Raw genomic sequence first — 72,089 nt, forward strand, 5'->3', positions numbered from 1 at the left:
TTTCCCAGCTCAAATCGTTGACGCACCAGGGTAATTACTTGTCTGGTACAGTGCCTCCGTTTTCCGTTGTCTTCTGACTTGACTCACGCATACATTCTTTAATGTGTTGGTTAGCCAGAAGGGCAGAAGGCGATGGGAAACATCGGGTTGTGATGAATTGTTCTCGAAATTCTAGTGAAGTGATTGCTCTCCTACTGTGTCTCATATTCATAACATATCTACGTTGCCATTAGGGTTTCTCAGCAGTTTCATATGTCGGTGAATTCTACATACATATTATGAGTTCTTTTGTCTACTCGCATCGTATTTACTTCTGATGTTATCTGAGGAAGAGTGATTTACGTGATGCAGTACCTAAAGTGAGTTTCACATTTTGAAGACAGATGGCAGCGTTTTTCGATTCCAGGATATAACGGAGTGACTGCTGGAAATGTTTAGTGACAATGTACGTCACATAGGAGGTGTATTGTTGCTTTAATGGAACAGACAAGAATTGTACAATATTCAATCCCTAATAAGGATCAAAATTGCGTCTGACCGTTAATACACTCCTGGAAATGGAAAAAAGAACACATTGACACCGGTGTGTCAGACCCACCATACTTGCTCCGGACACTGCGAGAGGGCTGTACAAGCAATGATCACACGCACGGCACAGCGGACACACCAGGAACCGCGGTGTTGGCCGTCGAATGGCGCTAGCTGCGCAGCATTTGTGCACCGCCGCCGTCAGTGTCAGCCAGTTTGCCGTGGCATACGGAGCTCCATCGCAGTCTTTAACACTGGTAGCATGCCGCGACAGCGTGGACGTGAACCGTATGTGCAGTTGACGGACTTTGAGCGAGGGCGTATAGTGGACATGCGGGAGGCCGGGTGGACGTACCGCCGAATTGCTCAACACGTGGGGCGTGAGGTCTCCACAGTACATCGATGTTGTCGCCAGTGGTAGGCGGAAGGTGCACGTGCCCGTCGACCTGGGACCGGACCGCAGCGACGCACGGATGCACGCCAAGACCGTAGGATCCTACGCAGTGCCGTAGGGGACCGCACCGCCACTTCCCAGCAAATTAGGGACACTGTTGCTCCTGGGGTATCGGCGAGGACCGTTTGCAACCGTCTCCATGAAGCTGGGCTACGGTCCCGCACACCGTTAGGCCGTCTTCCGCTCACGCCCCAACATCGTGCAGCCCGCCTCCAGTGGTGTCGCGACAGGCGTGAATGGAGGGACGAATGGAGACGTGTCGTCTTCAGCGAAGAGAGTCGCTTCTGCCTTGGTGCCAATGATGGTCGTATGCGTGTTTGGCGCCGTGCAGGTGAGCGCCACAATCAGGACTGCATACGACCGAGGCACACAGGGCCAACACCCGGCATCATGGTGTGGGGAGCGATCTCCTACACTGGCCGTACACCACTGGTGATCGTCGAGGGGACACTGAATAGTGCACGGTACATCCAAACCGTCATCGAACCCATCGTTCTACCATTCCTAGACCGACAAGGGAACTTGCTGTTCCAACAGGACAATGCACGTCCGCATGTATCCCGTGCCACCCAACGTGCTCTAGAAGGTGTAAGTCAACTACCCTGGCCAGCAAGTTCTCCGGATCTGTCCCCCATTGAGCATTTTTGGGACTGGATGAAGCGTCGTCTCACGCGGTCTGCACGTCCAGCACGAACGCTGGTCCAACTGAGGCGCCAGGTGGAAATGGCATGGCAAGCCGTTCCACAGGACTACATCCAGCATCTCTACGATCGTCTCCATGGGAGAATAGCAGCCTGCATTGCTGCGAAAGGTGGATATACACTGTACTAGTGCCGACATTGTGCATGCTCTGTTGCCTGTGTCTATGTGCCTGTGGTTCTGTCAGTGTGATCATGTGATGGATCTGACCCCAGGAATGTGTCAATAAAGTTTCCCCTTCCTGGGACAATGAATTCACGGTGTTCTTATTTCAATTTCCAGGAGTGTATTAATACAGTGATCAAACACGGTAATTAATTAAATTGCTCTGTGTAATTTTGTTCAGATGTATTTGGAAAAAAGGAAGACATTATCCTGGTTTAACGGGAATCTTGTGTGGAGTGGGATAAGTGTATGAAATGTCGCTCTCTCTCTCTCTCTCTCTCTCTGTCATATAGTTTAGCACTGCTAGCGACTATGGCTGTGCAACGTCTTTGACTAAATGGAAGAAGCTGGAAGAAGCTTTGTTTAACGTTCACTTTTGGCTTCTCACCAGGGCAGACTGATACATTCGCATACATCTCATTCGATCTTCCGGAGGCGGTTGACGAGTGTAGTGGCATGTTTTGGCGGTGTTCAGGCTTGGCAGGTACCTAGCTAAATACTCATGTTGTCTGGTCAGTTGCTTATTTCTGATGAACCTTGTTTTTTGCAAAGTTATTCAGATTTTTGCTGCTTAGTTACGTGGGCTAATTGTTTGCAGTTTCTTCATGTTTGAAAATGTGTTTTTTGCGTAGGTCACGGAGCTACATTTGGTATACTTGAGGCGTAAATTCTTGATAAATATGTGTGTTGTTCTTTGATTACGCTTCTCTCGCACTTGTCGACTGATGTATCTATTTTAGTAGTGCAATTTTCTTTTTTAAAGCCGACTGCGAATACATGTGGTTCACTAAGAGAGAATTTGCTTTCTATCCATTTTCTCACATCGTTTGTAATCTTGCCGATAGTGAAACAATCCGCATACACTTTAATAATTACCTCTTGTTGAAAAATCGTTTTGAGTGTTTCCTTTTTATACTGTGAAACAAACATACAATAACGAGCTGCTCTGCAAAACGCTACAGAAAATCTTTGCATATTTTATAACACATGGCATAATTTAATGATAGGCTTCGTGGTGATCTATAGTAAAGGGGTTGCTACTATTGTTTTGTGTTTTTCAGAAAGTAAAGATTAAATAAAGTAGAAACCGCGAAAATTCCATGCATGCATGCTCGAGTTGCAGAAAATATAGGAAACTATTAAAAAGGAAACAAAGTTAATGACGGCTGGCGCAGATAAAAGTAGCTCGTGCACAAATAAAGGAAATGCAGTGAAAGTACAGAAACAAAGAGCTGAAATGAACTTATTTGTTTACAGTGAAAATTACATTTAGAGAAGATGTGGCCCACTGTAACGCCAATACGCAGCTGCGCACGTCTAAACATATTCAGATGCACCCGGCTTGATGTTCGGATACCGATGGCGGCAACTTCACGGCTGATGTTGTCTTCAGTTCCTGTTTTGTGTGTGCGTTTGTTTCATAGACCTTGCTCTCCCTGGACTCGCATTCGGGAGGACGACGGTTCAATCCCGTCTCCGGCCATCCTGATTTAGGTTTTCCGTGATTTCCCTAAATCGCTTCAGGCAAATGTCGGGATGGTTCCTTTGAAAGGGCACGGCCGATTTCCTTCCCCATCCTTCCCTCACCCGAGCTTGCGCTCCGTCTCTAATGACCTCGTTGTCGACGGGACGTTAAACACTAATCTCCTCCTCCTCCTCCTCCTTGCTCTCCAAGTGTCCCCACAGGAAAGAATCACATGTTGTTAGATTCGACGAACATGGTGCTCATAAATGTTTGCTGATAGTTCGTTCTTCAGTGAAGACATCATGGATTCGTTCCAGTCGCACCTTAGACGGGTGTCATGTTGCCCAATCTAGCTGGAAGAATCAGTTTGTCTTTCATATTCAGAGAGCTGAGCACAAAATGAAACAAAAATATCCATATATGCAACCGTGTTGAGGATAGTATCAAAAAATATCGGTCCAATTATGCGCGTTTCTATTATACCGCACCAAACGGCGAATTTTTCATCATGGACTGATTGCTGACACATAATGTTACAGTTCTCCGTAGCCCAGTAACTCTATTCCGTGAATTTACATGACTGGAAAGACGAAACCATGATTCATCACTCATAATGTTGTGGAAAGGGTCTAACAAACCTTTATTGACGTTATTCAAAGCCCACGTACAGTAATCTATACGTTTCTGTCGTCCTCCCGTAATTGCTGCACAATCGCCACACGACATGGCTTCCAATTAAGAATTCCAATATCCGCTGGCAACTTCGCCTACTTACATCCGCCTGTTGTGCCATTGTACATGTAAACTTTTTAGGGCTCTGAGTAATTCTTCTGCGAATCTCTTCAATAGCTTCTGATATGCGAACTGAAGGAATTCTTTGTCGTTCTACATTTTCCACAGATGAGCAAGTGCGCCAGTTTTTATACAGACCATTGCTCTCTTTGCTGGTAGTCCTCTATCCGGATACTTAACCCCGAAAATTATGCATGTTTCCTTAATCGAACCTGTTTTCACATATGCTTCCAAAATGTAATTTTTTTCGTCTGTCTAGAAAGTCTTTTTGCAGACCGCAAAGAGAAACGTCCAACTTCAGTGATGAAAAAAACTGAAGCGCTGTCAGAAGAATGCTATCAATCTATTATTGCCTAAAGCTGTTATATATTGTAGTTCTTTACTCTATTCAGAAGTCGAAATATTGGATTCGCATTCAAAAGGGAGGCGGGATACATTTAACTGCGGCACCCTGTATTAGTGTGCATCTGCCAAACTGTGATTTAAACACTATTACTTACCAACGCTCCACAGACTCGACGGTGAAAGTTGGCAGCTATCGTGTGCATACACTGAAAGAAAAAGTATCGCCGAATCTCATGTCCATTTATTGTTTTAATCTTCATTAATTAATGTAACCACTCTTGCAGATCCCACTGGTAAATCCAAATGTCACATTTCTTAGCGAAAACAATGCTGCTTCTTACGAGGTATCATAAAACTGTGCTAATAGCTTGCTCTGCCTGAAGAAACTGTATTTCCTTACTGATCTACCATACTTCTAAAAACCAAATTTGTCAATACCAGGCATTGGCTTTTTCACTTTAATAGTATTTATTTTGGCAGGACATGTGATTTGAGATTAGTAAGATGTTTCAATCAAATAAATTAATAACAGTGTCTTCCATTGTTAACATAAACTAGCACAAGATAAACTTTTGATATGAAACGAAATTGTGTATGGTACTGATGGCCGGGAGTTCCCGCCTGGAAAAGTTCTTCCGCCGAGTTGCAACTTTTTTCAGCTGTTGCTATATTTAGCAACTGTCCCAGAGCGGAGAAAGTCTCCAACCTGGCCGGGATTCGAACGCGGGCCCGTTGCATGGCAGTCAGATGCGCTGACCACTTAGCTCAAGGGGCGGAGAGAAGTAGTATTAATTAAGGCATATAGAAAGGAAGCCTTAACCTAATATTAATAGTAGCTATATCAATAGTTGATATACTGCTACTCGTGATAATTTTAGCCTAAGGTTTGTAGTTTTTGTTGTTGTTGTTGTTGTCTTCAGTCCTGAGACTCGTTTGATGCAGCTCTCCATGCTACTCTATCCTGTGCAAGCTTCTTCATCTCCCAGTACTTACTGCAACCTACATCCTTCTGAATCTGCTTAGTGTATTCGTCTCTTGGTCTCCCTCTACGATTTTTACCCTCCATGCTGCCTTCCAATGCTAAATTTGTGATCCGTTGATGCCTCAGAACATGTCCTACCAACCGGTCCCTTCTTCTTGTCAAGTTGTGCCACAAACTCCTCTTTTCCCCAATCCTATTCAATTCCTCCTCATTAGTTAAGTGATCTACCCATCTAATTTTCAGCATTCTTCTGTAGCACCACATTTCGAAAGCTTCTATTCTCTTCTTGACCAAACTATTTATCGTCCATGTTTCACTTCCATACATGGCTACACTCCATACAAATACTTTCAGAAGTTTACCATTCATAAAAGTTAAATCAAAATTTTTATCTGTTATTCCTTGCAATAACAATTGAGAGATTTAAAGTTAGAAGTCTGTACGTCTTTCCGCTAAGGCTATGATATCCAAATCAACTAGTATGTAGGAGAAAGATGTATCATTTCTGACGCTGTATGAATCGGTCCTGGCAGTTTTGTAACGGACATTTAACAGGGTTCTTTATTGCCGACGAGTCGAAGGTTGCAAGTAAACATAAAAGTCAAGGTTCCCATCCCTCATAGACACATGATTGGCTTTCCCATTACACTTAACTACTGCAGTTCAAGAACAGTACTGTCGTTTCCAATAATGGCAAAAGGAAAAAAAATGAAGGGTTACGGACATTGTGAAGAAAAGCTAAATGTCATTACTGCCAGTGTCTGTAGCGCGCTGTCCCTTTTCTAACGGTTCCCGAAAATCAACCAAATGAGGTCCCTTCCACAAAAGTTTATACAGGTAGGTAACACTGTGGACAGCTTTGACGCTTGACCTAAACTTTTATCTCACATACCTGGTTTACAGAGGAAACCATCGTGCCATTATAAGATTGTAAAATGCCAATACCTACGAATAAGAAATTAATTAGATTCGGTTAGGATGTAATGATTAAAGGAAAATATTCTCTTTGCAAAGAAATAAAACATCTCGAAAACATTTTTTTGCTTCATCCGCCACACGTTGCATGTAATACAGCTTGGGCGACTGGATTCACTTGCTGTCATCGTCGGCCATTTGACATCCGTTTCTGGACAACGACCTCTTGCACAACTCCTCCATGTTTTCTCACCTATCCGACTTCCATTATGTCGGCGCCTTCGTTTTCTCTTGTAGCTTGGAATCCAACAAACAGCTTCCTTCATTACCTGTCATCCATTCGCCTGACAAAATGAATATATTCCTGGCCTTGTTTCATCTTCATTACGGTCATCATTAGGTTTCCCATTCCATTCCGTTCCCGCAACCACGTTTTTTTCCCTTTTTTTTCCTCTCGCCCAGTGATTATGAGTATCTCAGATGTTCACTGAAGAACCCAATGGTTTTCTCAGGTCGCTGTGCTGTAAGTCAAAATCACTAATACAGAAGTTTTACAATTTCCTTTTTAGACCCTTTAGAATAATTACTATAAATGTTCTGTTTAGTTCATCAAATTAACTTCAGTTCACTGCTTCTTTCTTTTACGGACCATTTAGTCGTTGTGTTCAGGTGCACTAAATACATAAAATTAAGTCATTTGTACTTCTTCATTTTGGCAACTTTGATCACCTTAGCTCTACTGAGAATTTCATTCAACCCTATTATGAACCCTTTTCTACTACAATCCTCCTCTTCTTGTTAAAGTTTATCTGCACCAGAGGCAAGCAGATGATGATGATGACGAAGTTTGGTTTGTGGGGCGCTCAACTGCGCTGTCTTCAGCACCCGTACAAATACCCAATCTGTACACAGTCCAATCAAGCCACTTTTACGAATGATGATGGAATGATGAGGACAATACAAACACCCAGTCTGCGGGAAGAGAAAAATGCCAAACTCGGGCGGGAATCGAACCCGGGACCCCGTGATCCAGAGGTAGCAAAGCTACCCACTAGACCACGAGCTGTGGACAGAGGCAAGAATATACCGTCATAAGCAAAGCGTCCAGATATTTTCATGAACAGATATTCCTTCTTCATTTCCCCGAGTCTAAAACTTTCTCAAACTGCTATGAATAGTTTAATAAAATGGAAACTCCTTGCTTGACTCCTCTTTCAGTTTGTAGTTTATCAAAATTCTGTTGATATTTAATGAAAGCTGTAGCACTGACGTGTATGCTATTCAGTACACTGTTGCGGCAAAGCACGACCTCTCGTAGTAGGAAAAATCAGTGACCGACTTAACAGGAGACATCATAGAAGGTTTACGCTAAGCACTACAGTACAGGGGCCGATTAGGTGTTTTAGCATAAGATGCATTAAGTGGATTATGCTGACAACTCAGAAAACCGCCCCTGAAAGGGGATATGGCTATAAAGACACAGCACAGCCGGGGCTGTGAAACTGCTGACGCAACAGAAAGATACTCTACATGATCAAAAGTATCCGAACACCTGGCTGAAAATAACGTACAAGTTCGTGGCACCCTCCCTCGGTAATGCCGGAATTCAATATGCTGTTGGCCCACCCTTAATCTTGATGACAGCTTTCACTCTCGCAAGCATACGTTCAATCAAGCGCTGGAAGGTTCCTTGGGGAATGGCAGCCCATTCTTCACGGAGTGCTGAACTGAGTAGAGGTATCGATGTCGATCGGTGAGGTATGGCACGAAGTCGGCGTTCCAAAACATCCCAAAGGTGTTCTATAGGATTCAGTTCAGCAATCTGTGCAGGCCAGATCATTACAACAATGTTATTGTCGTGTCATCACTCCGCCACAGGCCGTGCATTATGAGCAGGTGCTCGAGCGTGTTGAAAGATGCAATCGCCATCGCCGGCCGCGGTGGTCTTGTGGTTCTAGGCGCTGCAGTCCGGAACCGCGGGACTGCTACGGTCGCAGGTTCGAATCTTGCCTCGGGCATGGATGTTTGTGATGTCCTTAGGTTAGTTAGGTTTAAGTAGTTCTAAGTTCTAGGTGACTGATGACCTAAGATGTTAAGTCCCATAGTGGTCAGAGCCATTTGAACCATTTGCAATCGCCATCAGCGAATTGCTCTACAGCAGTGAGAAGCAAGAAGGTGCTTGAAACATCAATGTAGGCCTGTGCTGCGATAGTGCAAGCCCCATCCATGAAAAAGACCACACCATAACACCACCGCCTCCGAATTTTACTGTTGGCACTGCACTCGCTGTCAGATGACGTTCACCGGGCATTCGCCATAACCTCACCCTGCCATCGGATCGCCACATTGTGTACCGTCATTCGTCTCTCCACACAACGCTTTTCCACTGTTGAATCGTCCAATGTTTACACTCCTTACACAAAGCGAGGCGTCGTTTGGCGTCATGTGTGGATTACGAGCAGTCGCTCGACCATGAAATCCAACTTTTCTAACCTCCCGCCTAACTGTCATAGTACTTGCAGTGGATCCTGATGCAGTTTGGAATTCCTGTGTGATGGTCTGGATAGATGTATGCCTAATACACATTACGACCCTCTTCAACTGTCGGCGGTCTCTGACAGTCAACAGACGAGATCAGCCTGTACGCTTTTGTGCTGTACGTGTTCCATTACGTTTCCACCTCACTATCGCATCGGTAGCAGTGGACCTAGAGATAATAGGAGTTTGGAAAGCTCGGTTATAGACGTATAACATAAGTGACACCCAATCACCTGCCTACGTTCGCAGTGCGCAATTGGCATCACGAGGGTGAGTGCACCTCGAAAAATGGCAACACCGCATGGCGGCTGGATGGTCACCCATCCAAGCGCCGGCCACGCCCAACAGTGCTCAACTTCGGTGATCTCACGGGAACCGGTGTATCTACTGCTGCAAGGCCGCAGTTGCAATTAATAGTCCGAAATATTGTAAATTACTCCTATGTTAAATGGCATTATACTTGATACAAGGACAGGACTGAACATTCCTTCTCTGTAACTAATTAACAAAGTTAGCGATCCGTTAGGTAAGCAGAAAGCATGGGTCCACGACTCGTGAAGTGTGCCTAAGTGAAAAAAGATCGTCAAGATATATCCGCCCGATCTAAAGTGATATAAAAGCAATAATGGTCTGGAAAACCTAGTCAAAAATTAAAAACACCTAGCAGTAGGCCAAACGTATTCAGTTAACCATTAGATCGAGATTCACATCCCACCAAAAACACAGAGAAGTTAATAAAAGTGTAGGAAGTCCCGACAAGAACCGGCTTAGTAATAAAAACAGTATAAAAACGATAACTGATTTCGTACCATACATTCAGCAGACCACGATACATAGTGATGCATGCAAGGGACTGCCCAGCTAAGGACTGAACGAGAAGTGTGTCATTAGCGGAGACTGGAGCCCCATATGTGCAGTGGGGCAATATGATCTATAGAAATACTCACGTGGTGCGATGATACTCATAGACAAAGAGTGTTAGGATCCTATCCTGAATTACATAAAGTAAAAGTAATAGAACAATTATATGCAAGATAATGTGTAACAACAGAGAGGCTAAGGTAGTTGTGTCCCGATTGTCCAATGCCCTAGCCTGGCACCCCGGTTCAACAGAGAGGCTAAGGTAGTTGTTTCCCGATTGTCCAATGCCCTAGCCTGGCACCTCGGTTCTGTAATGACTTCAAGGGAGAGAAGTACGGCTCTTTCAGAAACAATAGTGGATCGAGTTCACACCATTATAGACGGGGAGCATCAGCTGCACCAGCAGTCAGTTCTGATGGGAGGTTTACGCCAGTTTTCTGCTCTCGCCCGGTGTGAGTGAAGTGTTTCTTGTTGTCCACCATCACCTATGTGGACATAAGCAATCGCTGAGAGTCGCCGCCATCTTTGTCGGTGTCCACATATTGATTCTGCACATTCCCGTGCCCCTCGCACTGAATTACAAGTTCGTACCAGACGACGCGGCTGTACAATCCACCTGCCACACACAACAGTTCGTCGGCGTTTGGGCTAGTATCACTCCCCTGGAATAATACCAAATCGCCTCGCTCGGTTGCCATGTGCTGGTCGTGATGAGAAGGCACTTGCTGATTTCGGCACGTTTCACCGATCGTGTGCAGTCAATGCCTGACGTTATGATTCTTTCCAAAAGCAATGTACTTTTGCAAGGAATAAAAGACTATACATACGTAAATGCTGTTTTCATGATAGGACGTCGTGCATCTATCTGCTAGCTACTACCCGCCACACCGCTGCAGCCACTCCTGCCGGCCAGTGTGGCCGAGCGGTTCTTGGCGCTTCAGTCTGGAACCGCGTGACCGCTACGGTCGCAGGTTTGAATCCTGCCTCAGGCAAGGATGTGTGTGATGTCCTTAGGTTAGTTAGGTTTAAGTAGTTCTACGTTCTAGGGGATTGATGACCTCAGATGTTAAGTACCATAGTGCTCAAAGCCATTTGAACTATTTCAGTCACGCCTACTGTTGTAAATTTTGGGGCTTCCTGATCGCCGGCCACGGTGGCCGAGCGGTTCTAGGCGCTTCAGTCCGGAACTGCGCGACCGCTACGGTTGCAGGTTCGAATGCTGCCTCGGGCATGGCTGTGTGTGACGTCCTTAGGTTAGTTAGGTTTAAGTAGTTTTAAGTTCTAGGGGACTGATGACCTCAGATGTTAAGTCCAATAGTGCTCAGAGCCATTTGAACCATGTGAGCCTTCCTGATCACTCGCTGCCCAGATCCACGACCCACCATTCACCACCGACTTCTACAGTACTAACATAGGTTAAATCAATGCCTATCTTGTGACGTCTGAGTTGCACTCAGTGCACCGAATTTTCAAACATGTTCTGGAAATGCAGCTGCGGAACGTGCTAGACACCTGCCCATATTTCGGCAGATGAACAATTCGCTATTTTCGCAGCATAAATGACAAGAGAGATCAGTGTGCATCCTAACTTAAACTATTTTTCGGCAGGGCTACATCAACTTGAAAACAAAAGACAGTGTTTGGAAGACAGCACATACTATAAAAAAACTACTACTACCAAACAGCCAAAGATAAACAACGCCACACATTGCTCACTCATTGTTAATTAATATTTAACTGTCGATAATGCCGAGAGTTGGCTGGCTTTGGTAGTGTGGTTATCTTTGGTTGTGTGGTGACGCTACTTGTTGAAGTTCCGTGTTGTCTTTCTTCATACGCCTTCTTTTCTTTCATGGTTGATGATGTCCCACCGAGTGAGGGCTTAAATTGGGTTGCACAAAGATCGGTCTTTTCTTTTCTCCTTGTAAAAGATGGGGCTTACCTATAGAGATATGGAAGTTGTCGAGAACGTTACTCAATTGCGCTGTCATAAGCTATTGGTAAGCTATTTGAACAGACCATGGTTCCTTTATTGCTATAAGTGCAAATATTATTGTAACTGAGATGAAAGCTTGCACACTTGTTCGAATTTCATCTGAGTGACTAGGACCACAAGTGAGTCGACCATACGGCGATCCCAGACAATTTCACGGTATGTGGATGGACTGGCCAACGACGAAATACTGATCAATTCATACTATATGTAGAAGACTATCATTTGGTTTGCAATGTAGTTCTAATAGTGACTTGGACACTGTGACATTCCATCCTATACCTGATGTAGTGGATCCTATTGAGGACACCTGAGGGACTTGCTTCACACCCAGTAACATCCCATAGTAACGACTCTGAAAAACGCAATTTCAGTAGTTTTACTGGAGTTCGAAGATAATATTGTAGCTTTAAATGAAACAAGTGTCATCAAAAGGGAGATTGGTTTCCAGTCGGAATTCCGAAATCCTCATTTAGGAGTGAGATATATTACCAAGGAGTTTATGGTCTGGCTTTCGTGACAGTCTAAGCAGAGAAGAACATGTACGCAATCATAGGACAAGCTGATTCCTCCGAAGCACTAGTAGTCATGTAAACCATTGCATTACATTGTTTAACGAACATTCAGTTTGAGTAGCTTCGACCGACCTTGCCACGCAGATGTTGTGTCACAACCGATCACATTCCTCAGAAAGTAAACATGTGGTATTATATCCTGTATAGATAACATTCACGAAGGCCGACTAGTAGTATTCAACAACATCGTCAGCTGGTTACAACGCGACAGTTGATGTCAAAGAACTATAATGATCACTAATTAACTCTGCCGCAGCAGCAGATCAGCAGTCCAGCGGAAAATTGAGCGATGCCTTCGGAAAGTGCAGGGCACAGCTGGCCGTTAAAATTGAAAAACCAGGAAGGATGGAAAATAAAGCAAGTTTATTTATTTTGCACGCAGAACATAGTAGGAAGAATAAGTTACTACATTCATAGAAAATATGAGTGTACTTAGTGTCAGAAATTTAATACACGGTTCTGCCACTTGAGGCTCCAAGAATGAGCATTCCGGCTCAAATTAGATGACAGATGCAAGTACGTCATTCTGTGCTGCTTCTGCTGTATGTCGGAGTTCATTCGTAGTGGTTGGTGAGTGGTCTCTCTGCAACCCGTGACCTGATTATTTGAACAGGTAAGAGATCTGGAGAACATGTAGAACGTGCTACATGCTGAACTGTTGAACGATAACGTCACGGAGCCTGGAACATAGGGCCGCCGGCCTTGATACGTGACCCCTCATGAGACTGAAGTTTGGAATCTGGCAACGTTATTGCTGCTAGGAGCGTCCTTATACGCATGCATCCATCGTGATGCTCTACACAGAACCAGACTCGTCTAAAAGTACGACGTGATGCTATTCCTGTGTCCGGTGTCACCGTTGGGCGCGATACTGTAGCCTTTCATTGTTATGTCGTCAAGGGAAGCCGCTATAATAATCGCCGTGCTGACAGTACGTCCTTCTCCAGAGGCCGTTGCACTATCCGTGCGGACACTGGTGTAGGTGCAAACAAGCCCAATCCCAGACTGAGGATACGTGACGTGTCTAAACAATCCTGCACGTCGAGAGAATAATACTGTCTGTTTTTCTTGACTCTTGCGTGGCGCCGCTGAATCTCTGCATGGTGCTGATTATGGCTTTCCTGAACCTAACGATTACATCTTCGCATTACAGCTGTGGGATCCCGACCAACGAGAGCAGCAAAATTACGGAACCGTAAACTCGGTAGGCCACGATCCTGCCACTGTTGAATTCCGACAAGTGGTAGACGTTTCTCATCCTTACACCAAGCCTAACACGATATCCTCAGAAACAATTGACATTCAGATGTGACTTCTGAATGTGAAACCTCCACATGGTCTCTCATTATATACAGAATGCAGATGGCGCTTCACCTACCCACTTAGTGTGGTTGCACCGAAATGCTAGTATTATTTGCATGCCCAAACACATAATACATTTCTACATCCACATCTACATCTATACTCTGCAAACCATTGTGAAGTGCATGACTGAGGGGATGTCCCTCTGTACCATTTAGTAAGGCTTTTCCCCATTCCATACACGTATGGAAAGTGGGAAGAATGATTTTTTAAATGCCACCGTACTTGCTGTAATTAATCCAATCCTGTCCTCACAATCCCTTTGGGAACAATATATATGGGGTCCGAATCTGCCAGTTCAGTTTCTTCAGCATCTCCGTGTCACGCTCCCTTCTCGAACGTACCTGTGACCATTTGTGTAGCCTGCTCTCTATCCATTCAATATCCCCCGTTGGTACAATGCATTTGAGCAATACGCTAGGATGTGTCGAAGAGTGATTAGTAAGCAATCTAATTTGTAGGCTTATTAAATTTCTCCAGTATTCTACGAGTAAAGAGAAGTGTATCACCTGCTTTACCCACGTCACTACGTAGGATTTTACGTTTTTTCGTTTTGTAAAGCGCACACCTTCACATTTTATGAACATTTAAAGCGAGTTGCCAATCTTTGCAGCACTCTGAAATCTTATCAAGATCAGACTGAACATCTATGCAGCTTCTTTCAGAGGGTACTTCGTTATAGATAAATCCAAGATCTGCAAAAAAAGTCTGAGGTTATACTGCTCTTACTATCCTCAGGGTCATTAATATGCGACATGAACACCAAGGGTCTCATCACACTACCCTGGGGCACACCCGAATTTACTCCTACATTTGTCGGTCAGTCTCTGTCTAAGTTGCTGCATTTTTCCTATCAAGAAATCTCTGTCCAGTCACAAATTTCGCCTGGTAACTCACACGACCGTACTTTTGATAACAAGCGAAGATGTGGTATTGAGTAAAATATTTTTTGGAAGTCGACAAACACTGTATCTTATCTGGCTACCTTGATCCAAACCTACAGTATGTCATGTGAGAAAAGCGCGAGTTGGGTTTTACATGATTGGTTTAGTCGGATCCCATGCAAGATGTAACTGACGTATTCGTGCTGTTCGAGATATCTCATTATGTTTGTGTGGTGTGCGTACTGTAAGACCTTCGGTACACACACCATCAGATTATTTGACTTGTCGCCCTAGCGAAGTAGGCGAGTGTCAGCAGAAGTCTCGTGGTCTTATCGTGGCGTGTTTATCTTCTACCGTTAGGTCAGATGATAGAAATGCCACTTGCGCGCTTAGAGTAGCAGATTGACGGTGATCAACTTTAAACAGAACTTAATTTTCACACACATTTATTAAAATAATAAAGAACATAGATATTACGTAACCTGATTCTGGATGCTGTTTACAATTGAGAATCTGAAGTTCCTTTGGTCTTGGTACGTTAATCTTATTCTCACATATCTCTGATACTTGACAAAGTGTCTATACATTCAACTTCATGGCTATGTACGGGAATATGATAATCTTATTAGGCACAGACTGAAACTTGACTATAGGCTGGTACAGACTAATGCAGACAAATGCAGACTGACTAATCGGAGGTCTGTACACTCGTTATAATACCTCGCGCGTTCAGGTATCACTGCGCGAGTGTGATTCGCGAGGAGAAAAAGTTCTACGTTAGCAGCGGTCTCATTGCCTGCGTTACATACTAATACGCGGATCGGCGGAAGCAGAATTGGTCCGTTTCTATGACAGCGCCATCTCGTAGTGCGGAGACGGACGAGCGCTGCGCCTGTGCTGTTGTGCTGAGCGAGGCGCGCTCTAGTGGGAAAGTTGTGTACGCGATGACTACGAGGAACTACGTACACAACAGTTTGAACCTAGAAAATGCACTAAAATTCTAAATCAGATCGATGTCAAGGATACTGAACAGTAATTTTGTAGATAACATCTACCACGCTTCTCGTAAAAGGGTATGACCTGTGATTTCTTTCAACTGATGCGCGGAGTTTTCCCTTGTATGGATCTAGGACAGATTTTAGTTATAAAATGGGATAAGTTATCTGCAAATTCGCACTCCGCCTCGCCTTCCGCATCCGCCTTCCGTCCCCCACGCGCATCCTCTATGACCTCATCCCCTTCCCCCACCTTCTCCTTTTCCTTGAACACATCTGCACACTATATATTGTCCGCCGCCTTGATCCCCCTCACCCCCTGGTGTCTCCCTTCCTCTCCACTCCCAACCAGTTGACGCGCCTTTACCCTTGTGTCCCTCCCTCTCTCCATCTCCACACCCTCCAATCTCCTTTCCCAACACAACTTCCACCGTCTAACACTCCCGGATGATGAGCTTCGCCCTGACATCTACCCTTCCTACCAACTCTAACCCCCTCTTCCTGCCTCCTCCTCAGGACTCCCTCTCCTCCCCCTCCCTCCTTCTGAGCGGATTTCCCCTCCTACTCCCCGTCCATCTCTTGTGCCTTCTTTCAGTGTCTCTGCGCTCCCTCCTGCCCTGTCTTCCCTTTTCCTCTCCCGCCCCATGTGTCTCCTGCCTCTTCGTGAACCCACAGTTGCCCCTCCTCTCTTCATCCCGCCGCTTCCCCAGCTGCCCCGTGCTCTCCCCTCCTTTTCCATCCTCTCTGACCTTTCCCTCGGCAGGTCCCGCCTGGTAGTTTTATTCCTCGTCGTGTGTGCTCCAAGTGGGTTTTAAGTGTGTTGTTTCGGAGTGTTTTTAATACTGTGGCCAACTTCTAACCTGTGCATGTGCATCCAGTGTCTTCTCTGTGTTTTAAGAATCGCCAACTGTGTTTTTTAACTTTCTGGTGACTTTTTTAACGGTTTCCAATGAACTTCTACATGACAGTGTATTTTTACCTCCATTTTCTCCCCTTACTCTGTTTTATGTTCCCCTTTTTTATCTCCTTATGTATGTATTAATTTATTCTTGTTTTAGTTACCATGTCACTCGGCTGAAGAGCGGCGGATTGTGCTGCTGACAGCCCTCCCCTGCCCATATGGGGCAGGGGCATGAAATCACAATAAAGAAAAAGAAACAAAAAAAACTGCAAATTCGGTATAGAATATGATGGGAATCGAATCGGACCCCAGAACTTGGTTCAAATTTAACTATTTCAGCTTATTCTCAACACCACTGACACTAATATATATGTCACTCACCTTTTCAGAGCACGACAGTGAAATTGCCAGAGCCCTCGTGGGTTTTCCTTCGTAAAGCAGCGTTGAAAAAGTGAGTTAAGAATTTCTGCTTTTGGTTTGCTACCCTCAATTTCTGTTCCTGTCTCGTTCATGATTGTATGGACAGTAACTTTCGTGCCACTAGCAGCCTTTACATTCGACCAGAATTGTTTTGGGTTTTGTGGAGACGATTTGACAAAAGTCTGTTAAGGTAGTCACTGAAGGCTTCACGGCCAAACGCGTTTCATTCAGCATATCTCTATGTGTATGTATATGCTTTGTTTCGTACCTGTGCAATAGTCTCTCTTTTTCTAGAAGTTTATTTACAGTGATAATATACCATGGAGGAGCTTTCCATTATGAACTGCTCTACTGCATACATATCTATCCAGTGCACGGTCAACTGTTCTTTTAAATTTGAGCCACAGCTCCTCTACATGCCAATATGCGAATGTCCCGGGAAATAGGTTTCAGCTTCCCCATCGAGTCAGCTTCCCCATCGAGAAATGATATTACTGTTTTTCTATCTAGTTAATGTTATACATATATATATATATATATACACAGGGTGAGTCACCTAACGTTACCGCTGGATATACTTCGTAAACCACATCGAGTACTGACGAACCGATTCCACAGACCGAACGTGAGGAGAGGGGCTAGTGTAATTGTTTAATACAAACCATACAAAAATGCACGGAAGTATGTTTCTTAACACAAACCTACGTTTTTTTAAATGGAACCCCGTTTGTTTTGTTAGCACATCTGAACATGTAAACAAATGCGTAATCAGTGCCGTTTGTTGCATTGTAAAACGTTAATTACATCCGGAGATATTGTAACCTAAAGTTGACGCTTGAAACCTCCGACAGCTGCAACATACATCGCGTTTCTACAGAATGATCTGCCAACGTTGCTCGAAAATGTCCCACTGAAAACGCGTCGACGTATATGGTATCAGCATGATGGTGCACCTGCACATTCCGCAATTAACACTAGGCTGACCCTTGACAGGATGTTCGACGGGCGTTCCATAGGACGTGGAGGACGCATAAATTCGCCAGCCCGTTCTCCTGATCTTACACCTCTGGACTTCTTTCTGTGGGTTACGTTAAAGGAGAATGTGTAACGTGATGTGCCTACAACCCCAGAGGATATGAAACAACGTATTGTGGCAGCCTGCGGCGACATTACACCAGACGTACTGCGGCGTGTATGACATTCATTACGCCAGAGATTGCAATTGTGTGGAGCAAATGATGGCCACCACATTGAACATCTATTGGCCTGACATGTCGGGACACACTCTCTTCCACTCCGTAATTGAAAACGGGAACCACGTGTGTACGTGTACCTCATCCCTCATGGTAATGTACATATGCGTCAGTGAAAAAGACCAATAAAAAGGTGTTAGCGTGTGGACGTAATGTGCTGTTCCAGTCTCTTCTGTACCTAAGGTCCATCACCGTTCTCTTTGGATCCCTACGTAATTCGGTGCTCTCCGATACACACGATCGAACAGCGGAGGAGTGATACTCAAGCGTCAACTATAAGTTACAATGTCTCCGGATGTAATTAACATTTTACAATGCAACAAACGGCACTGATTACGTATTTGTTTACATGTTCAGATGTGCTAACAAAACTAACGGGGTTCCATTCTAAAAAACGTAGGTTTGTGTTAAAAAACGTACTTCCGTGCATTTTTGTATGGTTTGTATTAACCAATTACACTAGCCCCTCTCCTCACGTTCGATCTGTGGAATCGATTCGTCAGTATTTTATGTGGTTTACGAAATATATCCAACGGTAATGTTAGGTGACTCACCCTATATATATATATATATATATATATATATATATATATATATATATATATTAGTTGCTCTTTGTGTTTTGGTAATCACTGCGGCCACATCTGCATCATGGTCCCTGACAGTAGTTTCGATGTGGGCATCCTCAAAGAGGTCAGCACTGTTTGCTGCCATCAGATCTAAAATATTCCCAAAATGAGCAGGGTTCTTAACCATCTGCTCCAGATGGTTTTCAGAGAAGACACTCAGTTATGTTCCACAGGATGTCTTATCACGTCGCCAGTAACAGAACTAGAACTCACCTAATTGATTGCTGGGTATCTGAAGTCTATACTGATGACTACAGTATGATTAGGGAACTTACATACAAGGGAACAGATGTTTTCTCTAAAGTCTTCGGTTACATTAGGAGACGAGTCCAGTGGTAGACGGAAGGATCCAATCACAATTTTATGCCCCCACCCCCTGTAATTGAGTCTTGCCCAATCTCGCTTACAGTTTCAATTTTTATCTCGGATGACATGAGTATTTTGTCTACTACTCTGAAAATACACCATCTGCATTTCCCGTTAGCCTCCATTTTAAAAAAAAAGTGGATAACAAACAAAAATTTTGATCTCACCATCAGCAGAAGGAGTAAATTTAATACTAGGTGAACAGATGTATGTCTCTCTCTCTCTCTCTCTCTCTCTCTCTCTCTCTCTCTCTCTCTCTCTGTGTGTGTGTGTGTGTGTGTGTGTGTGTGTTGTCTACGTTCCCTCATAGCACTAACATGCTGGAGCAACTGATTACCCCTCATATATACGGTGTGATTCAGATAAACTGTTCATATCAAATATTTACGGAACTACCTAAGACATCGTACACTCTGCATAAAGACCACGAAGGAGTTAACCGAATGGGAGGGAAATAAGCAGATTTGATGTACATGTACAGTCAAAAAAATGATTACAATTTCAGAAGAAGTGGCTTATTGATACAACAGAAAGAGTTTCACAAAACGAGCAAGTCAATAAAGTGCTGGTCCACCTCTGGCTCTTAAGCAAAGAATTATACCGTTATACGTTCATTGATAATGTTGTTGGATGCTCTCCTGAAGACTATCGTGCCCAATCCTATCCAATTAGAGCACCAGATCTTCAAAATCCCCAGCTTGAAACATGCTCAATTGGTGACAAATGGCTTGCCATGAAGGGCAACCAAACTGGTCATGGAATATTGTCGAGGTACTGCTGTGGTCTAAGGATGCAGCGGATGACAACCGATGTAGTCCTGCTATGAAACAGAAGGACACCCCAGACCATCACTCCTGGCTATCGTTCCGTAAGGCGGTCGACACTCAGGTTGGTGTCCCGCAGCTTTCCGGGGCGTCGCCAGACACGACTCATTGGCTACAGTAAACTTGCCTTCCGTGATGAGTCTAGTTTCTAAATGAGCAATTACCAGTGAAGACTTGTCTGAAGACGCCCTGGACTGTACTGGGACACCAAACTGATTGTCGCTTGCCATGTAGCCTGACAAATATGTGCCATTTCTGTTCATAGCAGGACGCATTTGGTTGTAAACCGCAGCACCGTTGCAGCACAGCTGTACATCAACGACATTGTACATCCCGTTATGTTGGTTAGCATCTAGGGCTTACATTTCAACAAGATAATGCCCGCCTTCATACGGCGAGAGTTTCTACTGCTAGTCTTCCTGGTTGCCAAACCTTACGTTGGCCAGAACGGTCGCCGGATCCCTCCCAGTTGAGAATGTTTGGAGCATTATAGACAGAACATTCCAACAATTTCGGGATTTTGACAATCTAACGCGCCGACTGGACAGAATTTGGAGCGATATCCCACAGGAGGGCATCCAACAAATCCATCAGTCAAAACCAAGCCGAATAACTGTTTGCATAAGGCCCAGAGATGGACCAATGCGTTATTGACATGCTCAGTTTGTGAAGCTCTTCCTCTTGAATAAATTAACGAGTTTTTCTGAAATTGTATTCATTTGTATGTTTATGCATGTACATCTCATCCATCGATTTCCCTCCGATGTGGATAATTCCTTTGTGTTGTGCACTTTTTTCTGAGAGTGTAATTCTATTTTGACTCAGAGAATTTCTTAGGAAGTCCTCACTAATTGAAGTGTAGGTTCTTTCCGTAACTATGAAACGTCCCCTTTGAAAAATTTATAGAAGACTGTGCTTAAACTGACACACAATATTTTTTTAGCGCAACGCAATCTGACTTCCAATAACCCTACAAAAGAATGGCCCTGACTAACATTAACCTATGCATCTCACAAATCGCTTACCTCACAAAAATCTTGGTTACTCGAACTACTGCAATACAGCGAGCGCCACTACCGCCAGCTAAACAAAAGATTCAAACTACGGAAGGCACTAACTACTGATAGGCATAGTTAGGAAATGAAAGATTTTAGTAGAGAACAAACAATGTATTTACCTTAATATTGTTGAAAAATCATAATATACATAACAGGTCATGACATCCAGTCTTACAAATTTCCAAACTCCGCCATCTCTCTCCCCACATCTACCACTGCTGGCGGCTCACCTCCAACTGCCCAACGCTACGCGCCGTTCACATCCAGCTGCCGCTGCCCAACACTACAATGGCAGACAACAATGCAAACTAGCCACAGACTGCACACAGCACAGCCAGTGATTTTTATACGGAGGTGGCGTTACCAATAAAAAAACCTAAACAGCCTACGTACAACTACATTACTTACAAAAATATCGTTATCAACTTCGTTGTTTCAAACGAACAGCTGTAAATTCTGCTGCTGGTAGTGTAGTTCTGAAGGAGACGATTTCACTCTTTTCACTCTTCAAGACCCGAGTGCTAGTTTCGAAGTAATTATGATATATGTAACTTAGGATTTATCAGTTTTCAACATGAAACCAGTTGCTGTCGTAGCGAAGGTTTGTGATTGTACACTGAACTAAGGAAATACGTCACGTCGGATAAGGAGGATATAGAGTGCCGTACCACCGTGGTATGGAAAGGGCAATCTAGCTTTAATTCCATCTTTGTATTTCATGTGTGTCGAGTGCTGGTTGTTTTGTAAAAATAAGTGGTTCAAATGGCTCTGAGCACTATGGGACTTGACTTTTACATCTGCATCTACATCTACACTTATACTCCGCAAACCACCCAACGGTGTGTGGCGGAGGGCATTTTACGTGCCACTGTCATTACCTCCCTTTCCTGTTCCAGTCGCGTTTGGTTCGCGGGAAGAACGACTGTCTGAAAGCCTCCGTGCGTGCTCTAATCTCTCTAATTCTACATTCGTGATCTCCTCGGGAGGTATAAGTAGGGGGAAGCAATATATTCGATACCTCATACAGAAACGCACCCTCTCGAAACCTGGACAGCAAGCTACACCGCGTTGCAGAGCGCCTCTCTTGCAGAGTCTGCCACTTGAGTTTGTTAAACATCTCTGTAACGCTATCACGATTACCAAATAACCCTGTGACGAAATCGCTTCTCGGCCTTTTGGCTAAGAAGCACCCCGCGGTCGGAGCGGTCCGTTGTGCTCTGTAGCGGGTCGCGAGTCGCGTTTCGTGGTCGTGGTCGTTTTCGTTTGTTCTTGGTTTTTCCAGCGTTGATATTTTTTCGGTGAATATGTCGAACCGGTCGAACAGTATTCAATGCGTATTCGACAGAGCAGCGAGACGGCCACCGGCCTTTGAAATACAGGAATGGATATTTGGTGATCTGAAAGTACCGGAAAATGACGTCGACACCTTTCAACTGGATTTTGTCTTATTCTCGTTATTCGTGAAATTTCTTGACAAAGAGAAATACGAAAAGTATGGCATGGCACTCGCGGGCGAACATCCGTTCCGCTACTTCGATGGAAAGTCGGAACAGTGCATATAGTGCCATCTGGCTTTGGGATACGGACTGTGCGGGTATTTAACGTACCCCCTGAGTGTCCCAATGAAGTAATCGGCCGTGTCCTGTCGCGGTATAGCAAGGTGCTTAGCATCACGAATGAAAAATGGGGCAGTGCCTACCGTTTCCAGGGCAACAGCGGAGTCCGTAGTGTTCGTATGGACCTCCGCCAGCACATACCGTCATATTTAAATATTACGAGTACAAGAGCACAGGTTACCTATATAGGGCAACCACAGACATGCTCCCTCTGTCAATCTACGGAGCATCTACGCGTGGAATGCCCGCGCAGGCGCCCTGTGCAACTGCCGCGGGAACGCACGGAAGGTGACAACCTTGTGCCTCTTCTCAGCGAAATAGTGGCGGGTGCTGCCCACCGAACCGCTGAGAGAACTGATGAATCGACCCCGGGTCTGTCAGGAGAGGTGAAATCGGTACCTAGTGCAACTATTGACAGCCCTATTGAGATTGTCCCGGACCAGACGCCCGTAGTGGCAGTACCGCCGGCGGCGACTAGTGCGCCTGCTGTGGCCAGTGATGTTGTCACTGTAGAACAGATGGAGGTAGTTCTTCCTACCCCACCCCCACCGGCAGATGACGCTAAGTCCCCCCGGCGTCGTCATAGGCGCAAGAAGGCGAGCCAAGAACAGCAGGCGGAGGAGGAGGGCGTCGTACGTCCCCCTCCTGAGAGCAGCAGTGAGGCTGAATCTCAGGCCTCATCAGTTACACGCTCTGTTTCCGCTGACCGCTCGGACGGTATGCGGAAAACTGCTCGCCAATTAGAAGCACTCATTAGTTCATCACGAGATCGGGGAGCAGTCCCCGCAAAACGTAAAAATGAACAGGGTAGCGAACAGCCGCTGCAGCGCACTCGCACCCTCTCACATACAGCTGCGACTGAGCCGTCTGCGCCGCCTGGTTCGGACTATCCCGCCGATGGGGGAAGACTGAATTGGGCTGACGACGAAGACGACGAAATGCGTGATTGAGTAAGCTCGTTCCCACATGAGCTGTCTGGTTTTTGTGTTTAACTTTCGGGATGAAGTGGCAGGGTTACAGTTTCGATATTTACGCACCTGCTTACATACGACCATGACCTCATCTGACGTTACTTTCTCTGTGTTGTTTTTTTCATGCCTGCAATTGACCGTCAGCCGGGAGCCCTCTCCCTTTTAACAGTAAATATCAACTCCATCTCCAACCCAGTCAAACTACGTTCTCTGAAGGACTTTCTGCGCCTTGGTGCATTTGATGTGGTTTTTCTCCAGGAGGTTTGTGCCCCCTTTCTCTCTGACCTGATTGGTTATGAGCCACTATATAACATCGACCCTGACGCCAGGCGGGGCACTGATTTGCTATACAGATCAGAGTTAACTCCATCCAATGTTACAAAACTACCCAATGGTCGCGTTCTTGCGTGTATCATTCGGGATGTACTTTTTATTAACGTCTATGCTCCTTCAGGAGCTAATCACAGGCATGACAGAAGGACACGTTTTACGTCAGATATCACCGCTTTCTTGACAGCTCGTCGTCTTATCGTGTTTGGCGCAGATTTTAACTGTGTGGTAGCCGATGCTGATCAGGTCCCAACGCCAATGAGGTGTGAAGCACTCGCTTCACTCCTCCAGGCGGCTGACCTTAATGATACGTGGCGCCACTTTCATCCCGCCTACACACAATTTACTCACATCTACCCCACTGGAGCAAGCCGTAGTGACCGTGTTTATGTGTCTGCTGATTTGCTTCCTGCCCTTTGTGCCGTCCACGTCATTCCTGTGGCCTTTAGTGACCACTGTGCGTACTCTTGCTCCTTGCATATCACGGGCCCAACCCCGGTTCCTCGGGGCACCTATTGGAAGATAAATACACTTCATCTCCCAACGCCCGAACTACGCACTCTTGTCACGAAAACATGGCGGGATTGCATCGCTACTGCATCGAAGTACCCTACCACTGTAGTTTGGTGGCTCCGCTGTGCGAAGCCGCGGCTGCGACGTGTTATCCAGCAACGTAGTCGCGAAGTGGCACACTGGAAGCGTAGCACCTTAGACTTCTATCAACAATGTCTAAACGATGCACTAACCCTTCCTGCTGACAGGTATGACCAGCTACGCATGCGCCTCAACAAAATTAAAGCGACAATCCTTCGCTTCTCTCGGGAGAAGGCTGAGGGGATGGTGGTGAGGTGCCGCTCCACATCCCTGATTGAGGGCGAGAGGCCATCCAGCTATCACCTTGCCTCTGAACGGAATCACGCAAAGAAGAACACCATTCTACGCCTTAAAACAGACGATGGAACGCGCCTCACAGACCATCGTGAAGTTCTCAAACACCTAACAGACCATTATATGCACCTCTTCCAGGATGTTGCGGTAGACGTCGCCGCCCAACGAGCACTTATCGGAGGGGTCCCAACTCCATTGGATCATCGAGACCGTGACTGTTTAACCGAGCCACACACACTCGCTGACCTCACATCTGTCCTCCGTGCCTGTCCGGGACAAAAATCACCTGGCTCCGACGGTCTCCCTTATGAATTCTACCAACAATTCTGGGACCTTTTAGGAGACCGCTTCTGCAAAATGTGCGAGGAGATTTTTGATCGTTGCGAACTACCTGCCGAATTTCTAGCTGGACGTATTGCCTTTATTCCAAAGGTCACAGGTCACTGCCGAGCTAAAGACCTCCGTCCTATCACCGTTCTTAACACTGATTATAAGTTGGTGGCACATAGCGTGGCCTATCGTCTTAAACAGGTAATGAATAAGGTACTTTGCCACACTCAATCACGTGGCGTTTCGAATCGAACCATCTTCACCGCCGCTTCTATATACCGTGATGCTGTCTTACTCACCGCCGACACTCGAACCCCGGCTGCAATTCTCTCCCTAGATTTCGCCGGTGCCTTTGACAGGGTCTCCCACCCTTACCTGCTGCCCGTTATGTCGCGGATGGGTTTTGGGGAGCGCTTCATAAGAATCATCCGGCACTTCTTGGATGGAGCAAATTCCACAATCGTTGTGAACGGCTGCAGATCACGACCAATTCCCATCAGACGATCAGTTCGACAAGGGTGTCCCTTGTCAATGTATTTGTTCGCTTTAGCGCTGGACCCCATGCTGCGTGACATCGGACGGATGGTCGATGGTGTCGCTCTCCCAGGCGTCACCTTCCGCAGTGCGGCATACGCGGATGATGTCGGTGTGTTCGTCGCAAACGCTAGGGACATCGATTCAGTTCGCCGAGTTAACGTTTATGAACGAGCATCCGGTGCCATGTTAAATTCCAACAAAACGGTGCTGATCCCGCTAGGACCACGATCATTGACCATCGAACTCCCATGGTACCGAGTTGTGGGGGAACAACGTATCTTGGGCCTTGAGGTGACTGCCTGTCCGCAGCGCATGTTAACACTCACGTGGAGGCGGCTTCTCACGCGCATCAGAGGACTTTGCGTGAGCCACGCTGATCGACGACTAGACCTCCATCAACGAATCCAACTGATTAATACTTACATCCTATCACGGGTATGGTATGTAGCACAACTCCTTACGCTACCGAAACAAACTGGCAGAGCCATCTCACAAACAGTATATTGGCTTTTGTGGCGGCACGCACTGTTCATTGTTGATGCACAGACTCGTACACTGCCAAAGGTCGATGGTGGCCTTGGACTCATTGACTTTCCCCACAAATGTGCGGCCCTCCTGATTCATCGTATCGCCACTTTGCGTGAAACTGACCCAGGTGGGACAACAGCGGTTCTTTTCGACCGTTATCGCCCACAATCGGCGCGTGCACCAGTATGTTTGACACATATTCCGTTCCGGATGACGACAGTCAAGGACTATTATCTCAATCAAAGTTACGTCCTAACAGTGGCCACTGACAAGGCACGCACGTCGAAGCGCCTTTACCAGGCACTTCGAGGCCAGCCCACACCACATAAATTAGAGGACAGACGACCGTCGGTCATCTGGCACCAAGCTTGGGCTAATATCAACAACCCAGCCCTTCCCACGGAAGTTTCAGCGCTATGGTATCGTGTCGTAAACAATTTAATATCCACTAATCATCGCCTGGCGGCCATCCGCCTACGGCCCTCGGCTGCTTGCGGCCGATGTGGTGACGTCGACACCAGAGAGCACCGTCTCTTATGCCCTCACGTCACAGAAGTGTGGGACCTTGCACGTGTGCTATTAGCGCTGATCGGTGGGTCGACACCAGACAATGTGTCAATCGACTGGTTCTTTACCCCTGATATTCAGACCAACCCCCGAACGCGACGTAACGCAATGGTGTGGCTCTTGGGCCACACCATTTTCACGATCTATGACCTTTCCCTCACCGATGCTGTCTCTTTCATGGACTACCTGTGGAGCCAGCATCGCCTGGCGGAATCTGACCAGAAATATGCCACTACCTTTGCAAGATTTCTGAAAGTTGCAGTGGTTCATGGTTATCAAAAGGTGTTCCGGGTTGACTAAGGCACCTCGTCCAGGAATTGCCTGAGTTTACCCCAGGAGCTATGTCACTCGGGCTTTCAAACTACCCTTGACTGGCCTATACCCAAGATTTGACACTGGCCTTCTGGGCATCACTAGAGTAGACTGTTCTATGATACTAATGATATGACAATTGGTAACATGGGAATTGTGTGAACCTTGTATGGGAAATTATTGGGAAATTAGAAAATACGTAATCTATCTTAGAGGATTATTACTTCGTTAATTCTGTGGGCGATGGGATTATCTCGCCAGTTTCGTTTTCATTTGTGTGTGCTGCCGTCCCTGTTTTTATTTTGCCTTCATTTCCGTCTTTATTTCTTTCTTCCTTTTTAGTTTCTAAACTCATCACTTGCTTCACACCTGCAGAGAGAGGTGTATTTCTGAGTAGTGTGTCGTCGCTCCCTGAGGCATAGCAGAGTATGCCTCCGCTTTTATTTTCGGTTTATGGCAATAAGTCTTGCTATTAACAGCACCCTGCTTCGTGTGCTGCGTCGACACTAGAGGATGGCGACATTTTTGGAGAGGAAAAGGTAGGGCTATAGGGGAGGACGGAGGCCCAAAAAAAAAGAAAAAAAGTGTAGTATCTGTTCTTATCAGCTTAATATCTGATACGTCTTGCAACGCAGGACCAGAATATTAAACTCATTTTTGGCTCATAACGGAGTGCTAGGGGCTTGCTCCACCTCTCTCGCGGGTTGGCCCGGCATTGCAGTACCGCCGGGATCGGCCCACCTAAAATTAATTAAAACACAGCCTGAAATGGGTTGATATTCTGCAGTGATCAGATATTCCGCTGGTAGCAAAACTTGTCGTAGTTGTCGATGTGCCCAGTAGTTAGCTGCTTACACACCACGATTTCTTTTAATTAATTTAAGATTATCTTAAGAATATATATATATATATATATTTGCATCTAGACTGACCGCTCTTGCAGCCGTATTAAACTAGGCTGGTAATTTATGGGGGCACAGAAGACTACCTTGTTGGCGTCTCCTATTGTCCGGCCACAGATAATTTTGATTAAATTTTTTGGATTTATATCCTTAGCTCCTCGCGAACGTCGTCGTCGGGGGCACGTGTGTACACACGTATGCAGTAGGCGGTAGACGATGCAAGCACTCGACTAGGTGTAGCACGCGCCGGCCTGGCGCTGCTGTGGGGCTGCCTCACGACTCCTCCACTGCCCAGGCAGCTAGCGGCGTTCAAATGGGAAAAAAAAGAAAGAAAATAAAACGCGCCGCTCTTCTTTGGATTTTCTCTATCTCCTCCGTCAACCCGATCTGGTACGGATCCCACACTGATGAGCAATACTCAAGTATAGGTCGAACAAGTGTTTTGTAAGCCACCTCCTTTGTTGATGGACTACATTTTCTAAGGACTCTCCCAATGAATCTCAACCTGGTACCCGCCCTACCGCCAGCCGCGGTGGTCTTGCGGTTGCAGGCGCTGCAGTCCGGAACCGCGGGACTGCTACGGTCGCAGGTTCGAATCCCGCCACGGGCATGAATGTGTGTGATGTCCTTAGGTTAGTTAGGTTTAAGTAGTTCTAGGGGACACATGACCTAAGATGTTAAGTCCCATAGTGCTCAAAGCCATTTGAACCATTTGAACCCGCCTTACCAATAATTAATTTTATATGATCATTCCACTTCGAATCGTTCCGCACGCATACTCCCAGATATTTTACAGAAGTAACTGCTACCAGCGTTTGTTCCGCTATCATATAATCATACAATAAAGAATCCTTCTTTCTATGTATTCGTAATACATTACATTTGTCTATGTTAAGGGTCAGTTGCCACTCCCTGCACCAAGTGCCTATCCGCTGCAGATCTTCCTGCATTTCGCTACAATTTTCTAATGCTGCAACTTCTCTGTATACTACAGCATCATCCGCGAAAAGCCGCATGGAAATCCGACACTATCTACTAGGTCATTTATATATATTGTGAAAAGCAATGGTCCCATAACACTCCCCTGTGGCACGCCAGCGGTTACTTTAACGTCTGTAGAAGTCTCTCCGTTGATAACAACATGCTGTGTTCTGTTTGCTAAAAACTCTTCAATCCATCCACACAGCTGGTCTGATATTCCGTAGGCTCTTACTTTGTTTATCAGGCGACAGTGCGGAACTGTATCGAACGCCTTCCGGAAGTCAAGAAAAATAGCATCTACCTGGGAGCCTGTATCTAATATTTTCTGGGTCTCATGAACAAATAAAGCGAGTTGGGTCTCACACGATCACTGTTTCTGGAATCCATGTTGATTCCTACATAGTAGATTCTGGGTTTCCAGAAACGACATGATACTCGAGCAAAAAACATGTTCTAAAATTCTACAACAGATCGACGTCAGAGGTCTATAGTTTTGCTCATCTGCTCGACGACCCTTCTTGAAGACTGGGACTACCTGTGCTCTTTTCTAATCATTTGGAACCTTCCGTTCATCTAGAGACTTGCGGTACACGGCTGTTAGAAGGGGGGCAAGCTCTTTCGCGTACTCTGTGTAGAATCGAATTGGTATCCCGTCAGGTCCAGTGGACTTTCCTCTGTTGAGTGATTCCAGTTGCTTTTCTCTTCCTTGGACACTTATTTCGATGTCAGCCATTTTTTCGTTTGTGCGAGGATTTAGAGAAGGAACTGCAGTGCGGTCTTCCTCTGTGAAACAGCTTTGGAAAAAGATGTTTAGTATTTCAGCTTTACGCGTGTCATCCTCTGTTTCAATGCCATCATCATCCCGGAGTGTCTGGATATGCTGTTTCGAGCCACTTACTGATTTAACGTAAGACCAGAACTTCCTAGGATTTTCTGTCAAGTCGGTACATAGAATTTTACTTTCGAATTCACTGAACGCTTCACGCATAGCCCTCCTTACGCTAACTTTGACATCGTTTAGTTTCTGTTTGTCTGAGAGATTTTGGCTGCGTTTAAACTTGGAATGAACCTCTCTTTCCTTCGCAGTAGTTTCCTAACTTTGTTGTTGTACCACGTTGGGTTTTTCCCGTCCCTCACAGTTTTACTCGGCACGTACCTGTCTAAAACGCATTTTACGATTGCCTTGAACTTTTTCCATAAACACTCAACATTGTCAGTGTCGGAACAGAAATTTTCGTTTTGATCTGTTAGGTAGTCTGAAATCTGCCTTCTATTACTCTTGCTAAACAGATAAACCTTCCTCCCTTTTTTTATATTCCTATTTACTTCCATATTCAGGGATGCTGCAACGGCCTTATGATCACTGATTCCCTGTTCTGCACTTACAGAGTCGAAAAGTTCGGGTCTGTTTGTTATCAGTAGGTCCAAGATGTTATCTCCACGAGTCGGTTCTCTGTTTAATTGCTCGAGGTAATTTTCAGATAGTGCACTCAGTATAATGTCACTCGATGCTCTGTCCCTACCATCCGTCCTAAATATCTGAGTGTCCCAGTCTATATCTGGTAAATAGAAATCTCCACCTAAGATTATAACATGCTGAGAAAATTTATGTGAAATGTATTCCAAATTTTCTCTCAGGTGTTCTGCAACTAGTGCTGCTGAGTCGGGAGGTCGGTAAAAGGATCCAATTATTAACCTAGATCAGTTGTTGAGTGTAACCTCCACCCATAATAATTCACAGGACTTTTGAGGTCATCAGTCCCCTAGAACTTAGAACTACTTAAACCTAACTGACCTAAGGACATCACGCACATCCATGCCCGAGGCAGGATTCGAACCTACGACCGTAGCGGTAGCGCGGTTCCAGACTGTGGGGCCTAGAACCGCTCGGTCATCCTGGCTGGCTAAAAATAAATGTCTCTCATAAACCACCAGAAAGTACATACGCTACTTCGTTACGGAATTTCCAAGAGAATGCAAAGAGGACTGCATATTACCGATTGTACAAAACTTATAGCTGCAAGGGCACTGGAGTAGTACGGGAGAGTGTAAGGAGCAAGCCTGCAACGAGCGGAGCGACCGAAATAGATGTTCTAGTTGCTGTTGCTCATAATCCACATGTTGCCTCCAGACAAATTGCGTCTCCGTAATAAGTCATCCCAGCGCATCTCGCGCGGATACAGCTTCATTTCACCTGGACGGTAGCCAGCGGGATTACAGAGAACGGATGGAATTTTGTTAGTAGATTGTGATGTGACAAGGACACTAAGTTCTTTCTTCAAAGAATTTCTTTACCAGTAAAGCTACAGTTAAAAATCATGCAAACTGAATGGAAGAGCGTATCAGTCGTGTACTCACATAACGACCCCAAAAGACGTAAGACCGCCAAGGTGTACGATTATTGTAAGGTACGGCACCCCACGGCATAGTTACTAGACTTCGTTCAGTCTCCTGGTCGAAGTCATTGTTGCAAAATACCTCCTATTTTTTATGTTACCAGCCTTTCGACTGGTTTTCTGAGGCACTCCAACTTTCCCAGTCTAGTGCTATTCTCTACGACAATATGAGATTCTGGATTCGTCTTCACGCAAAAGACTTTTATTTTCCTTCCCAAACTAGTTTCAGCGAGAATATCGCCAGCGTCAGCGTGTTTTTTCTTTATTATACAACAAGCAAACTTAGCACCGTTCCAAACATTATGTTATTATATGTGTATTGCTTGGTTCCGTATACTGTGTTGTTTGAACAGTTTTGTAATACCTGGTTTACTATAAGTCAAACATGATTTCTACGTTTGTTGCCGTTATTTTCGGCATATTTTCGGTGTTTCCTTTCCTCTGAAATTGTGTGAACGGCATTCGGTAGTGTTGCGAATACAGTTTTTGTGTGCAATGGACTTTTACATAATGTTTCATGTATTCACCTTCGCTGGTCGGCTTGAAGTTGCTTCTAAACGCAGAGCAACGTAATTTTTAGATCTGGGTTGTAAATCAGAACATTATGTCAGCTCGTTCGTCGCGCGTTACGGAGGATGTACGCACACTTCAAGAAGGTTTCAAAAAATATTGCGGGTGTCCTGAAGACTTCTGTTTCTTATTTATATCTCTGTGTCTGACGGGAGAGAGATCGTGTGTGTGTGTGTGTGTGTGTGTGTGTGTGTGTGTGTGTGTGTGTGTGCATATGCGCATATTGTTTCTGTTCTGAGTTCCGCGTCAATTCTCTTTAAGCAGTCAATAGTATGTCGTTGAAAAATGTTGTATTTTCATCTTTTAAGTTTTTACCTTCCCGCTACACCTTTTAGTAGGTAATAATATTCTTGTGTTGTTAGTCTCCGGCGTAAACTGTTGCTGTGTTGCAGAATGCGTAGGTCAGTTGCGATATTAGTGCGGTGGTGGTATTTTTTGATTAGGTGTTCTGCGAAAATGGAGTGTATACTGTCGCTCTAGAGGGCTCTCATGTTCTCTGTGTACTTGTTTCTCCTACGTATTGTGCTTGACAGGAATTGCATATGAGTTGGTATATTCCTGCTTTGCTGAATCCGTCTGAGATTCTTCTGTCGGGTCTTAGCTTTTGTTGAACTATTTTTTTTCAATTCAGTATGTATTTTATTATTCTACGTTCGTGTGTACCATATGTTTCTTTTTCCTGATGTAGTTTGGTCTGTTGTGTTGTCTGTTTGTTCTGCCCCTGTGTTTTCGGACCTTTTGGTTTTGCTCTTTAATAAGAGGCCACTATCATTATCTTTCATTGTTACCTTGTTATTAAGCTTGTGTATAGTGTTTGTTTGTATTTATTTTCGACTTAAATTTGTTTTATTAGATTTAGTTGGAGGTTGTAGTACAAAAAGCTATACTGGAGTGCAGAAACGTAGTAATTGACGATCCAATTGGACTGCAGCGCTGAAGATATTTCTTATAGATGTTATCTAATAAAATCCGAGTGCTGTAAAATTTTGTTTTAATTGTGATGTATCCTTTTCGGCTAGTTTTCATCTTCAGACAATGTATGATCTTTGTAATCGTTGCGTTTGTGGGTAGTTGTTCGTGTCTATCCGTTGTCTTTGGCTTTGAATTCAATACCATTTTGTATGAAATGGTTAAATGAAGAAATAGATTTTAAGGTTTAAAAGATAACGAATAGACATAAACAACAACCCACAGACAAATCGACTGAAAAGATCAGACATAAAGCCCAAAATGATAACATCAGCACACTATAGCAACCGTAACTATATGACATCTTTGACCAGCTCTCATTCTGCCAAATTTAACGATAAAAGGTAAAAATTATAAAAATCGCAAGATAGGACCATAAACAACAGTAGCAAGTTATGAAACCAGCATAAGAACCCTAAACTACTCATGCTGTACTACAGTTCAGTGTGACGGCAACTATTGATGATTTATGGACGTAAGTACCAAATTTTTATATGGAAAATATGAATAAACAGCACTGTAATAAATTAAAAATGTCACGTAACTTTTGCAGATAGTCTGAAAATGGTAGTCTAGCGGAAATGGATCCATCACAATAAAAATATTAACATACTATTCCAGCAATCAGGATTATATTATATAAATGTAAATGTAAACGCTCTTCACAGCTGTAAGAGAGCTGATACGGGACACAGAACAGAAATAACATACCTACACAAACACACACACACACACACACACACACACACACACACACACACGAATACGCGCGATCACCCCAAAATCAACCACAGAGGCACAAGTAAGGAATAGAAGTCGTCATATCTGCTGCTACATTTTTCAAAATCTTCTTGTAATAGGTGCTACATCTTCGTGACATACACGAACAGCAAGATGGCATAATATTCTGAACTGCGACCAAGGTGTAAAAATTATGTTTTTCTGTGTTTAAAAGCAACTGCACGCCGACGAACTTACGTGAGTACATATCAGATTACGTAACAACCCAGTGCACACCAAAACTGTCTCCACAATCCTACCGTAATTCCCAGTAGTGTAACACTGAATTATGTAAGTTCACATTTTCGTATTTGTTACTAAAAAGTGCTCATATAGTTGCGGATGACATGCTGTATGCCGAAGAAACGGCAACAAAACTTATGGAATATGATTGAAACAACGGCAACAAACGTAGAAATAATGCTGCGACATAAAATAAATAAGGTATTATAAAACTATTCACACATCACAGCATCTGGAGATATCCTCATGTCTTAGAACAAAGAAAAACCATTCAAGGATTGCGATATTGATGCTGAAACAAGTTCGTAAAAAAAAAAAAAAAAAAAAAAAAAAAAGCTTTGCATCAAGGCAGACACACAATCTCATTTTGTTTTTATGCAAACATGGCCAACGAAAGATTTTCAAGACACAATGCTTGCTAGTTTTTTATCTCTTGGTAACTCTTATAAGTATACACTGTATCATCTACAAACAGTATTGTATGTTCTGCTCTTGACCCACCTCTATTGTAATACCCTCTACGACACCTTCCGCTATCAGGTTAACTATATCTGGATGCTGTATTCATGTCCCGCTAACCTGTCCCTCCATCTCCAAAGTGTTTTCCACACACCTCTATTCTCACCGAATATTTTTACTGTTTCGTCGTTGTCTGGTTTATCTCTCCATTTCATTTATAACAGTCTTCGATAGCAGCACATTTCAGAGGCTTCCATTTTCCACTTCCCCGCATTTCCGAAGGGTCACGTTTCGTGAATGATAAGGTACTGAGGTGTGAGAGGAAGCCTGAAAAGCCGCCCCTTTGCTCGTGGACCAGCTGCCAGCAACCAGATCCCGATAGTACCCAGCTGTTATTTCATTCCTCTCTATTTGTGCTGGAGTTACGTTGAGATCAGTACCAGAATTTCGTCGGAAGTCATACACTAGGCTTGAAGGATGTGTATACCGTTGCTTCCCGGAACCAAAGTGACGTACATGAGCACCTTCCCATTTCATTCACACGTGGGCACCAAAACAGTTGAAACCTCACATCTAGTTTGAGAAATTCCTCGGAAACATAATCGACACCACAGCAGGCCCACAATATAGCCTCTCAGAAATCCAGGTTACTACATCACTTGTTATCTTGGCACGATAACGATCTCAGCTAGTCAAATATTAATTCAGCTTTCTGGCAAGTCATATTCCAAGTTTAGAATGACTGGAAGAAAGCTGTCGTAAGCTAACGTTTGAGATTTCCCGCGATACCGGGTTCAAATATCACATGCATTAGCATTCCGATGGAGAAAAGGAACAAGCAGGGACATACTTTTAAGCGATTTTACTTTCTTACGAAACCAACTGTTTTATCTTTTATTACATAATGAAATCATATACAGGGTGAACATTAATAAACCCGACAAACTGCAGGGACGGATTCCTGACTGGAAATGGAAGATGTCCCGTCGACATCGAGGTCAGTAGAGACGGAGCACGAGGTCGGATTGTGTCAAGCATGGCGAAGGAAATCGGCCCTGACTCTTCAAAGGAATCATCCTGAAATTTGCCTGGAGTGATTTAGGGTTACCGCGGCAAACCTAAATATGGATGGCCGTCATCCTCGACTGGAAGTGGAGGAAAGAAAGAAGATCCTATGAACATGTGTCCGGGATTGGAGTGTGAAAAAACAAATGGGCCCGGAACGCAGTACTGAGCTTTATCGCATCTACGTCACAACAGAAGCTCCAAGTGGGCTCTATAGAATTTCAGGTGATAGGAATAGTAGCTGTTATCATGCAGGATGGTTTACAGCGTATTGGCGGGCCACTTGGATAGAGCTTTTATTATGTTTCGTCGCAATATTCTGCAGAACCCAGTCCTCCAAATCTGGTGTAAGCACGGTCTCCCGCCTACGTGCACGTTTGTCTGGGTGATAGGACCCATGATCACACAAAAACACAAAAGGGGCTTGAAATATTGTGTGATGTGGTTGGTGCCTGCGAGGGTACTTTTTTTTTTCTATAGCCGTGTTGCCACTCGACCGCTCCATCTGCTTGGCCGTACACAAACACCATTTCGGCTTGTTCCCAACATGAATACCGAACCATTCTGTTGTTTACAGTACGCCACGTCAATCACTCAGCGTTCAACAAACAAGGCATGAACAACAAATACCGAGCGAGTTGGCGCAGTGGTTAGCACACTGGACTCGCATTCGGGAGGACGACGGTTCAATCTCGCGTCCGGCCATCCTGATTTAGGTTTTCCGTGATTTTCCTAAATCGATCCAAGCAAATGCTGGGATGGTACCTTTGAAAGGGCACGGCCGACTTCCTTCCCCATCCGTCCCTCATCCGATGAGACCGATGACCTCGCTGTTTGATCTCTTCCCTCCAAACAAACAACAACAACAACAACAACAAATGGTCAAGGAACTGTCATTCGTCAGCGCCATCTGACGTGGCAACGATGCATTTCAGGATGCATGTTTATCGGACCTTTTTTCCTCCATTTCTACTCAGCACTCCGTGCCTCTAATTTTTCGTTTTATTAATTTTCGCGCTGTATAGTTGTTAATGGGTAAAAGCTTTCATACGCACTACGAAGTTCCTATTCCGTACACAATACAGCGTTCGAAATTGCTGCATTTTCTACCGTATATTATTGTCTCACGCAAATACCATACCTCTTCAGAAGTGTTCACTTTAGATTTTCTAGCAAGAATGGCTTCCTTTATATCAAAAAACAAGAGGCTACAATTACGGAATATAGCAAAGAAAGCTAAACTAATCACGGAACAGGGTAACGTATTACACACTGCCAGCAAGGACCAGCACTGGATCCAACTTTATGCTACATAAGCGATCTTCCACTGTTTTTAAAGAACGGTTCAAACTTTCTAATATTTTTCTGATGATATAAGCATATTATTCAAGAGTTCAAACACAATCTTACGTGACAAAGCTGAGATGAAAGCCGAATAGTCTGAAACTTTTCACAATAAGCTGTGTAAAGTTTAATCTAACAAAGACTCATATTTCTCCTTTTCAGATAAGAAATATTATATAGAAATATTATATAGATCACAAAGTGAAACGTGGCACAGATTAACTAAACTAGAAGCTCAGATGGGATCTTTATGTTGAACCAAGGGCAAAATTGTCGGCTTAGTTTGCATGTTTTTACTATCTTACGCAATTATCTTGTGGAACAATACATCGAAAATAAAGGATGTATTAACTGTGCAAAACAGATAACTGCATATCATGCCGTGCCATGTGCAAAGATCTTGGATTTCCTAGACTCACTACTCAGTACATTTACTTTATAATGGTTTCACAACATGAACACTGCGAGACACCAAAATAATCTTCACGTACACTTTGCTTCCTTCTTTAAAGCTCGGGGTGACGTTATATACTTTGGCGTAAAGCTCTTCAACAAGGTAACAAATAGCATGAACTGATAAGTACTATTTGAAAGAAAACTGAAGAAAAACTTCATCAACCACTTCTTGTGCAATTTACTGGTCATCTACACTGAATGGATGAGAACTACCTTTAGCTACACGGCAAGTATCCATGTTCATTGAAAATATGCCTCACAAGTAGTAGTGTATTGTAAAAAGCCCCATGTTGTAAACACTTTCTTTGATAAGCTACAGTGTAAATATTAAGCCAGGAGCAGCAGATAAACAGCTGACTTTTAATTAAATTGAGGAAGCAGAAATTACTATTATTTTTTTTTTGTACTTGGCTAATTCAGCTAGTGTAAGCATTAATAATAATTAGCAGTATAACGACAGCTTATTGTTGATGAAGCGTTCAAATCAACATTTTAAGGGTAGCTTATTTTCCTTAACGTATACCTGGACCTGTTCCATATCCCTGGTAATTCTTGACAGTATTTACCAAACTGATGACTGAATATTCGCAGGTTAAGACGATCATCGCAATGAACCTCATATCACATTTCTCCGTGGATTACGGAACAGTAGGAGATCCTTTTCCCACAATTTAATACCTTCAAATCCGTTCTGTGTTGACTTTAGATACTGTTATATGCACCAAATCGTTGTGAGGTAAAAACTTTATAACTGGAATCGAATTAACGAAACTACATTCGGAAGAGCTGAAGTGCAGATTATTCTCAGCCGCCATTTTTCAACAATAACACAAGCATATTAGAGCATCGTTTAGCTGAACACAGATCAACCGAAACATCAGTCCACAGAATGTGTTCCAGCTGCGAGATTCAAATTTGCACGCGCACCGTCTAGGAGTTTCGCTGTGCCGGGGCTGGAGAGTTCGGCGAGTGAACCATCCGAGGCCACCGTCATTGATGCATCGAATCTTTCATGCTGTTGTGTTGATCACAATGGCGAAGAAACGTAAACGAGTCGTAAATGAAAACCACAGTATTATGTACGTTCTACAGCATTAACATATTTATTTAACCGGTTTACGGCCTACAAGGCCCTCATGAGACTTGACTATCGTCGTCAAAGAAGATACAACATTCGCAAAAAAAAAAAAAAAAAAAAAAAAGTGAAACATGTTACTCATCTAGAATGAGAACTGAACGCTAAACAAACACAAAACATCGTGTTTTTCATTTATAATTATGTTGTTCTACTAATATGCGACGAAAGAATCAGTTAACTTGATGAAATAGCTATCCGTCTTTCACAGTAGACTACTGGGACTTAAAAAATTATTCTCTGTTCGTCTCTCTACTGTTGTTCAAAATGTTGTTCGTTTTTTGGCGACGAAAGTCAGTTAAAATTTTATGATGGCCTTGTAAGCCGATAACCGGTTAACGAAATAAATTAACCCTGTCAAAGATACACTATATTGTGTCTTCATTTATAGTTAGGTTGTTCTACCAATAAGTGACGGATCAATCAGTTAACGATGGTGAACTAGTTTTTGTCTATAAACTTAAAAGACTAGACCAGTTTAAGAAAGGTCATGGATCAATGCAACTCGGGAATATGGAGTCGCAAGCGAATAATAGTGGACATTAAAAAGAAATGTGATGAAATTACAAAATTTGCGAGTATATTTGACAGTGAAGCTGTAAGTTTTCAAAGAAAAACGATGGGAATGGCAGAAAACTGGCATTTAGGCATTTCTGGAAGCTCGGAATAAACTTCTTTCTTCAGATGAATCAATAATCACACCTGAAGAACAGCCAGATAACTAATTTCTAACGGAACTGGCGGGCCTGATCCAAGTATCTATAGGATTTAACGAATGGAATCAGAAAAACGTTTCGGAAGTAACGTAGCCCTTTTGCCGAATGGAAACAAGACTTAAGACATCTGTTGAAAGGAGCGGAATATGGCCAAGGGTATGGCTCGAAGACGAAGACAACAAGGAGTAATAGAAAGAAGAATAATGACCTGATTAACATCAAAATTTGGGACACGGGACAGTGAGAGAATTTTTCAATACTGGAAGTAAGGTAGGCAGTATAGATGAAGGAATTAAGGTATCAGAAGTATACTACACACGCGAAGGAAGTGTTCTTTAATAAAAGATCTCTACTGAAATGAGCTTTTGGTATAACATCATCATCATTACCATCATCATCTTTTAAGACTGATTATGTCTTTCAGCGTTCAGTCTGGAGCATAGCCCCCTTATAAAATTCCACCACGATCCCCTGTTCAGTGCTAACATTGGTGCCTCTTCTGATGTTAAACCTATTACTTCAAAATCATTCTTAACCGTATCCAGGTACCTTCTCCTTGGTCTGCCCCGACTCCTCCTACCCTCTACTGCTGAATCCATGAGTCTCTTGGGTAACCTTGCTTTTCCCATGCGTATAACATGCATCTAAGCCTGTTCGCCCTGACTGATACATCTATAGAGTTCATTCAGAGTTTTTCTTTGATTTCCCATTGTGGACGCCCTCCTGCCATTGTTCCCATCTACTAGTACCTGCAATCATCCTAGCTACTTTCATATCCGTAACCTCAACCTTGTTGATAAGGTAACCTGAGTCCATCCAGCTTTCGCTCCCATACAGCAAAGTTGGTCGAAAGATTGAACGGTGCACAGATAACTTAGTCTTGGTCCTGACTTCCTTCTTGCAGAAGAGAGTAGATCGTAGCTGAGCGCTCACTGCATTAGCCTTGCTGCACCTCGCTTCCAGTTCTTTCACTATGTTGCCATCCTGTGAGAATATGCATCCTAAGTACTTGAAACCGTCCACCTGTTCTAACTTTGTTCCTCCTATTTGGCACTCAATCCATTTACATTTCTTTCCCACTGACATTACTTTCGTTTTGGAGATGCTAATCTTCATACCATAGTCCTTACATTTCTGATCTAGCTCTGAAATATTACTTTGCAAACTTTCAATCGAATCTCCCATCACAACTAAGTCATCCGCATATGCAAGACTGATTATTTTGTGTTCACATATCTTAATCTCACCCAGACAGTCTATTGTTTTCAACATATGATGCATAAATAGTATGAACAACAGTGGAGACAGGTTGCAGCCTTGTCGTACCCCTGAAATTACTCTGAACCATGAACTCAATTTACCGTCAACTCTAACTGCTGCCTGACTATCCATGTAAAGACCTTTAATTGCTTGCAAAAGTTTGCCTCCTATTCCATAATCTCGTAGAACAGACAATAACTTCCTCCTAGGAACCCGGTCATATGCCTCTTCTAGATCTATAAAGCATAGATACAATTCCCTGTTCCACTCATAACACTTCTCCATTATTTGCCGTAAGCTAAAGATCTGGTCCTGACAACCTCTAAGAGGCCTAAACCCACATTGATTTTCATCCAAGTGGTCCTCAACTAATACTCGCACTTTCCTTTCAACAATACCTGAGAAGATTTTACCCACAACGCTGATTAAAGAGATACCTCTGTAGTTGTTTCAATCTTTTGTTTCCATGTTTAAAGATTGGTGTGATTACTGCTTTTGTCCAGACTGATGGAACCTATCCCGACTCCCAGGCCATTTCAATTATCCTGTATAGGCATTTAAGACCTGACATTCCAGTGTATTTGATGAGTTTCGACTTAATTTCATCCACCCCAGCTGCTTTATTGCACTGCAATCTATTGACCATTTTCTCTACTTCCTCAAATGTGATCCTATTTCCATCACCATTCCTATCCCATTTTACCTGGAAATCTGAAACATTACCGATCATATTTTCACCTACATTGAGCAACTCTTCAAGATATTCCCTCCGTCTGCCCAAGGAATCCCCAGGATTCACCAGCAGTTTTCCTGACCTGTCCAAAATACTTGTCATTTCCTTCTTACCTCCCTTTCGAAGACTGCTAATTACTCTCCAGAATGGCTTTCCAGCAGCTTGACCCATAGGCTCCAACCTGTTTCCAAAGTCTTCCCAAGATTTCTTCTTGGATGCTGCAATTATCTGTTTGGCTTTGTTTCCTTCTTATTGACGAAGAAATTCATGAAAGTGTTTGTCTGGAACACAGCACTGTATGGAAGTAAAGTAAGGACCGTAGGAGATGCAGAGGAGAATAAACTGCAAGTATATTTAAATGTACTGTTATCGACGCACATATATTAAAATTTGAATTGACAGATAAAGTGAAAAATGAAGTATGAAAAAGATGAGGAAAAGAAGTCTACGGAAGATTTACAAGAAGAATGGTCAGATTAATGAGTCATCTGTTACGGTCTCCAGCAATAGTTTATACTTCGTTGGAAGGAAGAGTAGTAGCGAGAAAGAGTAGAGAAAGACAAAGGCTAGAAAATATAAAAACGGTAGAGCACTTGCCCGCGAAAGGCAAAGGTCCCGAGTTCGAGTCTCGGTCGGGCACACAGTTTTAATCTGCCAGGAAGTTTCATATCAGCGCACACTCCGCTGCAGAGTGAAAATCTCATTCTGGAAACATCCCCCAGGCTGTGGCTAAGCCATGTCTCCGCTATATCCTTTCTTTCAGGAGTGTTGGTTCTGCAAGGTTCGCAGGAGAGCTTCTGTAAAGTTTGGAAGGTAGGAGACGAGATACTGGCAGAAGTAGAGCTGTGGGTACCGAGCGCGAGTCGTGCTTCGGTAGCTCAGTTGGTAGAGCACTTGCCCGCGAAAGGCAAAGGTCCCGAGTTCGAGTCTCGGTCGGGCACACAGTTTTAATCTGCCAGGAAGTTTCAAAACCGTTTTAGTTTGTGTTAATTGTTTCAGCTACATAGAGATGAAAATATTAGTGGTTGATGGGAAAAGACGGCGAACAGACTCAAGCCAGTGCAAAGACGACTTGAAGAATAATATGAGAAACAACTTCATATTCCGAATAGTCATGTAAAGTGTGTACAAAGCTACCCAAGAATTCAATTCAGTATAAGAAATGTGCACGCATAGCCCCTGTGCCTTGCTGGCAACAGATTTCTTGTGAAGCGAATTACTTGAATCGGTAATGTACGATGCCGTTATCGTCTCCGACAGCATCCACAGCGGGGCACATTTTCATCCGCGCCGCGCGAGAGATTTTTCGCTCCCCACGACGCGACGCATCGGTCTGGTTCCTCGCGGCAGGATTCTTGAAGGGCCTCTTCCCGCGTCGCTGCCTCCCTCCTCCTCCCTTACACGCCCCCTCCCCTTAACACGAGGACTCCTTGTTAAGCCTCCCTCCGCAACACCAGGCTACATTTCCTCCCTATCGCTTTAATCACATTCCTGGCGGTTCTGAAGACCGCTCCCACATCACACACAATACCAGCCAGCTGCGGCAGTCGTTCCATCATATCAGAAGAACGCGCTACGCGAAGCATCACTTTGCAGACCCTTGGCGCGCCGAAAGAAGCTGCTGCTTTTACTGTCGAATAAATGTGGCCGTCGGATTTTTATACCTATGGGATAGAAGCGAGATGAACATGGAATCTAAAGAAGACAGAGTTGTCAAGTAAATTGAAGTAAAAGGAGGGTACGGATGGCTGTGTACAAATGAATGCATCGCTTCCCTCGTCTACCGTTTTCACTCTCCAAAGATACAATACAGAGACTCCGAGAAATAAATAAAAGTAGACGAGTTCTTGGAACAATCTGAAAAGCATTGATGGCCGCATCAATTCCCCGAGACAGATAGAGATTGGTGGTGCTTCGCCCTTCCTGGAATTACCTTCTACTGAAATGCTAATGGGTGATTCAGCCATCATAGGAGTTTACTGGGAAGCCGTCAATATGAAGCGGTATCTGTATATTCTCAGTCAACATAGAATTGTAGCGTATTGAAGATTCTGCAATGGGAAGTGTGGGAAAACCGTCTCTAAAATGGAAAATGTTCCGCAAAAACTGAGGCACTACCGAAAAGCATTCCACTAACATGGTTGCAGTCACTACAAGACGTTGCAGTCGATTTCTGGTGCAACGAGCAGGCAAAACTTCACCAAAGATAGAGCAAGACTGTATCACTACTGAAGAGACAGCATTTGAATCAGCCTTCAGACCTCCAGCAAAAGTAGTACAGGTATGAGGTCTGTGACTGATGATACAGGACTCAGACGGCCCGGCGTATGTAACATACTAGTGAATATGGCTGCTACTATGTCGGACAAGATGTGTGCACTGTCGAACGGTTCCGTACAAAACACGAGAGCCGTTTAATCATACCCTGTGCTCAAAAACCAGACTTGCCAATACACAATGGATAACGAACGCCATTCAGCTATACATCTGGCTTTACTAAGACTAACGGTTTGCGAAATAAGAAAGAAAACAGCGACTGAAATTAAAATCTCTGAAAACAGCTTCAAAAAAGATAGCATTCAAGATGACAAGTGAGACTGTGGTGGTGTGTAAGACATGCTGTTTATTATTATCATGATTCATTGCACTATCAGTGACGTTTAAATGCTGAGCAACGATTTTGTGATGCTGAGCAACAGTACTGATAAAGTGATGCCATTACAGCAGCCTTAAATATGTATCACTTGGTCATTAATGGAACCTGTATTTATTCTAAAGTTATTACATGAAGTCTGATGTCTTATAAAGAATTATTGCATTAAAAATCTCATACAGACATGAAAATACAGATTCACAGTTATGTATCACCGTGTTAGCAGTGAATCAGTGACCAGTGATTACACTGATTTTTCTCTAGCTCATTTCGTTGAAGTGAATCCGCTTCCTCTGCTTTCCAGTTATCAAATAATTAGCATTTAATCTTTTATTTGAAGTGAAAGTGGAGCTATAATGGCAAAACTGGGCGCGACTTTTAGTTATTTTACATTGTTTGTTTACGTTTCAAGTCCAACCAATTCATGGAGACAAGACAGTGCACAATAAATATGAAAATTCAGTAAATGGAAGAGAAAATATATGGAGGAAATTAATTTACACAAGAGAAAAAGGGGGTTATTATTCAGAATGTATATCATGTAACAACAACAGGCTTCTTTTGCTTCTTTTTCATACATGTACAGCCTTTAACACTAAGATCTACAGCCATTTAAAAGAAAAATGTATTTAACTTCAAATTGTATATTTCTCCAAACTGAGGGGTTATGAATAATACACGCAGAATAATTAGATACTGTGGTCTGCCTGATACCAGCCGGCAAAATCAAGTTCTGTCAGTAAATATAACTGAAGTGCCCAATGAGCCACAGCCAATTACTAACAACAAAGTTTTATCAAACTGATTCAACCCTCATTAAGTCCTCCATTAATGGTCATTTCACAGGTTGCAGGCTATCATGGCTGTTAAGCCTGTTTAGATACGATGAAGGAACTGATAAGACAGAAAAGACCATGTATCAACACATGTGTTCTAATAACCCACAAGTATTAGTTCAACCTTCAATTTATACCATAGCTGGGGAAACTTCTATGTCAATTATTTTAGACACAAGTGTCTCTGTTAATGTCATATGACAGAATTCGTTTAAAGCATCAAAGAGATTAACAAAGTGCTAACTTCCACAGCATGTAAGTACCATATATTCAGAGCATTGGGTGCAAAATTGCAACTTGGCAAGTGGCAGACACAGATGGGTGGAGTTATGTTATGCCCATTCTTAATTTTGGGGATTCTTGTAGTCAGATGTTTACTTGGCCTGGAATTTTTCTGGGAACAGGACAAAATTGTACTTTTCTTTCCATAAATGCTAGTTTTGTCCCAAAGGCGAAGTCATCATACATGATTTAACACAAACTCCATTAAAACATGGTAACTACTAGCACGATATTAGGAGAAATTTGTGCAAATGAAGAGTGCACCTGAAAGTAACGTTTCTACTCTCTGTGATTAGACTGAAAGCAACACAGCTTATATCCCTGATAAAGCGATGGGATCATCCTCCTCATTTCAAAACAACTAAAATTAATAAACATACTTATGAAGCATTTACATGTATTTGATAAGAGAACAGGTAAAATAAATAAAATGTGTGTGTGATGCCATGTGGCACATCTTACAGAAAATCTCAGGAGGCTGTTCCCCAAGAAATAAACTTATGTTACAGTGGAACATCATTGAACTATATCAATCCACTTACTGTAGTCCATGCTGCCGTTGGATAAGCAGCTGCCAGCAGCAAGTCGTATACTCCTAGCTTACTTATTTGTTACATAGTTTAATTCTTAATTACTTTGCGTGTTTTTGGGTACTTGCACTGTTTCATTCATAAATTTCTGGCGTATTATAGTATTTGAGAGTTGTAGCATCGCGCTTTAGTACCTGAACAGTGTAAAATCGCGTAGTCTCCTTCTGCTGCCGAGCAGTGTGTCAGCAGTGCGCAAGTAGCAGCATTACTGCATTTACTAGGCAACCTTGTATTTTAATAACCGTTTAAATTTTGTGTCGAATTGTTTGTGCTCTGTGGATTAGTTCAGACGTTCTTTGCACAACAGTTTTTAGCATGGATAGGGACTGCTACTGCTGTGCTCGGATGCGGGCTGAGTTGGCATCCCTTCGCTCCCAGCTTCAGGCAGTGTTGGCTTCGGTCACGCAGCTTGAAGCTGTTGCCAAGGGGCATCAGTGTGGGGGTCTGGATGGGGGTTTGTCGGGGACGGCCAGCTCCCGATCGGACTACGGCTGTGGCAGCCCGGGATACTGTTCACATTGAGGCTGACCCCTCACCTGTGGTAGAGTGGGAGGTCGTCTCGAGGTGTGGCAGGGGGCGAAAGACATTCCGGAAGACTGAACGGAAGGTCTCTCCAGTTTGTCTGACGAACTGATTTCAGGCTCTGTCTCTGGCTGATACTGATCTTCAGCCGGACATGGCTGCTTGTCCTGTTCCAGAGGTTGCCCCTCAGTCTGCAAGATCTGGGCGGTTGTAGAGGGTGGGCTTACTGGTGGTTTGGAGCTCCAACGTCAGGCGCGTAATGGGGCCCCTTAGGGATATGGGGAAGAAAACCAATGTGCACTCCGTGTGCATACCGAGGGGAGTCATTCCTGATGTGGAAAGGGTCCTTCTGGATGCCATGAAGGGTATAGGGTGCACCCATCTGTAGGTGGTCGCTCATGTCGGCTATGGATCGGAGGAAATCCTCACTGGCTTCCGGCGGTTATCTGATTGGGTGAAGACTGCCAGTCTCGCTAGCGGATTGAAAGAAGAGCTCACCATCTGCAGCATCGTCGACAGGACTGATTGCGGACATTTGGTACAGAGCCGAGTGGAGGGTCTGAATCAGAGGCTGAGACTGTTCTGCGACCGTGTGGACTGCAGATTCCTCGACTTACGCCATAGGTTGGTGGGGTTTCGGGTTCCGCTGGATAGGTCAGGAGTCTACTACACACAGCAGGCGGCTACACGGGTAGCAGGGGTTGTGTGGCTTGGACTGGGTGGTTTTTTAGGTTAGATGGCCTCGGGCAAGTACAGAAAGGGCAACAGCCTCAAAGGGTGCGAGACAAAGTCAGGAAATGCGGGGACCAAGCAGCGATCGGTATTGTAATTGTAAACTGTCGAAGCTTCATCAGTAAAGTACCGGAACTTCAAGCGCTGATAGAAAGCTCCGAAGCTGAAATCGTTATAGGTAAAGAAAACTGGCTGAAGCCAGAGATAAATTCTGCCGAAATTTTTACAAAGGCACAGACGGTGTTTAGAAAGGATAGATTGCATGCGACCGGTGGTGGCGTGTTTGTCGCTGTTAGTAGTAGTTTATCCTGTAGTGAAATAGAAGTAGATAGTTCCTGTGAATTATTATGAGTGGAGGTTACACTCAACAACCGGTCTAGGTTAATAATTGGCTCCTTTTACCGGCCTCCCGACTCAGCAGCATTAGTGGCAGAACAACTGAGAGAAAATTTGGAATACATTTCACATAAATTTTCTCAGCATGTTATAGTCTTAGGTGGAGATTTCTATTTACCAGATATAGACTGGGACACTCAGATATTTAGGACGGATGGTAGGGACAGAGCATCGAGTGACATTATACTGAGTGCACTATCCGAAAATTACCTCGAGCAATTAAACAGAGAACCGACTCATGGAGATAACATCTTGGACCTACTGATAACAAACAGACCCGAACTTTTCGACTCTGTAAGCGCAGAACAGGAAATCAGTGATCATAAGGCCGTTGCAGCATCCCTGAATATGGAAGTAAATAGGAATATAAAAATAGGGAGGAAGGTTTATCTGTTTAGCAAGAGTAATAGGAGGCAGATATCAGACAACCTAACAGATCAAAACGAAAATTTCTGTTCCGACGCTGACAATGTTGAGTGTTTATGGAAAAAGTTCAAGGCAATCGTAAAATGCGTTTTAGACAGGTACGTTCCGAGTAAAACTGTGAGAGACGGGAAAAACCCACCGTGGTACAACAACAAAGTTAGGAAACTACTGCGAAAGCAAAGAGAGGTTCATTCCAAGTTTAAACGCAGCCCAAACCTCTGAGACAAACAGAAGCTAAACTATGTCAAAATTGGCGTAAGGAGGGCTATGCGTGTAGCGTTCAGTGAATTCGGAAGTAAAATTCTATGTACCGACTTGACAGAAAATCCTAGGAAGTTCTGGTCTTACGTTACATCAGTAAGTTGCTTGAAACAGCATATCCAGACACTCCGGGATAATAATGGCATTGAAACAGAGGATGACACACCAAAAGCTGAAATACTTAACACCTTTTTCCAAAGCTGTTTCACAGAGGAAGACCGCACTGCAGTTCCTTCTCTAAATTCTCGTACAAACGAAGAAATGGCTGACATCGAAATAAGTGTCCAAGGAAGAGAAAAGCAGCTGGAATCACTCAACAGAGGGAAGTCCACTGGACCTGACGAGATACCAATTCGATTTTACACAGAGTACGCGAAAGTGCTTGCCCCCCTTCTAACAGCCGTGTACCGCAAGTCTCTAGAGGAACGGAAGGTTCCAAATGATTAGAAAAGAGCACAGGTAGTCCCAGTCTTCAAGAAGGGTCGTCGAGCAGATGAGCAAAACTGTAGACTTATATCACTGACGTCGATCTGTTGTAGAATTTTAGAACATGTTTTTCGCTCGCGTATCATGTCGTTTCTGGAAACCCAGAATCTACTGTGTAGGAATCAACATGGATTCCGGAAACAGCGATCGTGTGGGTCCCAACTCGCTTTATTTGTTCATGAGACCCAGAAAATATTAGATATAGGCTCCCAGGTAGATGCTACTTTCCTTGACTTCCGGAAGTCGTTCGACACAGTTCCGCACTGTCGCCTGATAAACAAAGTAAGAGCCTACGGAATATCAGACCTGCTGTGTGGCTGAATTGAAGAGTTTTTAGCAAACAGAGCACAACATGTTGTTATCAATGGAGAGACTTCTACAGACGTTAAGGTAACCTCTGGTGTGCCACAGGGGAGTGTTATGGGACCATTGCTTTTCACAATATATATAAATGACCTAGTAGATAGTGTCGGAAGTTCCATGCGGCTTTTCGCGGATGATGCTGTAGTATACAGAGAAGTTGCAGCATTAGAGACTTGTAGCGAAATGCAGAAAGATCTGCAGCGGATAGACATTGGTGCAGGGAGTGGCAACTGACCCTTAACATAGGCAAATGTAACAAATGTAATGTATTGCGAATACATAGAAAGAAGTATCCTTTATTGTATGATTATATGATAGTGGAACAAAGACTGGTAGCAGTTACTTCTGTAAAATATCTGGGAGTATGAGTGTGGAACGATTTGAAGTGCAATGATCATATAAAATTAATTGTTGGTAAGGCGGGTACCAGGTTGAGATTCATTGGGAGAGTCCTTAGAAAACGTAGTCCATCGACAAAGGAGGTGACTTACAATACTCTTGTTCGACCTATACTTGAGTATTGCTCATCAGTGTGGGATCCGTACCAGGTCGGGTTGACGGAGGAGATCCAAAGAAGAGCGGCGCGTTTCGTCACAGGGTTATTTGGTAAGCGTGATAGCGTTACGGAGAAGTTTAGCAAACTTAAGTTGCAGACTCTGCAAGAAAGGCGCTCTGCATCGCGGTGTAGCTTGCTGTCCAGGTTTCGAGAGGGTGCGTTTCTGGATGAGGTATCGAATATATTGCTTCCCCCTACTTATACCTCCCGAGGAGATCACGAATGTAAATTAGAGAGATTCGAGCGCGCACCGAGGCTTTCCGGGAGTCGTTCTTCCCGTGAACCATACGCGACTGGAACAGGAAAGGGAGGTAATGACAGTGGCACGTAAAGTGCCCTCCGCCACACACCGTTGGGCCGCTTGCGGAGTATAAATGTAGATGTAGATGTATTAGCAGCAGATAAACTTAATATACAACTTTAAAATTTGGTGTGTCTATTGCAAAATTTTCAGTGGACACTTTCTAACTAGCATCGATCTCAGACATACCCTCTGGCAGGTCCTATAATCTAATGAATCTAGGAAGCTACAGCTTTTGTCCATACTGGCAGTTTTGTGTATTACCATTCTGAGTCATTGTAGGTTATGGTGTGTTTATTGCTGCACTGACACAGTTCTAGGACCTTAAATGCTAGAAAATGTGACCTTGTAATTCAGTGACATCTTCATTGCTACTGCTGTGTTGAAGATCTTGATTTGCTTCATAGAACATAGCGTAAATTTTCAAAGAGTGGAATGGCAGCCTACTGACAGTAATCAAAGTCTGGCCAGGAATAAATTAAATTGCTGGGATACCCTTATACTGCCTCTAGTAATAACACATAATCCTGGTAAAATCAGTCCATAAAATATTTGACAGCTCATAGAACTAATTAGCAGCTGGAGGTATTCATTGGTCTCTGTTCGTTTTTCCATTATTTTGTTCTTATTCAATTGATCAATAGTCCAGCACTGTTGTGCTTACTAAAGGAAAATGAGTGTCAAGTTGTATGGTGAACTCTCAGTCAACTTTTGATGCTATAAAAAATGTTTCAATAAGTTCTGGACTCCTATGTCATCCCAACACGAATTTAGAGTTTTCTGTTGCATGTGGTGCATCTTTTTCTGGACTTGGAGCCTGTCTCTTTCACATGCCAGAGAAAAACAATGGGGTTGAGGTCAACATGATAAGTTTTTATAGTCAAACACTTTTACAATGTAAGCATCTATATTCATCTACTGCACTGGAGGAACTAGCTATAACATGGGCATTCAAGAAATTTAACTACTACTTTTATGGAAACATGCAAAAAAAATTTTCTGATCAGCAGGCATTCAGTTTTTTGTTAACATGCATGTTATTTCATGTTCGAATCACAAGGTGGACAGCAGGTCCTGAGGATACAGTTCTGAAATGAAAAAGATTAAGAAGGCGCTGTAGCAGCAGATGCGTTGTTACATCACAGACAATGTCTAACAGATCTTACAGATGTATCTGGACAGGTCACTAATTTCCAGATTCTTTTAATGAAGTGCACTCAATACAGGCAATAGTATTTGGATATGTGTGCTCACATGGCTACTTCACAAGATGGAGATTCTAGATGGATGGAGGAAAGACAATACTCTTACAAAATTTTTCTGAGAAACTCTTACAACACTAAATTACCAGTTAATTGTTCTACAGACCTATCTGGTCAAAACAACAACTGATGAGTGTGAGTATACCTAATACTTACAGAAACATTTTATTTGGCAAACCCATTATGTCTAGGGACACCATGATGATACTAAAAATACGAGTAAGCTAAACCATTATTGTTATTTTCTGATATGCAGAGATATGTAGGATAATTGTTGAAAAATTGTTTCAACTGTATAAAACAGAGATAAACAAAGAAGAATTTCTGCACAGAATTACATTACTTATTAGCAACACAATCTTTACAGATGGTATCTATCAGTCTTGCCTGTCCAGCACCCTCTGCACAAGATGGAATTAATTAGTTGCTTGCCTGATATGATCTTTTTTCAAAATATGTCAAGCTGTATGCCATTAAGTAGGCAGCAGTGTCTGCTGAATATCAGAGGATGTCTTGCGCACTACAAACTGAGAATTGGCAGGCCTACTGCACACTGAAAAGATAATGCATCAAACTTCACATGCAAAACTTGGGCAAGTTTTCTACAAGACTGTAACATCAAACACATTGTAATATGAAAATTTAATTCACAAAGTAATCTTCTTGTTTATATTTTCCAAGAGGTTAATCGATTTGTATGTACATAATCAAATACATAACATACGTATTGAGTGGAATTAATCCAACTTTTTGAACACATCGTAAATAATTTGTCAATTTACACAACCCTCTATACACCATCAGATCTATTAACTAACAGTAAAAAAGTCAACAATTAAATAAAGTGCTAAGTGATTTCAAAAAACTAAGTGATGTATCCTAGGACAAGTGACCTTGCAGTACATCGCAAAAATTGATAATAACGAGTTGTTAATCACACACAAAAACTTTTGTTGAACTGTATGTGACTGTGATATTATGTAACCATTGATGACAAACTGCTGTATCAATTCAAAAGAATGACTGTTAAAGAGACAAGATTAATCATGAACCAACTGGGATGGATGGGCCCCGGCACAGTTTTGCCCAGGCTTCCTGTCTGCCTTCGCCCAAATGGGGGAGCCATGAACATATATAACCCTGGGACTAATTAAAAGAGCCATTCCATAAAAAAAATACAGAGTTGTAAAGAACGTTACTGGCACCATTGTGTCAAAGTATAGAAACTCTTTGCCAAATGCTGTCAGGGGGCAATGTAACGTTCCCTGGCAAACTCACACTAATAATAAACTAAAATTTAATTGTACCATATACGCCGCTATAAAGCAATTTGTAAATACTGTAATTATTTAACAAAAAATATTATTGAATTTTATGTAAAGGGCATTCATTATTATTGTAATATTTTCTGTAGTAATATTCTTTCTGTATTTAGGATGGTAATATTTCTATATTTATAATACATATAATTGCGAAATGTGTCAATATCTGCGATAACAAAAATGTAAAATTCAGCCACAGACGAAAATAATGTTATATGATTACAAAGAGATGTTAATAGTCAGCAGTAGTATAAAAGCACCACGTACTGAGTATTCTTTGGTCGTCTCCCTGTAGAGCTGAAAGCGAGAGCAAGCTGTGACGAAGCATTTTATGAATGGGTAGACGTCTTTTGTCTGTAGCTAGATTTAGCCGCCATTAGAGGAGAAATTACAAACTAATGTGAGTTGAATATTTGTTGTGGTTTAAATATATTATAATTTATCAAAAGTGTGTATTATTAATATAAATTAGCTTGCCCATGTCATCTATAATATTTCTTTAAAGAATTTTCAGCATTTTTAGCGGTGTTGCTGGGCTGTGCCGCGACCGAACGATTTGCAGCGGCGGCACATTTAAAATTGTTCCGCTAAGAAAAATTAACCAAACCCGTAAATCGGGAACAGATAAATATTAGCTGTGAATTAAGAAAATGTTCTTCTTTTACAGCGATCCTGAGACTTACAGATTTTAAATTAGTTCACATTTGTGCATTCATAGGCGGATAGTTAATGTTGAAATTTAACGATTTTGGTTCTTTCAAATAACTTAAATGTATAGGGATGTGTGTTTTATCAGTGATAATTAAACGTCGGCTTGGCAATATTTAACCGTTTTCTGCTAATAGAGACAGTCTTGTGTTCAATAGCTAACGCCGGGAAAGAATTCAGTAAATATTAAAAAAAAAAAACCACTGCATTTAGAAAATGTGTGCCAAGGCCGAATTATGTAAAGGATTTAATTCTCAACTAAATATTCTTAATCAGTTAGTATGAGTTCACGTAATTTTAAATGTACTTAGTTCCGTGTAAATGAATTTTTTATTACCACACGTAAATGAGAGGTTCTACAACAAAGTTCGTTCGTACGTACAGAAAGAAAGAAAGGCAAATTAACTAAAAGAAAAAAAAATTAAATAAGGTAACTGATTATTTACTTTTATTCTTTAATGAAATTCCATTTAAATTGGCAAAATTTCATTAAATTGGCGCCCAACGTGGGGCTCGAATATGCAGTGGCCACAAAATACCCATGAGATAACTAGGGAATTATTGTAGTCGAACTTTGTTGGAGAACAACCAATAATTTTTTTTCATGTATTGTATGTATTGCCTAACCAATATTGTGTGGTAATACCTGTATATGATTTTTTGCATGAGAACACTATATACCCAGAGGCAAGCTGAAGAAGAGAGCTCATTATATCGAAAAATTAATTACCTACCACAATGCCAGGGGACAGCTGCACCCAAGATAGATCACCAAAAGGTAAAGCTACAGTGTAGTTGTCCTGTGGGTAGTAAAGCAGCCTCAGTGCAGTGTTCTCGGATCATTAGTGGTGTGCTTGTTGTTAGTGTTTTTTTTAAACAACAGGACATTTGAGTAGTTAGTCATTGTAGTATATAATAAGTGTGTTTCAATAAATGACCATTTCTTGTGTGATTATCTCAGTGAAATCTGAGTGTTAGGATATTTAGTTCAGATTTTGTTTCTTTTGTTGACTATGGTTAGATTGCGTAGTCAGAAAGATATCAACATGGATAATGAACAACAGTTAGCAAGTAGTGATACCGAGTTAGAAAGTGGGGCACAAAGTAATGTTAGTAGCGTAATTCAGGAAGTAACATGTGAGAATCTGGGGGCAGAAGGGCAAGAAATGTTGCCACTGCCAGCCAGTGATTCAGTTGATAGTAGAAATACTGTGTGCCACCCACAAGCACTAGACACGGACCAGAGAGTGGCGAGGTGTCAGAAGTGCAATCATTAAGAGTTATGTTCGAGCGCATGCTCAATTTCCAAGCTGAATTTGTACGTAAACAAGCAGAACGCGATAAAGAACGTGATGCTAAACAAGCAGAACGCGATAGAGAACGTGATGCTAAACAAGCAGAGCGTGATCAACGCTTGAATGAGAGAGACTTGCAGTTAATGCAATCTTTGGAAACTATGCAAAGTGAGATTGTTAGTTTGAGACAAAACTACGAAACCATACCCAAAGCGGTGCAAGAACTGAGCGACGGAGTAGATAATATCCAGGTGGTTAACGCCAGTATCGTGGGTGAAATTAGTGTACTGGCTAACAGGATGGAACAATTAGAAATTGACACAAGTCAAGTAATAGAGCACAAAATGTCCGAACAAGTGCACAAAATTGAAAACGAATTTATAAAAATAATAGATGAGAAGGTGCACGCCGCGATTGAAGCCAAAGACGTAGGCTCCAATGCGGACGTGCAGGACCTAAAAAAGGCGGTACACACTGACATTCCGCTGTGGCAGCGGAATGTCAACCGTCGTCTTGCAGAGCTGGAAACCAGCTTGCTGCACGGCGACGCACAGGCATGTGTCACACCAGCCAGGTCCAACAATGATAGGCATATAAATACAGCAGTAAAAAATTGCGACTGCGAGACAGAACAGGCAACCAATGTTAGCGAAACAAATAAATGTAACTCCAAAACAGTGATTGAAGAAAGCCTGATTAGAAACCGACAGTTTCAGATCTTTACAACGGAGAAGAAATCTGTTCACCCTGTAGTGTTTATCAAGGGATTTAGAAACATTTTGCCTAGAGTTTGGAGTCATACTCAGAAAATACAGTTCGTTATGTCTTACATACAAGGAGATGCTGCATTATGGGCAACCAAAGCAGCTGACAGTTGCGACACATATGAGCAATTTGAAAAGGCATTCTTGGCCAAATATTGGTCAACATGTATTCAGGAGAGATTACGGAAAGAGGTATATAATCCAGAGCCGTATTCTCCACGATTAGGCAATTTGCGAAAATATTTTGAGAAGTACATTAATAAGACCCGTTACTGGGACGAGCAGATTTCATCCCGGGATTTGATCAGACTTTTGAAATCACACTTGCCGATACACGTAAAGGAAAAACTTATACACGTACCGGAGAACGACATAGAACATTTCTTGTCTGTTCTGGACTCAATTGACCTGATTCAGGAGGATGTTAAGGCAGCCTCTGAACAGGCTAGAGGTAACGGAAACGGTTACAGAAATGGTCGAAATAACACGCCTCCACCAAATAATGGAAACGGCGGAGGTAACAATAGGAGACAAGATTATGTACAAAACGGGAATAGAGGTAGAGACCGGAACGGCAATAGTCCGCCGATGAATAATGACCGGAAAAGGAGGTCTGATGACCGATATGAAACAGGACCACCAAGCAATAGTAGATGGAAAAATGCCAGGGGGCCGTGGAACAGTAATACCTATAACGATGCAAACCGAACTTGGCCACAGAACCAGAGGCCCAGTCCGGACCGGCAAAACAGTGAAAGATATGACAATAACCGACCGCCACCACAAAATGCGCCAAATGCGCAACCGTGGCGGCCGACGCAACACAACTTACACATAGTGGAGGTCAGTGACACAGAGCAGCCACACCCATCCACCAGCAATAATCCAACAAACTAGATTCAGCCGAGATACGCTCTCCATCGTCGGCTGAGGTTTGGAGTGAGAGCAGCCCGACACAGAACAAAACATCGGGAATCTGTATCCTTAGGTATAATGACGGGGTACAGATGGGACATGAATTAATAACTGAACCATCCACGTGCATAAAGGAGCACAAAGACAAAGTACAAGCGATAATAGAGATCAAAATTAACAATATTGATGTGCAAGCAATCGTAGATACAGGTGCTACTGTTAGTGTCATGAGTATGGACTTATTCAGAGTACTGGGGAAAGAAAAGCGTATGCTGACTTTTCCTGTGACCAATTGTAAAGTCTCTGGAGCCATCAGTGCACAGCGACAAATAATTAAACTCCAAGTGCAGGTAGAGATGTATATAGGGGGAGAAGCCATAGCGTGCTCATTCCTGGTAGTAAAGGGTTTAAAGGTAGCCTGCATTTTGGGGGTAGATTTTTTGAGAGAAAGGGACGCGATAATCGACCTTTCTCGGGGAAAATTAAGTTTGATGAACGCGGGTAGGAGGATAGAATTGTCCATGCTCAGATCTGAAGAGGTACCTGTGCCTAATTGTAATGCTATTAACATAAAATGTAGGAATCAGTGGATACTACATTTAGACAATCATTGTTTAGGACAAAATCTCTATTATCCAGACGTACAAAGTGATCAATTAAAAGCAAATGTGGACGCACTTGTGAACAAAGTATCACAGTCCGAAAATTTGAATTCAGTGCAACAGCAGGATTTGGTACAGTTATTATCTAATTATGCAGATGTATTTTCAGAACGACCAGGAATTGTTAAGGGATATCAGTACAATATCGAGGTGAAACCTCACAAAACCTACTGTCGAGCCTCATACTCCATTCCTTGGTCCGAGAAGGAAATAGTAGCTAAAGAAATTAGAAAACTGATCGAGTGGGGAATAATAGACCCGTCTATGTCCCCTTATAGTAGTCCTTTGGTGGCGGTAGCAAAAGCAGACGGACAGGTACGGTTAGTATTAGATGCGAGAGACATAAACGAAATTATTGTATCTGTCAGAACACATCCGGAAAACTTAGATGAGCAAATTCAAAAATTCCATGGAGTACAATATTTGACATCTGTTGATATGAAAAGTTCATTCTGGCAAATCCTACTCACACCCGAATCGAGGAAATATACTGCATTTATATTTGGGGGAAGGAGCTACCAATTTAGGGTACTACCTTTTGGCTTAAATGTAAGTGCAGGAGTTTTCATAACAGCCCTCGACGCGGTTTTAGGTCCGGATTTGCTGCAAAGGGTAACAGTGTATGTAGACGATCTGGTGATTGCTACTGCCACCTGGGAGGAGCACGTAGAATTACTGGGTAGAGTCTTAGAAAGGTTTAAGCAAGCGGGAGTAACAGCGAATCTTGAGAAATCCAAATTTGGACTTAATCAGATTAAATTTCTAGGTCACATAATAACACCACAAGGCATCAAACCTGACAGCAAAAAACTTGACGCAATTCGTGGGTTTCCTAGCCCGAGAACTAAGAGACAACTCAAAGCGTTTATAGGTCTTGCATCTTTTTTTAGACGGTTTGTTCCAAATCAATTAATGAATAACGAGTCGTTATTGAGCCTGTTGCGTAAATATGCGCACTGGGTATGGACAGAAGAATGTCAACGCGTATTTGACGCTATCAAAAACGCCTTGGTGAATGAAAACATACTGCGACACCCAGACATGACAAGGGATTTTTGCATAGCGACAGATTCGTGTTCATACGGTCTGGGCGCTTGTTTGTTTCAGTGGGATAGGAGCAACGACCCCACAACAATCAATGTAATCGGATTTGCCAGCCGCACACTAAACAGCTGTGAGAGAGCATATTCCGCTACCGGGTTAGAGGCTCTTGCAGTGGTTTGGGCGGTAAAGAAATTCAATTATTACATCTATGGCAAAGAAATCAAAGTGTTCAGCGACCACCAGGCTCTGAGCTATTTAATGTCTTGCAAATTATACCACACCCGCTTGCTAAGATGGAGGTTAGCATTGCAGGAATATAAAATTAAGATTATGTACATAAAAGGGCAAGATAATGTTGTAGCTGACGCCTTGTCGAGGCTCCCATTAGGGCAATCCTCAGTGTCAAAGATTTTGGAACAATCGGAGGAATATCGAATACTCCTAGTACAAGATAAGGTACATAGGAGGGACTCTTTACATATGTGTAAGAATATGTCTATATTGCAGGAAACTGATCCGATTTGGCGAGATATCATTAGCAAAATTAAAGAAGGAACCAATCTTAAAAGTGTTCAGAATTTCAAAATAGTAGATAATATTCTGTATTATAAAACAGGTGTGTCAAATGACCATGGAGTCGTGTGTATACCGCAACAGGCTATCCCAGCTGTAGTGTGGCACACGCATTTAGCATGGGGTCACGCTGGGATAGGCAAAACAATAAGGATTTTATCCAGATTCTGTTACTTTAAAGGAATAAGCCAGCAGACTCGCACCATTATCAGCACTTGTCCTCTGTGCCAAAAAGCTAAGTTTCAAAATAAGTCCACAAGGTTTGAGCTGCATCCTATGGTGCCTCAGCGGCCACTTCAGTTAGTATCTATAGACATAGCAGGACCCTACCCTCGAGCCAGGGGTGGATTAAAGTACATTTTAGCGGTATATGACCTTTTCTCTAAATACTTAAAAATATACTGCCTTAAATCAGCCACCGCTCGTGGAATAGTTAAATGGTCAGGGAAAGAATATTTTACACAGGTGGGTAAGCCTGAAGCGATAATATCTGATAATGCTTCATATTTTACAGGTCATACGTGGAAGAACTATTTACATGAACAAGGTATAAAGCACATACTAATATCCCGTTTTCACCCACAAGCAAGTTTAGCAGAGAGAACATTTGGAGAGTTAAATAAATTTTTCAGGTTATACATTGCATGTAAGCACACAAGATAGCCAGATCTGATACCTAAGTTTTTGGAAATCCACAATGCAACCCCGCATGCTTCTACGGGGTATCCACCAAACGAGATTATAATGAATAATAATAGAGTTCTGAATGAGTGGCTGGCACCTTTGCCTAAGGTCCCAGTCATTCCTGAGCCTAAGGAACAGAAGATAAGGAAAGCAGGGTGCATCTTTACCAGGTGCGCTCAGAAAAGGAAAGAAAAATATAATCGACATGTGACGAATAATCAAAAACTTAGTGTTGGGGACTTGGTACTATTACGCAATCATCCTAAGTCCTCGGCATCCTTGAAACAGAATAGCAAGTGGCAATTGGTGTACAATGGACCTTTTAAAATAGTAAGTGTGCCACATGAGTGTAGCTATCTCTTAGCAGATCCCCATTCAGGGAGAGTACGGGGACTGTATCCGCGTAAGGATGTGAAAATATTCCTACAGTAAATGACTAGTAGTCCTATGTGTTATGTGTAAAAAGGGTACACCATTATTTTGAAAAGGAATGAACATTAATGATGTGTGATCTGTAGAGATAATGTACTAGTGTAGAAGTATTTAGTTATAAGAATATGACTGATTTTCTGTTTTATTTATGAATATTTGTGTTATGTCTTCTTTTAATTAGTGTTAGCTTAAACATGCTCTAAATGTCTGCACAGATAACCTGATTAGTGCAATTATTTATAGCGTTAAATTGTGACAGAGATCAGTCAGGAGGAACATTTTAGTAGTGATTAGTTTGTGTACTGCATAATATTCTATATGTGTGTCAAACTTGAAATATTTCTTGGTACAATCTTTTCTATTATTTATGTATATATGTATGTATGTGTAGCTGTCAGATTGACAGATTCGAACCCAGAATAATATCAATAATATGAGACCCTGAGAAATTTATTCTCAAACCAGTGTTATCAAAGAGAATAATGCACCCAGTAGTGACCCGAGGGCACCATGGGAGGCAAACTTAGTGCAGATTTAAGTAACGCAAAGTTACGCACAAAGAAGCTTCAATTGAAGCATGTGCAGATTTAATCAGTAAAAAAGAGCTAGCCTGATACAGTCCAAGTCAATTTTAGCCTACAGAGACTACACTGTAGTTACGTAGGACCTTGCAAGTAAAGTGAGACATAATTTCAAAGGAGTTATTGAACAATATGCCTAAATCCGGCTGGAATGCACAAATAAAATCTACTCGAACATAAATATAGATGATTTTTGGGCAAACTAATACGAAGTTTTAATATTTGTTACCATGTTCGCAAATATCACACACCTTGGTAAAGAGCGAACAAAGAAGTTACGAATGTGCTGTTATAAAAATCGCACAACGGACATTGTAAATAAAAAAAAATTAAACAAAAGTGCAGTATTGTGTGGCAGAGACAGACAGTGACTGTTAAACCTGCAGCAATACGTCACGAAGTTGTTTTGAACAAACAATAAGAAACTGTATCATCGCCGTGTGTGCAAGTGAACAAGGAACTAGCACGACACGAATAGTGAACCGATAACGGACGGTGGACCAAATTAGTGTCAAACTATAACTCTTTGTGTGTCAAGGGACGCTAGGAAAGCGCATTGACTACAGAGATACATTTTGTCCTAAGGTGAAAACTTGCGTGTGACTAATGACAAGTCATGACATGGTGAAAAAATATTGTGTGCCCATAAAATGTGTTACTATGACAACGAAACATTGTGCAAACCAGACTAGTGAAGGCTTACTGAATAATAACTGCCAATAACCGTGTGCGTTTTTTTCCCACAGCAGGAAAACTGCCCATAAGGATAGTACACTGTTTGTGAACTTGTTGCATGTTTGCTGGAGCACTACAAGAAGATGTCACACGGGCGAGCTGATATACAACGCGCATCCGACTACTTCAGCCATGCAGCGGCCGCAGCAGCCCGTAGCAGACCAGACAGCCACACGCCACTCCGCGCCGTAGCTGTCAACACCGGGGGCGGTGACTTACACGGAGCCAACGCGCCGCGCCGAGCGCCGCTCAACAATCACTCCGCACCGCTCAACAACCACAGCATTATTGACATATTCCAAAATATTTACACAAACTGCATAACATGTCAATGACTCCATTTTTGATAAACATTGAACATTAATTATGTATATCCGTAAACTGATAAGAGAAAATGAACACTAACAAGTGTAGGAGATGGATTTGTAACACGCAGGTAGTGGGAACATTATAAAAAGTGACGTTGTGCTAAGTGATTTCAAAAAACTAAGTGATGTATCCTAGGACAAGTGACCTTGCAGTACATCGCAAAAATTGATAATAACGAGTTGTTAGTCACACACAAAAACTTTCGTTGAACTGTATGTGACTGTGATATTATGTAACCATTGATGACAAACTACTATATCAATTCAAAAGAATGACTGTTAAAGAGACAAGATTAATCATGAACCAACTGGGATGGCTGGGCTCCGGCACAGTTTTGCCCAGGTTTCCTGTCTGCCTTCGCCCAAATGGGGGAGCCATGAACATATATAACCCTGGGACTAATTAAAAGAGCCATTCCATAAAAAAAATACAGAGTTGTAAAGAACGTTACTGGCACCATTGTGTCAAGGTATAGAAACTCTTTGCCAAATGCTGCCAGGGGGCAATGTAACGTTCCCTGGAAAACTCACACTATTAATAAACTAAAATTTAATTGTACCATATACGCCGCTATAAAGCAATTTGTAAATACTGTAATTATTTAACAAAAAATATTATTGAATTTTATGTAAAGGACATTCGTTATTATTGTAATATTTTCTGTAGTAATATTCTTTCTGTATTTAAGATAGTAATATTTCTATATTCATAATATAATTGCGAAATGTGTCAATATCTGCGATAACAAAAATGTAAAATTCAGCCACAGACGAAAATAATGTTATATGATTACAAAGAGATGTTAATAGTCAGCAGTAGTATAAAAGCACCACGTACTGAGTATTCTTTGGTCGTCTCCCTGTAGAGCTGAAAGCGAGAGCAAGCTGTGACGAAGCATTTTATGAATGGGTAGACGTCTTTTGTCTGTAGCTAGATTTAGCCGCCATTAGAGGAGAAATTACAAACTAATGTGAGTTGAATATTTGTTGTGGTTTAAATATATTATAATTTATCAAAAGTGTGTATTATTAATGTAAATTAGCTTGCCCATGTCATCTATAATATTTCTTTAAAGAATTTTCAGCATTTTTAGCGGTGTTGCTGGGCTGTGCCGCGACCGAACGATTTGCAGCGGCGGCACACTTAAAAAATTGTTCCACTAAGAAAAATTAACCAAACCCGTAAATCGGGAACAGATAAAAATTAGCAGTGAATTAAGAAAATGTTCTTCTTTTACAGCGATCCTGAGACTTACGGATTTTAAATTAGTTCACATTTGTGCATTCATAGGCGGATAGTTAATGTTGAAATTTAACAATTTTGGTTCTTTCAAATAACTTAAATGTATAGGGATGTGTGTTTTATCAGTGATAATTAAACGTTGGCTTGGCAATATTTAACCGTTTTCTGCTAATAGAGACAGTCTTGTGTTCCATAGCTAACGCCGGGAAAGAATTCAGTAAATATTTAAAAAAAAAAACCACTGCATTTAGAAAATGTGTGCCAAGGCCGAATTATGTAAAGGATTTAATTCTCAACTAAATATTCTTAATCAGTTAATATGAGTTCACGTAATTTTAAATGTACTTAGTTCGTGTAAATGAATTTTTTATTACCACACGTAAATGAGAGGTTCTACAACAAAGTTCGTTCGTACGTACAGAAAGAAAGAACGGCAAATTAACTAAAAGCAAAAAAATTTAAAAAAGGTAACTGATTATTTACTTTTATTCTTTAATGAAATTCCATTTAAATTGGCAAAATTTCATTAAAACATCCATGCCTGAGGCAGGATTTGAACCTGCAACAAAAGCGATCGCGCGGTTCCAGACTGAAGCGCCTAGAACCGCTGGGCCACAACGGCCGCCTAAAGAAAAGAAAAGATGGCAGTTACTGCATAGTGGATGAATTAATGTTATCCACATCTCACATCCAAAGAAATATCTTTTGACTTTTTCAAACCCAAAAAAGTATTAAAGGGCTTTACAGTCTCCAAGATTTGAAAAAATATTGGTATGAGTAATATTGATGATTGCAGTTACTGAAATGAGAAAACAGAAAAGATATGATTCCTTGACTAGTTATTCACACAAGAACATGTTCTTATGTCATGTACCTGCAGAGAAATCCTAGATAGCAAACTGTCACCTGAGTAATTTTACTACACTGTACCAATATCTTTAAGTACAGCAAGTGCTGTATGACATTCTCATCAGTTTATTCAGAAATATCTATGCAAATATGTTAATGTGTAATAGTTTTAGTTTGAAAGAGAATTCAATATATTACAACAAGATATATCATGTGTATAGTGTGCCAATATGGGACACTACTGCACACTTAAGATAGAGAACTACTTTAGTACAAAACTAAAACATTGTCTACAAAAAGACCCTTACTTTTCTTTTATGGAGGTTACGGAAATAGTTTTATCTTCAGGGTAACTACTACCGTCTTTGCAAAAAAGATAGTATTTTTATATGTATATATTAGTGTTTAAGTTGTATTGTGCGAAATCATGAGTTATTTGGCCATGACACTGAAATGATTGAATTTGATATGAGTTCTGAAGCAGAGCACTGAGAGTAAAACGAACAGATTTCTGGTGACATTAATGGTTTGGATCTAGTTGTGCTATGCTTTAATAGTTCGTATTTATAAAATGATGATTCATGAACCTGAATAAGACAAACGTCTGGTTCATTAACTTTAAATAGAAAAGCGGATGGAGTTAAGTAATGGACGAATATTTTAATGTGAAAGTTGTGAGTATAATAAGACATAATACTTCCTTAATTGAGCCTATCTTTGGATTTTCAGTTTGATTTCCTTGAATATTGCACATTTGCATAGTCTTTACTCTGCTGTGAGAAGACGAAACTTGATCATGGAATGAATAAAAATCTAACGCCCAATGTTTGAATAGCGCCGAGTCCATACAGTTGCAGATTCTTGAAATGGAATCAGCCCAAACAATACCGAACCAGTAGTTCACTGACAGAATGATATTATTGTAATCTACCTTCCTGTTGTACAATTTTGAATGTTGTAGATAATAATAAAGAAAATAAATGGAGAAGGGGAAGATTACAATTGACTGTGGGGAGGGTGCAAATCAGAGCAACTGGTAGTAGACAGCCCATCGTTAATAAAGTGATGCACGATTCTGACAAGAAAACTGAGAATTTCAGTGACAGTATTGGCTTCATAGAAAAATGTGTCTTCAAAGTAATATCAGTATTCATGATAAAAATCAGAGTGAAGACAGGTTCCAGGACTGATCTTGCGATATGCAGTTAAAGCTGCTACACTGGGACTGATCGGTGTCATTACTGCCTTAAAACGACGCACCTGATTTACGTTCTCGAACAGCTTTTGATGTAAAATTATTTAGAAAACAAGTTAGGACAAGGAAATATTTACAGCAATAAGTAATTACCAGTTGCATCTCATTACATTTACAATTATCATGAAATATACAACAAAAACGGAAGCCACCTTTTGCAAAACGTGCAATTAGGAGAAGCCCCAACAAACGAAAGACAGTGCTGCGACTCATTCTGTGGATGGTCGAACGATACGCGGCCGAAATATCAGGAGAAGAAATTTGAGGGGCTGTATGTCAGAAATTTAGTGGACTATCACTACATAAATGTTCAATAACGTCATCTTTGGATTTGGGAAGCTGTCAATATTTCTCAGAAATAGTTTATCATAGAGAAGCCTTGAATGGCGTTGCCAAAGTTTTCGAATCAATTACCACCGTTCAACAAGTCTCTAATGCATTTACATTTCCATGGTCGAAATCATTGTCTCTCACAAACAAGTAATTCTACATTTTCTTGCTTGAAATCACTCAACATATGTTACATTATATCGTATACAGGGTGTTTCCGTCTTAACAAGAGACAGCTAAACATATCAAAAACGACGCATCATACGAAACATGTGCCTTAAGTGAAAAGGTAATATAAGTAAAGGGGACATATGTCTCTCCTACAGCTGGCCACCTCCTGTCCGCCCTCTTGCGTTGGTGAGATAAACTTTATATTTTCAAATGGGAGCCCCTCCGTTTATATTGCATATTCGGGTTCTACACCCAAAAGTATGTGCGGTTTACCAAACCATTGCTTCTCGTTCGTGGTAGATGGCTATGTAATCGAAAAAAATCAAGTGTACCTGTTTTCGCAATTAAAAATAGAGGCATCTGGCTGTACATTTCATTTACGATGTAAATTTAACCTTAGTGTTCTAAGAGTTGGTATCTAAGTTCGAAATTTACTTAAGTGTTGCAAATTCGAATAAATAGTAGGGGAAGCTAGGGCACTGAGGGAACAATACTCACTAAAAATTTTTTTCAGCTGCAACAATTGCAACAGGAATTTGAAATAACATCTACGAGTCACGTAATTGCGTTAGTGGCTTCTATAATTTTTCTCTTTGCCCTCACATTAATAGTTTTGAGACTGGTAAAGTAAAGCTCTGTCTTTTGTGCTCACTGTGCCCCATACAGGGACAGAGTGAGCAATTGCTTGTGGCGCTATGAGCAAACATTTAGGATGGTAAATTATTTACATAAAAACTTTTTCTCGCAATTAGCCTACTTATTTCAATATTAGACAAATATTTTCACATTTTACTGAATATTATTATCACACAAAGAGACTGGAAAGTCTAGAAAGTTATTACATCCCTCAGTACCAGCAACAGCCTGGAGCCTCGCTAGTTCACACACACTGTCACTAAAGAGGATATCACTTTTATCTGTCTTATTCGGTATAGGAAAATGGTTGTTACTTTTATGTGATTTCTTCGGATACGACGCTGTGAGGTTTTTTGTCGCACTCGGCAGAAGTGCCGAAACGGAATCGGTTTTTGCAGCGTCTTCCCTTCCAAAAGTTCATAATCATCTTTTTTGGAATCTTCAGTGAGCATTGTGAATACATCATGCTCTTCGTCACTACTATAAATATCAGTGTCATCGTTTGTGCCCTCCAACTCAATTTACATTTTTGCATCAGAGTCGTCACTTTCAAAAATCAACTGCGTTTTGGCTCTGGCTATTTGTTTCCCAGGAATCAAATATTTGACTGGATGACACCGTCCGGCACCCCAGATTTGGTGATGATTGAAAACAATTTTATACAACTGACTAAAAACCGTTGAAGATTTCAGGCGACAATTGTTTTCAGGAATGTATGTATCTGAAGAACGTTTTAGAAACTGTGATTGACTGGGAAGAATGGAAGTCTAAACATTCCGTCGGAGAAAGGTGGATTTACTTTCTTAAGTAAACCGAAAATCCTGAACGCATATGCCAACTGTTAAAATTATGCAAGTATTTGTTTTCTGTTCCCGCACATAGCGTCATTGTAGAAAGAGTATTCTCGCTGATGACGCCTCAGTGGATTGATGAAAGAAATCGACTGCTGCCAGGGAATGTAGGATCAGTCTTAGAGTGCCAGTTTAGTTACAAGCTGACTTGCGTGGAGTTTTATATATACGTGAAAGAGAAAAACACTTGTTGAAAGAGGTGAAATCTTAGGAAAATATAGTGTATCAATTACTTCTGTCGCAACAAGTTCCATGTAATTGTGTTCTAAACCACAAATTAATTATATTAAATAAGTTTTTGAAGTCATTTCTACACCCGATCTCAGAGCGCCCCGACACGGTCTCAGCTAGATATGGCAACCCCACCCTATGCTTATTGAGCCCGGGCTCCTCTACATCGTATGTAGCTGTTTCAGAGTCTTGTCAGAAACTTCGTTTGCATGATCAAGGCTAGAATAATTTTCTGATCTTATCGAGATGTTTGATTTCGGTGAGTCCCCTTCCCTCCCATCATTGGGGTGCTTGACTTCGGTGACCATCCATGGCAGGTGCCCCTGACACAATAACTTCATGAACATTTTATCTCATTAGAATGCTTGTAGTTTGTATTCTGCAGGTAGAAGTGTAGTGGCCAGCGCAACAGTTACTGCGGTTGGATGGAAACACACAGCGAAATCTGTCACGCCGAAGGCAGGGTTCGAGTGCCGCCAACAAAATCAAGCATTCCAACGGTTAGGAGACTCACCATAATCGACCCCTTGGGAAACAAATTTACGTTCACATCGTAAATGAAAAGTAGAGTCAAATGCGTCGTTTCTTAATTGGAGAAACAGGCACACTTGTTCATTGCACCGTCATCTACCACGAACATGAAACAATGGTTTGGTAAATGGTACTTATTTTTGGGCATAGAAACCTAATATGCAATAAAAATGGGGAGTTCTCATACAAAGATACTATTTCCGTTAATACAAGTAAGATACGGATAAATGTACCGGTACATTAATATGTTTCCTACAGTCTAGGGAGTCTGTCAGCTTGTTTTTTGTTGTTAAAGTTTAAGCCAACGACACTAGGAAACCAGCATTGAACTTACTTTCGTCTTATAAGATAATCAGACATTAGCTTAAACGTTCACGTTTTACAAATAACGATCTGAAATATTGTCATTGACCCAATGTCAGTATTACCCTTTTGTTCTTTTGAAGAACACAACATACACCCGTGGAGGACAGGTGAGAGGATATAGCAGAGATTGACGGATAGTACCAGTCACAAGGAGGGAATCCAGATGATCAGTTTCTTGTTGTACTGATACAAGATGTCACGAATCAACCAGTTTGTCACTCACTGTCGGTACCTGTTGTGCCTCAGTGGCCCCGTTTCATGTAACAGTTGTACGGCAGAATAAGTGACGTCTTGCAGAACACATAATGGCTGTACTGAAATAAAAGTCTAAAATACACAAATACAAAATTTCCATTCTAGAAAGCCGTATATGTAAGAGATCCGTTCAAATATTTTTATGGGACTTGTGTTTTATGTTTATTTTCACATCACAATGAGTGTTTAGTTGGTTACGAGTATTTACAAAAGGTACATGTTAAACCTTTATTTTGTCTTTCTTTTGCCCATGTTGTTTGAATGTCTGCAATGCTGCCAGGTACGCGAGATACTGCTGCGACAAACAAGTGTATATTGCATGAGACCGGGAATTGTTGCCGAGATCACTCCAAAGGGCGCGGTAAACAGTCAGTCATTGCTACCGCACAGTGACCAATATGTTCGCGTAAATGCGTGTGCATCTGGAGCGTATTACAAATTTTCTTCAAGTGCTCCAGGAACTACACCCACGTAAGTGAAACTTGCGCATTGTTCAAAGCATCCGTCGGCGAAACGGTCTGGTTGCAAAAAGCAACATATGCCAGTCACAGGATTGAACCTGGACGGTACTCTTCCAGAAAATTCCTTATGTCGTTGACAAACGGCTAATTGTTCTTCAAGAAACACGCAGTTACTTCACGGTGATTTCAGCTTAGAGTTCTCACTGTAGAGTTTTTATTGCTTATATTACCGTGTCACGTTTCGTGCTTGACCCTGGGATCCCGATATTTATAATGAAATGAAATATTTCATTCGAACACTTCTTAATCTAACTAACTTACGCTAAGGACAACACACACACCCATGCCCGAGGGAGGACTCGAATCTCCGACGAGGGGGGAAAGGGGGGGGGGGTGGCAAGGCGGCAAGGCGCCCAAGACCACACGAGTACCCCACGCGGCAACAGTAAATTGACACATTATTGGAAGACTATTTAACAGTAAACTACCATCCCATTACTTTCCTTATAAATCCTTTGCAGTTCAGAATGCACAGCATAAAAACTTGGATTTCCACTTTCTATTCATGCTTACAGATATGAAACAGCATACATTTTTTACTCATTAATCACTAGCGAAATCCAAATACTTCTCACATATTTTTTCGATATTATTACTGATGTAGGTACTTTTTTAAGTCTGGTGGCTCTAACGTACTTTGATTGTGTGATTGGAGCAGTACTTTTCTCCAACCAAGTACTTCTGTGCACGCCCTAACTTTATGTCATATGTGTTTTTTCTGGTGTTTTTTTCTGATTATGGCATGGTCGGCGAGTGCACTGTGTTTCTTACCTTTTCGCCCAGTGTAGGTTCTCCTTTAGGCAGGCATGGCAGGTGTTCAGCAGTTCTGGTGGTATATGGTGTTGTGTAAATCGGCAAGTTATTTACAGTATGTTCAAATGGTTAAATAAATTCTATCAAACGTGTGCCTTGCATACTTGCATAAGTCCCTATAAATCTGTAAAATTCTCAGAAAAAGCGTTTCAAGGTCCTATTTTGCAGATGGTACCAGGATATCAGAACGTCCTTAATGCTACTGTCCAGTAAAAAATTCCTCCCAATTCTTCCCAATTCTTGCATGTAGCCGGCCTGGGTGGCCGAGCGGTTCTAGGCGCTACAGCCTGGAGCCGTCCGACCGCTATGGTCGCAGGTTCGAATCCTGCCTCGGGCATGGATGTGTGTATTGTCCTTAGGTTAGTTAGGTTTAAGTAGTTCTAAGTTCTAGGGGACTGATGACCTCAGTAGTTAAGTCCCATAGTGCTCAGAGCCATTTGAACCATTTTTTTTCTTGAGTGTAAAGTTATTATCTGTTAAAAATGCAACAGGCTACTCAACTGTGGGTATGTTATGTTCGAGACCCCTTCTAATGATGGCAACGCTGTTGTCAACTTGGTAGCATAGCATGAAGAAAGATCATATAGCGGTAATAAGTACTTAACATTAGCACTTGTAGAGGAGAAAGGCCCACTAGCCCACCAACACCGACAGATATGACTTGTGTAATGGTGGTGTTGGTAATATAGAGAGTAAATTTGTGTAGCAGCATTTGTTAGTGGGTTTTGCTTTCTGACGTAGCAAATAAGTTTCATTAGTTGTTCACCATACCTTCGCATACTTGGAAAAAACAATATAAATTTTAAAAAATGGTTCAAATGGCTCTGAGCACTTTCGGACTTAACATCTGAGGTCTTAGAACGACTTAAACCTAACTAACCTAAGGACATCACACACATCCATGCCCGAGGCAGGATTCCAACCTGCGACCATAGCGGTCGCACTGTTCCAGGCTGTAGCGCCTAGAACCGCTCGGCCACCCCTGCTGGCATATAAATTAAGTTTTCTTAAACGATTAGTGCTACCGCAGTAACCACAAACATAACGTTTCCACCAAACTAAAGTGTCTCTTCGAACATCACATCATAAACATTATGCCTGTAGAATAATACGTTGTTTTGAGTTTTGTAGAGCAGTAGGATTTTCTCAGATGGATTTTGTGTAAGGATACATTCTACGTCATTCCATTTCAGATCTGCATTTTGCAATGCAGCCACATTTCCGGAGATATGTAAATAGCATTGTCTGTAATGTGTGTCTTCCATGAATAGAATCTGGTGATCAATTATCTGCTCTGATCAATCCGAAAGATTAGTCATCGCTTGCACTAGAAGTGACAAAGCGTCAGCTTCAGCATTGTTCTGAGCTTTTACGTGCATTACCTCCAAACTGCATTCTTCACGGAAAGCTGTGCATTTCGCAATTCTGAGATAAAGTAACTTAAAGGTCAACAAGAAACTCAGGGCCTGATGATCATAAAGAACCGTAATGTGCTTTCCACAAACGTAATAGCTGAATTTCTTGAACACCCGTATTATGGCTAGAGCTTCCTACTCGGTAGCTAATTTCCACCAGCACAAATTCCGGAAAAATATGTGTCCTTGGCAACGCAAAAGTCTCAATTCATGTCGGAATGACACTGGACTTCAGAATTTGACATGCATTGTTTATTACATCGAAATCCGTCTGATATCTGTTTGATCAAAATCGTGTTGCATTATTCTTTAACAAACACACAGAGTTGGGTTATTAAGCACGTGCCAGGGAACAAAACAGCGAAATAATTAACAGAGACCAAGAAATACTTGTAAATGGCGCTTTGTTTTAGAGTTGGAAAATATTTCAATGCACTTCTTTCATCAGGATCAGGTTTTCTCCTGAACGAAATATGATATGACCTAAAAATTTAGTTTCCTGTCCACCAAATTTCAGTTTCTGTAAATTAATTGTCACCCCATCTTTTGGAAATTTACATAATGATCTGTCCAGTAAATCTAGGTTTTCCTATCCTGTAGCAGTACCAGACAAGATATCATCGACATGTAATGTTAGTTTATGTTGAATGTCGGGCCCTATAACGTCTGCCAGCATTTGCAAAAGTTATGTGTTTTCTAGATTCTTTTACCAGTATGAACATCACAGAACAAGGCTAGATAATAGCGCACTGCTTGAAAGTTTTTCAGTCGATCTTAAGAAATTTCAAGGACTAAATGTACTTGCCCATTAGGTGCTAGTAATGGTCTACAACATGGTGAATGAGATGGTTCAATCACTTTCCACTATATCAATCGTCTCTTATTTCTGGTACGTAAACTAGAATTGTCTGTGCCAGAGCAAACATTCTTCTAGCAAGATAGAAAATAGTGACAGTGTAGTCATTACTTCGTCCGATAAATGATTTGGCGGTAATTCAATTAAATTTGTTTCGTTGCCATACGTTATACGATCGTTTATTTGGTCACGCCATTCTTGCAAGTCAGTGACTTTTGTAAGAGCTAATTCAGATTTCAGAGATTCGTCGGAACTATCTCGGTGGTGACAGACTCATTGACAACACGCTCTAATTCAGGATTTAATTTATTATTAATTTCTATATCTTTTTCCGAAAGCCACTGCGAAAAATCTTCAACAATGTGCAGAAGTATTTACTTTATTTTCAACTTTTACTGTAGTTCGTCTAATTTCTAGTGGTCTTCAGACATAGTCTTTACCGCTTCTGAAGGACCACGATATGCCTTATTTCACTGTGAATCATCGTCCACTAAATCATTATACTGTAATGACAATGTACTGAAATTAACAGTAAATTTCTCTATGTCACTAGATTGCTTTTTAAAGTTGTAATTCTTTGGACTAATTTTGTAATTTGTTTGACATTATTTCCTGTTGCGTTGCTTGGTGGTTGAAGTTTTCGGTTCCAAGGAAGTTTACGTTATTTCCGTTACTTGAAGACTTCGTAGTAAGAACGTATTCCTATCAGTTGGTTGACCGCTTATTTGTACATTCGTTTTACGTGAAATACTGCTCGTTCGCACACTTACTTCACGTGAAGCTTGATCATGCTGAATCGTTACATAATGTGAAAAACTTTCTTGGTCAACATCAGCTTCAAAGAAAAGCTTTTCTGTAGAAACATTAGTTTCGCTTCCATGATGCCCAATATTGTGGTCTGTCTTACGTAAATTCACAACTTCTG

At 42.2% G+C, this 72,089-nt stretch overlaps 1 non-coding gene and 1 pseudogene across 1 annotated transcript; both read left to right on the forward strand.

Annotated features, from left to right (window-relative positions):
* Positions 1-27,624: 27,624 nt before the first annotated feature.
* Positions 27,625-27,829, forward strand: LOC124799698 (annotated as a pseudogene).
* A 41,317-nt stretch (positions 27,830-69,146) lies between these two features.
* On the forward strand, positions 69,147-69,230 carry Trnas-gga. Its single transcript is given in 2 exon segments — positions 69,147-69,186; positions 69,196-69,230. It is a non-coding gene; the product is annotated as a tRNA-Ser (tRNA).
* The last annotated feature ends 2,859 nt before the right edge of the window (positions 69,231-72,089 follow it).

Source organism: Schistocerca piceifrons, chromosome 5 (assembly GCF_021461385.2).
Source record: "Schistocerca piceifrons isolate TAMUIC-IGC-003096 chromosome 5, iqSchPice1.1, whole genome shotgun sequence".
Lineage (NCBI taxonomy): Eukaryota > Metazoa > Arthropoda > Insecta > Orthoptera > Acrididae > Schistocerca > Schistocerca piceifrons.